The sequence below is a fragment of the Ipomoea nil genome, unplaced genomic scaffold, assembly GCF_001879475.1.
Source record: "Ipomoea nil cultivar Tokyo-kokei standard unplaced genomic scaffold, Asagao_1.1 scaffold2054, whole genome shotgun sequence".
Taxonomy (NCBI): Eukaryota; Viridiplantae; Streptophyta; class Magnoliopsida; order Solanales; family Convolvulaceae; genus Ipomoea; species Ipomoea nil.
This window is the reverse complement of record NW_017618482.1, coordinates 113,720-185,808: the sequence shown is the minus strand read 5'-3', so window position 1 is coordinate 185,808 and position 72,089 is coordinate 113,720. Positions and strand designations below refer to the sequence as shown.

The following is a 72,089-nucleotide window of genomic DNA, read 5'->3' as shown; positions in this document are numbered from 1 at the left end:
CCGAAAAATGGAAGAAAGCAAGAATGGACAAGTCAGGAAATTATCGCACTGATTCAACTAGAGTGGTGGCGGAAAAAATTGTAAGTACATATCTTGTCATTTACTACAGTAATAGTAATTATTATTATTGAATAATTTTTATATATGTTAGGATGTTCTTGAGTTGCAAATTTCTCAAGGAGAATTTGTTAAGGATGGAAGAAAGGATTCATTGACTGTTGCGTTAGGTACCGATGAGCATTGTGGACGTGTTAGAGCCATGGGAAGAGGACATGGCATCAAAAGTGTTTTTGGCCATGTAAAACGTCGCCAAAAGACTCCTGAAGATGTTCAACAACTGGTTGATGCTGCTGTTGGTGCTGCTGTTGCAGAAGCGTTAGAAAAACAAAAGCAGGAAAATATTTCTTAACGGGAGGAATTTGGTCAACATATAACAGAGCAATTTGAGGCAAAAATAGCTAGTATGATGTTTCAATTTAGTGCTATGCAGACTCCTTTACAGCCAAAGCAGGTGACAACCGTATGTGTGGATGCTGTGCCACCACCTCCCAGTGACAAAGCTAGTTCCCCATACCCTTTTAGTAATTTACCGGCTGTAAGTATTCGTTTATAGTTATCTTATTATTATTTATCAATAAAATTTTATATGATTTTTAATTAAAAATTATTGTAGTTAGGGGCACGATGTCAATTGTTTTTAGAAGATCCAATTAGACATCCAGGCATATGGGACAGCTTACAGTGGTAGACAAGTTCATGGGGTTGTACTGGATGTAAACAATGTGAAAGTGAGTATAACTGATGTCGGTGATCCAACTGCACATGTACCATTCCCCACCGGTGAGGTTAAGCTTGTAAGTGATGCAAGCCAACACTTTATCGTTTGGCCAAAGAAGCTGGTAGAGTTATGTACTGAAGCTAATGCGGTATGTATACTGATAATATTTCTATTTTAAAATATTAAATAATTTACTTTTTAAAACTATAATTCTTACTTGTATTATAATTCACAGTTAAAAGACAATACCATGGACAATAGTATTGCTCTATATTCTTTGACTGCTGAGTGCAAAAAGGCTTTTACAATAGCTCGCCGTTTCGAATAGAATCTTGTGATCCATGTGGCTCGTGGTATTATGGGCAAGATTGAGTATGACTTGCACCTTGAAAGTGTGGAGATATTGCGTTTCTTAAGTATGGACACCACCGATGTTTCTCTAGTTCAGTTCTTTATAAGGTAATAATAAGTTCTTTATGATTGTTTATGCATAATAGTTTTATATTTACATTCTTGATTATTTATGTATAATTGGTTCTATTTGTGAATAGGGGTATTTACATCAATTTTGAGTTGGCATCAAAAGACACTTATGGTTTCCTAGATCCATATTGGATTCAACCAAAAATGAATAATATAGAAGAAAGGAAATCATATATAAATGCCACCATGCAATATGGGAAGAAAAATGTGTATTTAGCCCCATACGTTCTCAAGTAAGTTTTAATTACGTTTTAAATTAAAGTGCTTACATATAATATATTTTTATATTATATTATATTTACTTATTTACGTATAACTAATAAATTACTTATTTGTAGTGAGCATTGGATGCTGATGGCGATTTGTCCTAGATTAAATGAAATTTTTTGGTTTGATTCACTTGGTCATGGGCCGCGTGAAGACATTAAACATATAATGAAAACGTAGGTATATTATTAAACAAGTGATGCCAAATATTTATATATATTTTATGTCTTATATGAATAGGTGTATGACTGCAACAAGCATGATGAGTGGAAAGAAACAATCTCGTTCATCGAAATGGACTACATGTTTGGTAAGTACTTCTTTCACTTTTTAAAACATGCAAACTTATTGTTTCTATTTCTATTTTAAAATAATTTTATTGTAATTCAAATGTAGTGTGCTATACAAAAAGGAAACACCGAATGTGGTTATTATGTGATGAAATTCATGTGGGAAATTGTTTCCAACAACCTAAGCAAAGGAATGGATAACGCAAGTAATCTAATAATACATATTTCTTTTTCAAATGTTGTTTAAAATATTTAGTTATTTATTATTTTTATTTTTATTTTTAACTTTGTAGATTTTGGAAAGACAAGGACGATTGCCCTACAACAAACAAGAGATTGATGACGTTAGAAACAAATGGTCTAAGCTTCTTATTGATGAATGGGTTAATAAAACGTTGTTAATTTGATACTAGTTTATGTTTAAAACTACTTTGTGTTTATTGGTTTGATGTTAATTAGTAGTTTTGTTGCCTTGTGTTATTTATATTAATTTTAGTTTTACTATGTAGTTTTGTTGCATTGTGTTATGTTAATTAGTTTCATGTTTAGTATGTAGTTTGAATTAGTTGATGTTGATGCTGAATGTAACTAGCTGCACAGGTTCTGATTGCACAGCGCAGGTTGGGCTAGAGCATAAAACATTTTCTGTATTAAAAAAAAAAAAAAAAAATAGATACGACGTCGGCTATTGGTCATAGCCGACGTCGTATATATATTTATAATTAAAAAATAATGATACGACGTCGTATCATTTTAAAAAAAAAAAATTAAATACATACGGCGTCCGCTATTGGTCATAGCCGACGCCGTATATATATTTATAATTAAAAAATAATGATACGACGTCGGCTAATTGCCAATTAGCCGACGTCGTATCATTTAAAAAAAAAAATTAAATACATACGGCGTCGGCTATTTGGCGGAGCCGACGCCGTATGTATATATATTATTTAATATAATTATACGACGTCGGCTAATAGCCAATTAGCCGACGTCGTATCATTTTAAAAAAAAATTAAAAACATACGACGTCGGTTAAATAACCGACGTCGTTTATTTTCTTACAACGTCGATTTAGTCGACGTCGTAGGATAGCCGAGGTTAAATGGGGTCATTTAGCCGAGGTTAAAGCTATATTCTGTAGTAGTGACTTCTACTTCTTTTGCCTTCAATCTCTTAGGTTCTTTCCTTGTGGCTTGCTTGGTTGCTTGAGGGCTTTAGGAGGTGAAGGGAGTGCTAGCTAAGAGGGGAGGAAGAAGGGATCCATACAAGGAAGAAGAGGCAACAAAGGTATAACCCATGGACTCCCACCTCTATTTTTACTCTGTTAAAGTGTTAGAAAAGAGAAAATGTTGCTTAGAAATGCTATATTATTGTTGTGGTTGAGTTATTGATGAGTTATTGTTGATCTATGTTGGATTTGTGAAGTTTTGGGAGAGTTGTTTTGCACAAGAAATGTCTGCAGGTGAAGAAAATGTCTCTGGTTCACACTGTTTGGTGCACCAGATAGCCTCACAGTACTAGCCAACGGAACTCAAGGAGGTCCGCCGGCTAGCACCGTGGAGCAACGGCTCAAGGGGGCGGACCATGGCGTGTTCGGCCGCCTAAGGCCACCGCTTGGCGGAGCCAAGTGGCAGGGCTTCTCAAGCCCTGCCAGGCCAAATTTGTTTCTGGCCGGGCACTTTGTGGCTCAGCTATGTGTCTTTCGGACCGGGACACGTGGGCCCTTGAGGCTAGGACACTTAGGTTCGTTACGGCGCACTAGTATAAGTTAGTTTCGTTGAATTTGAGTTGAAATGCTTGTTTTACAATAGAAGTTGGTGTGGAGAATTGTTCCTGTTGTGTTTTGTAACTTGTTTACAGTGAAGAAAAATAGAAGTATATGAGCTTAGCTATTTGCGTAAAGAAGCATGATAATTATTTGATAGTTTTGTTTGAAAAGCATGTCTAAGTACTTAATGTGATTTATTGAGAAGCTTGCCAAGAATGTGACAATTTGATATGTCCAGTGTATGAAATCATAGTTTACAGTAAAGAGCACTACTAGAGCATGAAGTTTATTTTGATTTGAAAAGCATGATCAATACTTGTTAAGTATTTGATAAGAAGATTTGCAAAGTATTGAGTTTTAAGCATGAAGTAGCACTTTGTTTCCTTGATTCATAGTGAAAGAGAAATTGAATTTATCTTATAGTAAAAGAGCATGACTTGTATTTCATGATTTACAATGCATCATTTGGCTCTTAGTAAGCCTAAGTTTTCTATTAAAAATCTATATCTATTTTGAAAAATCATTATCTAGATGCATTGAGAAGTTGCATGATATATGATTTCCAATTTGTGAGAAAAGAGAAGTTGTTGAGAAACTATGTGCATGAGCTTGCATATGATAAATTGTTGCATGAGAAAGAAGTGCATGAGATATTGTTGGTCCCGATAGGGTGGTGAAAGTCTAGAGGGGGGGGGTGAATAGACTTTCAAGCTTTTTCAAAATAAATAACTCTTTGGTAACTTCAACTCTAAGTAACAAGTAAATAGAGTAAGTTTAAAACTGCACAGCGAAATAATAGTATGTAAAGAGTTATGTCCAACCGATAATTTAAATCACATGCGTATGTAAGATGGATACAGATGATATGTAAAGTGACAGAGATATCTTGAATATATAAAGGAGATGGTGCACTCAATATATAACAATAATATTCAAGATTGTAAATAAATATTGGGTCACGTCGACCGTGTAATGAACGTTACATGCAACACGTCAAACTTGCTTAGAATAATTCAATATTTAAGCTCGAGAAGTTTGAGTCACATGCATACGTGAAAACACAGTAACCCGAATGATTAAGATTAACTGTGAATAGTAAACGGGTTAGTCGGATAAGATAGATAAATAGAGCAAATTATGTAAGTGCGGTATGTAAATGAGAGAGGCAATTTATAGTGGTTCGGAAGTGGCGTAATCTTCCTAGTCCACTTTACTCCATTCACTTCTAGGAGTAATTCACTATTTTCTACACAAAGTTACAATAGTGAATAAGCGCTACACAAGCACTTCTTCTGGATGTCTTGCACACAGCTACACCCAACTCCGAGTGTCTCGCACACAGCTACACTCAACTCCGAGTATTTCGCACACAGCTATACTCAACGCCAACTAAGTGTCTTGCACACAGCTACACTTAGCAACTACGAGTGTTTTGCACACAGCTACGCTCACTAGAGTATTTTGCACACAGCTATACTCTTTCTACAATTACAAATACAAAGGTAATTGTATCTCTCTCCAACTAGTTTTGAGACTATTCAGACAAAGTCTCTAAGAATATTTGAGCACTTGCACTTCTTATCTCGTGTGTATTCACTTGTATATTTTTTATATTCACCTCTATCTCTATCTTCAAGTCTTCATAGCTTTTTATAGGCAATCAAATATATCCGTTGGAGTGGGATAATTTGATATTTGAAATTTGAATCTTCATAGCCTGATATTGTTGACAATAGTAGATCTTCAATTTTGATTTGATTGTCAACTTGCCTGACAAAATAATATTTTATCTCAACTTGATTTTCTAGTTGTTTCTTAAAATATTATTTTTGTTGTCAATTTGAATATCCAACGAATCTTTGAAATAAATTTATCTGATAGAATTTATTTCTAGGATAAGTTTTTATATTCATGTCTTCATAAATATTTTTCCGTTCTGATCAAATATCTTCAGGCAATTTTGGATTCTTGTTGCATGTGGGCTGATCCAAAATAAATTCCTTCGAATTTATTCATTTTCTGAACATCTTGCTTCTTTGCCACATTGTGCTCCTTTGACTTGGACACTTCTTGCTTGTTTGACTTGAACATTGTGCTTTTCTGATTTGGTCACATTGTGCTCCTTTGGAAACATCGTGCTTGTTCACATTGTGCTCCTTTAAAACATTGTGCTCCTTTCAGACATTGTGCTCCTTTTCAGACATTGTGTTTGTCCGCATCGCGCTCCTTTAAGACATTGTGCTCCTTTAAGAACATTGTGCTTCTTTCTCGGATGAATACTCGTAGGACCAAAATTAATTTCCCAAATTAATTTTGTTCTTCCTATGGTAGATTCCTTTTGACTCGATATTCTGATTTATGATGCTTGTACTAAAAAACCTAAAAACTAAGGGGATCTAAAGCACATTTGGCTCATCAAAACTTACAAAAATATTCCTATCAATTTTCCCCCTTTTTGATGACGCCAAAACCTATACTCAGTCATTTGGCTTGTCTTTTAAAAACAATTATTTTTCATAAGATTTTATTAATTTTTGACATAGCCAAGACGAGTTTAACAATTGATTTTGACTCTAGGAAAGGTATTTTTAGCAACTAAGTTCCTATTCGCATTTTTGGATTTTAATAATAACGAATTTTTGCAATTTTCCAATTTATTCGATTTGATACAATCTAAGCTAAAAAAAAATGTTACCTTTCAAGACAAATAAAATAACAATATAAAAAGGAAAACTTAATAGCTTCATAAACAAATAAATCGAACCATTTCAAATTGTTCCATGATCATGAGTTCAAGTCCGTGGACCATACAAAAAAAAAATGTGACAATCATACAAATCACTTGATGATTCTGTTTCTCCTTTCTTCAAGCACATGATTTATATGATTTTGAACTTCAATGAAATTGTCACTAATGGCATAATTGCTGCATACCTGCCCAATCACATAATAGTTGAATGCTTCAATGATGTTATTCCCGGGCAGTATTCCTTCTTCGTACCATATGATGCACTCTTCTAGACTCCTATCTCCTTGAAGCTCGGCATCATTGACTTTGATGTAGTCTTTAAGTATCATGATCATCAAAGCTCTTGCATAGCTTTTGATCCTCCTGAAGTTCTCATTCGAAACCCACAAGTTTTGGTCACTTGGACCACTTTTCTTCATTCCCTTTGGTAGGTCATTCAAGGTTGCTATTCTTGGCATTTCAACTCTACCATCTCTTGGTGTGGATTCCAAATAGAGAGCTGCTTTGTTGTACCAGTTGATTTGTTCTTGATTTCCACCTGCACACACAATTTCACGAAATGAACGGTTAGTGGTATTTGTGCTGCTTGATCCACCTGGACTGCCAGCCTCACCACCACCGAACCAATATTCCAATCCTCTTCTTCTAGCAATATTTCTGCCAGCAGATCTGCCTCCTCCTCCTCTACTACTGCTTGTACCAACATTTCTGGTAGCCATGGCAGTCATAATCATTTCAAGCATGTCTTCCAAATGACTGAATCTCTCTTCCCCCTTTTTGGCGTAATCAATGAGTGTATAAACTGACTCACGAAGAGATGAAACAGATTCGGATATGTTTTCATATGAACCTCGAAGGCAGCCCACTTTGGTATTGATAGAGATGAGATCTGTGTGAACATCACTAATCTGCTTCTCATGTTGATGAACCACATTGAGAATCCCTTGACTTTGATTCACGGCAATTGCTTCATTTGCTTTTCCAGCATTTTTGAGGATTTGAGGCAGTTGGATGTAGAACTCATTGAGTTGCCCTTTGACATTTGTATTCAATCCACCAACTTGTCTCTCAAGTGCTTGATGTGTGTCAATCAAGTGTTGTTGACTCCTTCGGTTTTCATCAAATGATGTTTCGAATTTTCCTCCTTGAGTATTGACAACATTATCCACATGAGTGTAGATACCTTGAATCATACTCTCCATTCGGTCAACAAGGCTTAGTACAACATTTTCCAGATTTTTCAGTCTTTCATTTGAGGTTGTGCCATCAAGGTTTTGCTCTTCTTGGGTTGCGGGAATACACCTTGCTCCTTCTTGAGCAGAATTATCTCCAAGCATGTGAGATTGTGCTTGATTTTCTAGTAAATTCCCTTCTCTTTCTGGCGTGTGTAACACGTATGTGTCACCTTGCATACTTTCTGCATGAATTGATTGAATTTCCTCCGTATGGTGGCTGACTTGCATGGCATGATGTTCTTGGCTAATTTCTGTTTGATTCAACACACTAACATCATATAGACCACTGTCCATCAAATGTACACCATGTGTGACATTTTCTTCTTCTTCGTTTCTTGTAACCTCAATAGGTTGAACAAATCATCAATGTCAACTAAAAAATCATCTTCAGTTGGCATGTTTCCTTGGACTATGTTGTCATGAAAAGTCTCGGCCAACTTGGCTTTTAATTTACTCACAAATGCTCCACTTACGGTAGAAATCAATGTTGCATGGCCAACATCAAAACTGCCAATCCAATTCAAAGAAAATGTTTCTTCTTCTTGCATACTCGGTCCTCTTGTCATCAACTCTTGATAAGAACCAAGTCTCCAATTTCTCCAATTGAGAACTCTATGATATTCATTCACCAGTGTCAAATCAAGTCCATCAACTTGATATATTTCCTCATTCATCACTGTCTCCATTTCGGCTATTCGGGAAAAAGAGTTCAAGATATTTTGGCTTGTGTTGGGATTAAGGCTTGATGTGGGATTGTGACTCATGGTGGGATTTTGGCTTGTGGTAGGATTTTGGCTTGAGTTAGGATTTTGGCTTGAGTTTGGTTCGTGACTAGAGATTGGATTTTCATGGGGTTGGATTGAGGGTTGAGAAGCTAAACCAAGAATTTCTGCTACTGGCCTTTTCCTAGCAGGAATACCTCTCGGTTTCCTCTTTCTTTTGGAATTCAACTCGGTTGACACTTCATGATCTTTAAATAAAATCCGGTTGTTTCCAAATGGCTTTCTAGACCTCATTGGCAATCCTTTCCTTTTGATAATTTCTCCAATAAGTAACCCGAACCCTAGAATGTGGTTGAACTTGCCATTCCTAATCTTTGCACCTTTCACAAAATGTGCAATCCGGCTCAAAATAAGCTTAATCCAGTCACCCCTAACATCATTCATCAAGGCATGCAAATATCCAATTCTCACAGGTGATATATCCTCCATACTATTCAGTTTGCATAATACACATTTGTAGATGATTTTGACTAGCATTTCATACTCTAACTTCAAATCAGATTTTTGACCGGAAAGGTTTGGTTCGAGAGAAGCATTCTCATTTCGAATTTCTATCCAAACTTCTGTGTGATCATATGTGTGTATATCTAAGTCCAACAGTGGTTGTTCTGGACTAGATATAGGAAGTCCAAAAGTTGAGTGTAATCTTGTTCATCAATGGTGATGAGAGTTCCATTTACGGTGGACTCAATGGTCCATCCCACAACTTTGGCATTCACATAAAAATCTGCTACATCTTCATCATAAAATCCTGAGTATGGATAAGAACATAACCTCATAAGATTGCTTTGTTGAAGTGCATGGATGATTCTTTGTGCTAATTCGGAGTTCTTGGCCTCCTTGAGAAATCCGTGAGGGTCAAAACTTCCCCCTGCCTTGATTCCAACTGCTAGCTTGGTGAGATTGAGTTGTGTAGAGTGTTCCATTCGGTTGAGAGCTTGAATCTCCAATAGCAGCCATAATGTGTTTGGTATTTTTCGATTGAGATTGAGAGAGATGAAGCTTGAGAGGTTTCGGCTATGGAAGGTGTAAAGGTTTTGGAGAGTTTTGAGTGGAATGGTGGCTTTTCGACCGGTTGGGTGAAAAAGGAGGTGCCTTTACAAAAATATCCTCACAATTGAATTTTGACTTTTAATAGTTGAGGGGTATTTTTGATATTCCAATGATTTCCAACCTTTGACCTAACTGATAGTTAGTTTAGGTTATATATTCTCCATCCAATTTGTCTGCTGATGTGGCGCCAAAAATTTAGATGCTCGGACTGATTTTACCTGAAATAAAATTCATAGAGCACTAAATCTATTCCGAAAATAATATGTGCATGTATATATACACGTTTAATGTAGTTGGGAGAAAGAGAAAGAAATTGATTCTTTTTAGACCATTTATTATGTGCAACTACCATAAAAAGATGTTCTCATTTAAGATAAACTCATCATCATACCATCTTGTCAACTCTTAAATGGTAAGATTTTGTAGATCTAAATAATTTTATTTGTGCATATAAGTAAATAGATACACGGTTAGAGAGACATGCATGCAATCTGTGCTTTTATAAAATGTAATGTAGACTTAAATGTTAAGATGTGACATATTTGCATGTGGGACACATAAGCACGAAAATGATTAAATTGAATCATATAAAGTAACGAATTTTTCAGATGAAAATTGAGCTTTTAATTTAAATAGAGTTTAGAAACTTAGCTCAATTCAATCATGCCCATCTCGTGTCTTAATTTCGAAAATCTTGATTCACACAGAGGCTTTGTGAGAATATCAGCTAATTGACTCTCGATCGAGATGTATTCAATTGACAATTCCTTCTTTTCGACATGATCCCGGATAAAATGATGTCTCACATCAATGTGTTTTGTTCTTGAATGTAACACGGGATTGAGTGTTATGGCTATGGCACTTGTATTGTCACACATATGTTGACATTTTCACAATTCACGCCATAATCTTTCAGCTGTTGTTTCATCCAAAGAATTTGCGCACAACAACTCCCAGCAGCTATATATTTAGCTTCGGCTGTGCTTGTAGCTATGGAGTTTTGCTTTTTGCTAAACCATGATACCAATATTCCCCCTAAGAACTGGCATGTCCCTGAGGTACTTTTTCGATCGATTTTACATCCTGCAAAATCTGCATATGAGAAACCAGTTAGTGTAAAATTACTTTCTTTGGGATACCATAATCCCACATTGACTGTTCCTTTTAGGTATCAGATGATTTTCTTGGTAGCTAGAAAATGGCTTTCTTTTGGCTTTGACTGGAACCTAGCACATACTCCCACTAAATAAGATATATCTGGTCGACTTGCAGTGAGGTATAGTAATGATCCAATCATTCCTCGATATTTTGTTTCATCAACGTCCTTGCCTTCATCATCTTTATCCAATCTTAAAGATGTGTTCATCGGGATCTTGATTGAGGATTTTCCATCTTGACCGAATTTCTTTATAAGATCTTTTGTGTATTTGGCCTGATTGATGAATATTCCTTCGTTGAGTTGCTTTACTTGTAAGCCAAGAAAGTAGTTCAACTCTCCCATCATGCTCATCTCGAACTTATTCTGCATTAGCTTGGAAAATTTCTCACATAAAGTTTTATTGGTACTACCAAAGATAATATCATCAACATAAATTTGTACCAATAAAATGTGATCATTTTCTTGAATTCTAAACAAGGTTTTATCAACAAGGCCTTTTGTGAAACCACAGTTAATTAGGAACATTGATAGGGTGTCAAACCAAGCTCTCGGTGCTTGTTTTAACCCATATAACGCCTTCTTTAATCTGTAGACCTTATTAATATCACCTTTTACCTCGAAACTGGGTGGTTGCTCAATGTAGACTTCTTCTTCAAGTAAGCCATTTAGAAATGCACTTTTCACGTCCATTTGATAGACAGTGAAATTTTTGTACGCGGCATAAGCTAGAAATATTCTGATGGCTTCTAGTCTTGCAACGGGTGCAAACGTTTCGTCGAAGTCTATGCCTTCTTCTTGTGAATATCCTTTTGCCACTAATCGTGCTTTATTTCGAATGACAATTCCATCCTCATTTGCCTTGTTCCGAAAGACCCATTTTGTTCCAATTACATTGTATTTTTTAGGTCTTGGAACTAATTCCCATACGTCACTTCTTTTAAATTGATCAAGCTCTTCTTGCATTGCATTAATCCAATCTGGATCACTTAGAGCTTCTTCAATGCTTGTGGGCTCCACCTGAGAAAGAAAATAAGAAAATAAAGTATGTATATTTGAGGACCTTGTTTTTACTCCTTCTCGTGGATCTCCAATCACTAGCTCTGGAGGGTGATTTTTGAGCCATCTCAAGTCAGGTTGTAGGTTGCATGGGCTTTCCACGTTCCCTTGCTCAGTAGGTAAATTGGAAGTAGATATATTTTGCTCATCAGATTGATCTCCAACTTGTGTTTCAACTTGAGAATTTTGACTTTCCACGTGAGAATCTTCATTAGCTTCCACGTGTCCTTCACTATTGCAATCAATATCCAATTGCTCCATACCCTGTACAATTTGATCTTTAAAAGATATGTCAGGATCATTAAATGATTTTTCAACTTGACATCTTTCCTGATCATTTTTGTTGCTCTGGGTTTCCTTCTTATGAGCTTCATCAAATGTAACATGAATTGATTCTTCTACCACCATTGATTTCTTGTTCAATACTCTGAAAGCTTTGCTGGTAGATGAATATCCCAAAAATATTCCTTCATCTGCACGCTCATCAAAAGTCTTTAGATATGTTTTACCATTATTAAGAATGAAACATTTGATGCCAAAAGTATGGAAATAGCTGAGTTTAGGTTTTCTCCCTTTCCATAATTCGTACGGATTCTTATTGTAAGACTTGTGTATCAAGCTTCGATTTTACGTATAGCAAGCGGTGTTGATTGCTTCAGCCCAATATCTTTTAGGTAGCTCGGCTGACGTAATCATCACTCGTGCAGCTTCTTTTAGCGTTCTATTTCTTCTTTCGGCTACACCGTTTTGTTGAGGTGTACGTGTGACAGATAATTGATGTAGAATTCCTTGAGAATTGCAGTAGGCTTTAATTACTTGATTCACGAACTCAGTTCCACGATCAGTTCGGATTTTTGCAATTTTCAAGTCTTTCTCGTTTTGTAGTAGCTTGAGTAATTCTGACAACTTTTGCTCCACTTCATTTTTCTTCTTGAGAAATATCGTCCATGTGTACTTGGAAAAATCATCAACAACAACTAGTGTATATTTCTTACCACTAAGACTTGCAGGGTCTACTGGACCGAATAGATCCATGTGTAGTAGACTTAGCGGTCTTGTTGTAGATTCTTGAGCTTTGAATTTGAAAGATGACTTGACCTGCTTCCCTTTTTGGCAAGCATCACATATTTGATCTTTCTTGTAGACAATGTCGGGTAGACCTTCAACGAGTTTGTTTCTTGCTAGCTTGTTGATAGTCTTGAAGTTTAGATGATTCAACTTCTTATGCCATTCCCAACTTGTTGCTTGTGAGTTGTTTGCTAATATGCACACTGATTCTTTCGTTGTGTTCCAGTCCACAACATACATATTTTTCTTCCTTATTCCTTCGAGCACAACTTCTCCCGAGGAATTATTCTTCACTTGGCATTTATCTTTGAAAAACTCTACTAGATATCCTTTGTCACAAAATTGACTTGTACTTAACAAGTTGAATTTTAGACCTTCAACAAAGGATACATCTTCGATTTTCAAACCATTTCGAAATATTGTACCAATTCCTTTTGTTATGCCGTATCGTTCATTTCCACCGAATACGACTTTTGGTCCTTCAATATTTTTAAGATTCACAAGACTAGATTTATTTACAGTCATGTGTCTAGAACATCCACTATCGAAGTACCAAACTTCCTGCAAATAAATTACACATTTTTAGGTAGCCAACTTGACTTGGGTCCTTGGGTGTTAGTCATTTTTGGTACCCAAATCCACCTTGTACTCACTGATCTAAGTCTAGGTGATTGGTAACCATTAAACACATTATAATCATATTTAATTTTTGAAAACATTTTTTGTGCCGGTTTTTGAAAATTGACTCGATTTTTTGGCACGTGGGAGGTAGATTGTTTGAGCCTATGATAGGCATTAAATCTGGATTTAGTCCATGGTTTAATATTATCAAACCAATCTTGTTTGGAGGGATAAAATTTCTCTGCCTCAATTCTTGAATTCCTTCCCATTCTCCTATGAGGGCTTTGTGCACTAGACTCATTGGTGTATTTCCATTTAGGAACAAACTTTTGTCTTTTTATATACTGTTTAGGCGAAATATTGTTTCTTTGAGGCTTCGGCCTAACAGCATTAATTTTGACATTAGTTTGGTGACCAATTCCTTGTCTCACTGTTCTTTCTTGACCTTTTACAAATTTTACTACTTGGACTTTATTATTTAAAGTAGTAGTAGAATTGGCCAAGTTCTTGGAGGCTTGAGAACACGATGGATTATAACCAAGTCCGGTTTTATCACTTGAGGGTTTTTGCATATTTACCATTTTGTCCATTATTTTGGATGAATGTGTAAATGTTGCTATAACCTCTCTAAGGTTGTGTTCTCTCGCTTCCCTTGATTTACACTCTTCTTGAAGACAAATAATTTTATCTTTCAAGTCTTTCACTTCAAGTAGAGCATTTTGCAATTTTTCATTTATTTGATCTTTTTCAAGAATCAAAAGACAATTGCGCTCTTTGAGTTGAAGTGAGTGTCCATTACGGTTTGACATTCTTCCATTAAGTGAAAGAAGGACTCTCTAGAAAATGAAGAATTTACAAAATCATAAGAATTAGATGTTACCTCATTTTCTTCATTTCCATTTGACATAAGACACATGTCCTCGTAGGGTGTGTTGTTGGAGATGCTCATGCAAAACATTGCATTGTCATCCTTTGAGGTGTCACTTTCATCACTTGAAGATTCTTCTGACTCACTTACTTCAAGTGGGTCACTAATAAGTGCTTTTCTTCTCTCCTTTGTGAACCTTTTATCTTTGGGCTTGAATTCTTCCTGTTGAGAGTTAGAAACATTTGTATATTGACTTTTACTTACCTTGAGGTGTGGACAACTTGCTGCAAAATGTCCAGGATTTCTACAATTGTAACACAAATTTGAATCTTCCTCAACAATTTCTTTCTCCGAATTCTTTGTTGCATTCCACGATTTTCCTTGTAGATTTTTCTTGTAGTTGCTTCTCTTCATGAATTTCCTAAATTTCTTGACAAAGAGAGCAAATTGATCATTAGGCAATAATTCAACATTTTGTACTGACCTTGAAGTTGATGGTTGCTTAGCTACAAGCGCGTTGTTCTTTTCTTCATGATCTTCCTCTAATTTTGATTTCATCTCAAATTCATAAGCTTTTAGATCACTAAAGAGCTTATCGGTTGATAGGGTTTTTAGATCCCTATGATCTCTCATGGCCGTGACCTTCATGTCCCATGTAGATGGTAGACCACGTAGAATTTTGAGTGAGATTTCTTTTTGATTAATATCTTTTCCAAGATTATTAATCTCTCCTAAGATTTTGGCAAATCTTGTTTCCATGTCGGTAATATTCTCGCCGTTTAGCATTTTGAAATCCTCAAATTTCTTTAATGCTATGGTGAGCTTATTATCCTTTTCTTGCTCGTCTCCTTCACCAATTTGAATGAGTGTTTCCCAAACTTCCTTCGCGGATTGACACTTTCGAACTTTTGGAAATATCGTATCATCGATAGATTTAAACAAAATATCCTTGGCAATATTGTCCAAGTTATTTCTTGTTCTATCTTCACGAGACCATTCCGCTTTCGGTTTTGGAATGTATTGTGGAGTGTCACTTGTTTGTACGGATGAAGTGTTGACTTGTAAAATCTCAATAAGACCACTCGTAACCACTTCCCACATTTCATCATGTAATGCGGATAGATGTACCTACATGCGAATTTTCCAATCATCAAATTTCTCTAAGGAAAACAGTAGATTTTGGGCAAGAGCCATATCTCTTTTCATCATCTTGATTTTTCGAGATCTGTCTAGCAGTCAAAGTTGACTCAAATAGACAACAGCTCTGATACCAATTGTTGGTCCCGATAGGGTGGTGAAAGTCTAGAGGGGGGGTGAATAAACTTTCAAGCTTTTTCAAAATAAATAACTCTTTGGTAACTTCAACTCTAAGTAACAAGTAAAAAGAGTAAGTTTAAAACTGCACAGCGGAATAATAGTATGTAAAGAGTTATGTCCAATCGATAATTTAAATCACATGATGGATACAGATGATATGTAAAGTGACAGAGATATCTTGAATATATAAAGGAGATGGTGCACTCAATATATAACAATAATATTCAAGATTGTAAATAAATATTGTGTCACGTCGACCGTGTAATGAACGTTACATGCAACACGTCAAACTTGCTTAGAATAATTCAATATTTAAGCTCGAGAAGTTTGAGTCACATGCATACGTGAAAACACACTAAACCCGAATGATTAAGATTAACTGTGAATAGTAAACGGGTTAGACGAATAAGATAGATAAATAGAGCAAATTATGTAAGTGCGGTATGTAAATGAGAGAGGCAATTTATAGTGGTTCAGAAGTGGCGTAATCTTCCTAGTCCACTTTACTCCATTCACTTCTAGAAGTAATTCACTATTTTCCACACACAGTTACAATAGTGAATAAGTGCTACGCAAGCACTTCTTCCGGATGTCTTGCACACAGCTACACCCAACTCCGAGTGTCTCGCACACAGCTATACTCAACTCCGAGTATTTCGCACACAGCTATACTCAACGCCAACTAAGTGTCTTGCACACAGCTACACTTAGCAACTACGAGTGTTTTGCACACAGCTACACTCACTAGAGTATTTTGCACACATCTATACTCTTTCTACAATTACAAATACAAAGGTAATTGTATCTCTCTCCAACTAGTTTTGAGACTATTCAGACAAAGTCTCTAAGAATATTTGAGCACTTGCACTTCTTATCTCGTGTGTATTCACTTGTATATTTTTTGTATTCACCTCTATCTCTATCTTCAAGTCTTCATGGCTTTTTATAGGCAATCAAATATATCCGTTGGAGTGGGATAATTTGATATTTGAAATTTGAATCTTCATAGCCTGATATTGTTGACAATAGTAGATCTTCAATTTTGATTTGATTGTCAACTTGCCTGACAAAATAATATTTTATCTCAACTTGATTTTCTAGTTGTTTCTTAAAATATTATTTTTGTTGTCAATTTGAATATCCAACGAATCTTTGAAATAAATTTATCTGATAGAATTTATTTCTAGGATAAGTTTTTATATTCATGTCTTCATAAATATTTTTCCGTTCTGATCAAATATCTTCAGGCAATTTTGGATTCTTGTTGCATGTGGGCTGATCCAAAATAAATTCCTTCGAATTTATTCATTTTCTGAACATCTTGCTTCTTTGCCACATTGTGCTCCTTTGACTTGGACACTTCTTGCTTGTTTGACTTGAACATTGTGCTTTTCTGATTTGGTCACATTGTGCTCCTTTGGACACATCGTGCTTGTTTACATTGTGCTCCTTTTCAGACATTGTGCTCCTTGGAACATTGTGCTTGTTCGCATCGTGCTCCTTTAAGACATTGTGCTCCTTTAAGAACATTGTGCTTGTCCAAAAACTTGACTTGTAAAAAATAAGTCCTTGGGGGGAATTGATCTCAAGTGTGATCATTTTGAGTAAGGACTTCTACCATTTCACCGTTAGGCTCATCCAGTCATTTCTTGCAACGCCATTCCTTTATGTTTTTTTCTCGGATGAATACTCGTAGGACCAAAATTAATTTCCCAAATTAATTTTGTTCTTCCTATGGTAGATTCCTTTTGACTCGATATTCTGATTTATGATGCTTGTACTAAAAGACCTAAAAACTAAGGGGATCTAAAGTACATTTGGCTCATCAAAACTTACAAAAATATTCCTATCAGATATATCTATATATAAGTATTGTGAGAAGTTTGAGGTTTGGTGGCTCGTTAGGACTATGTCTTTTCGGAAGGAAAGAGAAAGACAGAAAGTTGAGAAAGCAATTGACATTGCGATCCGATATGAAGTAACGAGGTTGATATTCCCGAGTTACTAGGATGAATACTACCCGCTGAGCTCGGAATCCCAGTCAGGGGGTGTGCACACTGATTAGTACGATACCTGATTCCACAGAGTTTGAGAAAAGAACCAAGAGAGTGGTTCTGTGGGCGAAACGAGTATTAGGCCGGATAGATACCGAGCCCAGATAGGTCCGTTCACATTGTGGTGAAGTTCCTACCTCGCCCACGAGTAAAGAAAGAAAGAAAGCCAGTCAAGAGACTCAAGTGAAAGAAGAGAAAAGCGAGTCATTGTGACTCAACAAGAAACCTCCACAGAACAAGTGTTCCTCGATACGAAAGAACGAGTGTATATGTATATCTATCTATATGTACTTATACTCAAAGCATCATGATCATCTTACTGCATGGTTTACATGACTTGCATGTTTAGCTTGAAAGTTTGAAGAGAAGTACGACTTTTTATTGCTATTTATTGATCGACTTTGATTAGATAACTTAGTTAATTAAATTTAAGTATAATTAAACTTATATTAGTTATCATAATTAAATAAGTTGAGTGGGTCCCATTAGGTGATTAACTAAAGTTAAGTTAGAATTGTTCTCTACATTGCATAATTGTTCTCTACATTGCATATGTTTTATTTGTCTTCTTTTTACAGGTTCACGCACTCAAGTCGCGGACGCAAGGTCGAAGGCGCAACGCAGGAAGGCTTCGAACGCGACTTCAGCGATTCATTCGCGGAAGATTTCTGGAGGAAACTGAACAAAGCTTTTTGAAGATGAATTTGTTGGAGGAATTAGCTATTGATGCGGTAAGAGCCTGAATTCTAGGGAAGCTTGTTGATTTGGAACCCTATAAAAGGAGAGCTATTCTGATGTATGTTGGTCAGATTGTTCCTTTCATATTTTTAGTATTTTAGAATAGTTTTCTCTATGTCTGGCTAATTGTCTCAATTCTTATTCAAGGGATTGAAGTTATAGTTGTGATTTTAGGGAGGTTTTATTTTAATTGAATAGTCAGATTCTTGTATTTCCTGTTCTTTTGAAGTTAAAATTCCCAGGGAATGTTGATAATGAATTAAATTGACAACTTAGTTTGTTATTGATTTTCCTACTACTATCTATGAATTTATGATCCGTAATTGTCATAAACAATTAGACCCAGTAGCTTATAAAGGACAGGAAGACTAAGTTACATATTGTAGCTATCTCAATCTGTGATTTAGGCTTGGTTGTTTTCCGTTAAGTGTAATGATGCTATTGGAAGAATATGGAACGCTATCGTCCCCAGTTTATTCAATAACAATTGTTGGTTTGAATGCTTAATTTGAATCAATTAATTTAGGGAGATCAAAGACTAGTTATGGCTATCTTAATTAGTCTTTGACTAAGTACTTGAATCTAAATTGTATTCGTAGGAGCCAATGATCTAAGTCACATCTTTAACATTCATTTTACCTTGAATCAGAACTCAATATCCTTGAACTTGTTTACAATTATTATTTATTTTATTTATTTCTCGCAAATCACTTTAATTTCCTTACTTCGGGTCATTTTAATTTAAGAAACGAACTCATTAGTTCTCTTGGGATTCGACCTGGTCTTGCCACTACTACAAATTAGTGGAGTGAGCCAGTATTAAATTTGTAGGGTTTCAACAACCCTGCCAATTGCCAAATGTTTTCCAAAAGTATATCTATAGTACTTTACAGGGTTGAGTGCAGTTATATTTAGCATTCCTGCTAACGAGTTGTTTTCTATTTGCTCGTTTGTTAACCCCTTTCAGGTGGGCCCAGTGCTTGAGCGCGATCAAGTTAGATTAGCGTGTAGCTTATAGATGCTAGATGTTAGTATAAACTCTGTTTCAGATATGTTTGTTTTGACTTTGGAAGTTAAACACTTTGTTAGATGTTTTTACGGTGTTGGACACTGGGGAGTTATTCCCCAAGTTGGTTGCAGTTTGATTGAACTCAACTTTAGTTAGAATCTTATCCTAACCTATGCAATCACCGTGTGTGGTGATTGTGGCGGTGACACCTCTTTTGGGATTTGTTTTAAGTTGCTAATCGTATCTTAGCCTTGTTTAGTTATCTTTAAAGTTAAGTATTCGGGAAATTAGATTAAGAAAAGTAGGGTGTTACACCTTTGGCCTGGGTGCACGCGAGGTCATAGCCCTAGAACGGAGTACGCGTTCATAACAAGTAGCAAAGTCCATGTAGTCATTGTCAACCTTAGTATCCCTCAATGTACAATGACACCATCTAAAATGAACCTCTTAGTTCACCGACGACGGCACCGTGTCGTCTACGTCCAAGGAAGGCAGGGTATGCAGATGTTGAGGTCGATCGATCAGCACAACTTGCTCCGACGGCCGTGGCATGAGGTCCTCATCAGAGGAATAAGTCAAGAACCCATCCGATGGCTCCGAACAATCGTCGCTTTCTTCTGATGAAACGTTTATTGGAAAAGCTAGGGAATCGCCTCAACGGTTACGAACTTCAGGGCGAACTTAACTGCTCGACCGCAAAAATCGACGGCAATATTCCTTAGCCGTAATGTTGAAATCGTCCTTTTTGGAGGCCATTAACGTATTAATAAGTAAAGAATACAGAACAATAAAGGGATAACAGAATAACGCGCTGGTTATCTTGCAATTTATAACTAAAGACGGCATAGAAGCCCACTATAATAACTTGGTTAACCGGAGCCGGGCCGGTGCAAGCCGTACCGAATTTAAAGATTCGAAAAAGTCATCCAGAAATAATGAATGACAAATCGTTAAGGAAACGATGCAGACGGCGTCGTATTCATCACACCAGCGTTTCGAGCGCGAAAGAGGCGTACCGTTAAACCAGCACGACGACAATATCCAAACCACACATGAATTCCAACGGTAAAAAAGAGATAGCAAGAACAGTCAACGACTTCAGCAGGATCAGTGCATGCAATATTCCGGCTAAAAACAGTTGACCTGGGTAAACAGGACCCAAGAAATGCAGCCGCAGAAATGAAACCCGGGAGTACGCCGGCTCAACAACAATGAGGAACCTCATCACGACAACAACACGATCGGAATACATAGGCCGGGAACATGCCGGAATTCATCAGCGGAAATAGCATGCAGCACAATCAGAACACAACGGCAATTAGAATCATTTAGGGGATAACGGACGCAAGCTACACGGCCGACCAAAAGCATTCAAAAATAAATACAACGGCGACACGAATGCCAAGGATAAAGAAGATAATCATAACAGAGCAAACACGATTATCAATTAAATTGTATATACCAGAGACGAATTGATGACCTTTGAGCTGCAACATAACCCGAAAGACCAAAAGTCAATGAAGGAACCTAGATCAAACAGCCGGTACAAGTACCAGTCAATCCCGCCGAAACTTGAGTCACCAGAACAAACAAAGAGCGCATATTTGCAAAACCCAAGGTGTAAGGAGAGTCAGCTAATAGGAAAGCGAACAGCATAAAACAACAGAAATTAAAATTGAGAACAAATAGCAGAAGGAAAAATAACGCACAGCCGCAAATTGTGAACTGTATATCACCAACGATTCAGAGGTTGCATAATAAAGATTCTAAAACGAAAAGGATCATCGGCCGAAGACCTGACGAACAAGCCCAAAGCATAAAGCACAATCGCAGATCAAATTAGTTACATAAAAAAGTTATGCAGGCTGTATATTTGTAAAATCTAAACATAATAATCCAATTTACCAGCAAAGAAACATCAAATTTGAGGGCAACAGTTTGGGCAAATGCTTAACAGCACCCTAAGACAAAACCGAGAGGAATTGTATATCTATCCTAACTCAAATGAAAAGCGCTGGTAAAATTCGGAGACCACAACCCACAGAACAGCTATCTAATCATAGTTTAAGCAAGAGGTGACGTGCGCGTGCGGTAAAAGCGGAAACAAGGGACGCAAAGTCAACAATACAGTATCGCATGTCAGAATTAAGTTGTTTTTTTACGGCGAACACATGGCTTTCGGCAAAGACATGGCCCGCAACAACAGTATTTCAGTTGTACCTGTAACACCCCCCAAAACGTGCTATATAAAAAGCCTTAACACATGCAGATAACACAACTAAACACTAGCACAGCGGAAGATTAAAAGATAACTGGATAAAAGCAAATCCCAGTCATGGGGTGTCACGCCACGTTTACCAACAACGATAAATGCTACAGCAAAGTCTGCATGGTTCACAACTATCCCAAAACCTCACGAGTCTATCACTACATCGACTCACAGGCCGTAAAGCAAAGGAAAGGTACTATACTATCGGGCACTAGACTCCGCTCTCGTCTAGACATCACCTGTAAGAACACAAATAAACATGGGACGACGCCCGGTCAGCGAATAATGTCGGTAACCCACCAATACATGTTAAGTATCATACATAGATATGATATATATACAAAATCATTTCGAAACGGGATACATATATAACAGTGTAAAACCAAGAGTAAACACCAACTCAAGACTCATCACTCTCAAAGATAACACGGGAACACATCCCAAGACCACCAAAGGACAACAACAACTCAAGGATAAAGACACGACAAATGGCAACACATGCCTAGGCACACATGCCTCTGTGACTACACACGTCACAAGAAGAGAACACACAACCACGGCTACACAAGCCCTCGTGACATCACACATCACGAGTTGATATGCCTTCCTTATGCCCTGTTCCAACCTTATGGCTACCCCCAACCTTTACCTCCAGGACCCCTGTACACCAAGTCCAACCTTATTCCTCCGAGGACCGTCGTCCCCTCTTCAACAGATCTCCAACATAACCACCGATTTCATAGTACACGAGGGTACCGATCACACACACGGCAACACATGCCTCTCCCAAAACACGTGAACCTTACACAAAGGTCACAACTCCATAATCGCATCACGGCCACCACGAGGACCGCTGACGTACCTTGGTGATTAAGGCCCCATAAACCGAAATCGTGCAATCCAGGTACAGCCACACACGCATCACACCTCAACAGGAATCAATCAACGAATCACAGCGAAGATATGAAACATACTCAATCAAGGAGTGGGTCACAGCCCGACACAACAACGATGCATAACACAAGTTATCATCAACGAATCGGAAGGTACAAACAATACACACGCTAGCATTTAGACACCGAACTAGCATGCTCATCAAACGGATAAACCAAAGGTAGTTCCGAGGAACACTCAAGACACATCACGGTTCAACGAAACACAATATTGAACACTTAGCACGATTCAAGACACCAAAGTCCTACATGGATACCTACCATATAGTTCTAGACATACGAAACATCAAGAAGACACTCAAATAGTTCCACAAAAGAACATCGGGAAGTCAAAAGACCAAATACCGAGTCAAAAGAATCACGGGGAACAAATCCCCAAACATCACCACACACGTACCCGCGGGTAGGCCCACGGGTAGGCCTCTACCCGCGGTTCCGCCCGCGGGTACAGGTTACTCCACCATTGTACCCCGCGGGTGGGCGGCAGGTTGGACCTCCACCCGTCGTTCCGCCCGCGGGTACACCCTGTACCACAAATCAACACTTCGCGGATTTTCTTCTCCAAACTCAAATTCATGTCCAAGACATGCCAAATCTCACCAAATACACCAAAATGACTTGAATCATAGGAAATGCCAAGCAATGGCACAAAAGAACCCTAAACACAAGCTCTAGATATGCATTTTCACAAAACAAATGCATAAACATTCACATTTCATAGCAAAACACAAGTAGAATTCAAGAAATCACATATAGGTAAGTAAAATAGATTTTGTAGAGCATGGGTTACCTCTTGTAGACTAAAAGACTTCACTTTACGCCTCAACAAGCTCCTCACAAGGCTCACTTTCCAAACCCACTTCAAGAACAAACCAAAAGATCATAAAGATCCTACCTTTAAGAAAAAGACACCTAAGATAGAACCAAAAACACAAGATAGACTTAGATCTTACCCTCCTAGATGCCCAAATAGGTGAAAGGTTGAATCTTCGAAGCAACTCTTGAAGTCTTGGCAAGGTCTCAACTTAGCATGGAAGAAAAGCTACTCACCTTTCTAGAGAGAAGGTAGAGCTAAATTTTAGAAAGTGTAAGGGGTAGAATGAAGATGTCTACTAGGTTAGGTTACAATACTAACACTAGGTGAAAGGTCAAGAATGCCCTTACTAACATTAGAAAGTGTAAGGAACAAGGGAACTCCCTTCAAAGCTCAAGGTACAACTTGACTTTGGAGTTGACTAGTCAAATACTAGTCCTCAAGTATTAAATTTCAGGACTTTAGGAATTAATTCCTCAATTGAAATAGGATTAATTACTCAATTAATCCATGAATTGAATTTGGATTTTTGGGGTGTCACAGTACCCAAACCAACCGGAACCACACCGGTGACATTCATAAGGGCACAATGGGGAATTCAAGTACAGAAGCACACACGTTAAAGCACAACGTACACATTTTCTCTCCTGAAAATGTCACGGGGCAACAAAAACCGAGCCTTTATGCGTATTCACTGATAAAAAAAGTTTATTGGTGTAATAGGTTGGACTAGTAGCTTAGACTTTTTACTTTATTTCTTCAATCTTTATAAGTACATTTCAATTTTACCTATCTTCTTTTTATATTTTGTTTCTTCTAATTTTCACATCAATTAACTACCGGCATACAAGTCCTATTTTATTAAATATATTTCATCTCTTCAATTATCCACCATGTACGATTTCCTTCACTTTATAGTATACAAGTGTTTGGCCTCATTTTACCTACCATGTGGGGTCCTCCTATTTCTTATCGGATTGCTCTACAAGTACGCATCTTTCATATAAATTCAAGGGGAAATGGTATATTTGGTCCCTGAGTTTTACCCATATTAACGACTCAGTCCCTCAATTATGATCGTATCTATTTTTTTTACCTCTCGATTATGAGTGAAGTGGCGCATTTGGTCCATGACATTAGGTTTTCGTCTCAACTTGAGGAAAAATTCAAAACCCTATATTATTGGAGGGGTAAAGTACGAAATCCACATCTTATTCTCCTTCTTATATTGAAACCATTTTTGCAACATTATTTTCTACTTCCCAATTTACTATTTCAGGGTTCTTCAACTCCATAAACATTTCAATAACCCTCGTTTGACTTGTTAAGAACTCGGGTAACATATAAAGAACCTGAGACTCAGTACAAACATGAAACACTTTATCATTGTCTTCAAGCGCGTTAAACACATTATCCAAAAGTTTCTGATTTCACTTACTAAGTAACAAGGGTAATCAAACCAGAACTTTTGACATACAAGAAAATGTTAATTTTCTCAAGTTACTTTTATGATAAATTCACCAACGGAGTAATTTGAGAGTTTTTAGTAGGTAAAAAAAATCTCTTGTAAACTCTATAATAGCTTAGCTTAGTCAATAATTGTATATCCTAGTAACATATGAAAATTATATTATATATATCCATCATCAGGCATCCCCTCATCTGTCATCTTAAAAACCAAAGTAATGAAGGAAGAACCTAAGACTCATAATAATGCTGCAAACGTGGTTTCAATATAAGAAGGACAATAAGATGTGAATTTCTTACTTTACACATCCAATAATATAAGATTTTTGGATTTTCCAATTGAGATGGAAACTTAACGTCGGTGACCAAACTTACCACTTCGCTTATAACTGAAGGGTAAAAATGGATACTGTCATAACTCATAATTGATAGATTGAGTCAAAACTTAGGCATATCCGACCAAGTGTGATGTGGAAGCAATATCAAGCTTTGCCCAAGAACTCAGGAAGTGCAAAGCGTGATATTGTTTCCACAACTGCACACTCGGTCAGATGCCCACTCTGCAAAATGACGCCTCCTTGTCGTTGAAATTGAGCCAGACGAAGCCTCACATAAACACTCCATTTTTGCGTTGAACTTTTAACTTTTGAACTTGTCTAAGGAAGTAGATCTTAGCTTCAATTTTGTTTTAAAAATTTTTATCTAACTGCCTCACTTGAGGAAAAGGCAAGTATTGTATCACCTCGACAAAAATCTTAGGTTAATTACCTCGCTTGAATGAATAGACTAGCATTGTATCACCTCAACAAAAATTTTAAATAACTACCTCCTTAAATCAATAGACTACCTATGGGATTGTGTTATTAGAGCCTGGAGGCTCGTTTGTGGCAACAAAGAATGGAAAATCACCCTCTTGTTTTTAACCACTCATGGCGGAGGTTATGGCTTTTAAAGAGGCACTGTCCTGATTAGTTGAAAGAAGTATCAATTCGGCCAGTCTGCTCACGGACTGTATGGTATTACGTACCACCATTCACCACCAGACTACACCCATCCACTCATATGCAGGTTTAATAATTGACCAGTGCAGAACAATGATGTCTTTATTTAATTTTGTTTCGTTAAGCTATGTGCCTAGACAGATTAATTTACATGATCATACTTTAGCTTCGTTAGCTTTTACTCAGGAACATTCTATGTATTGGGATTCTATCCCGCCTGATGCTATTATGGCGTTCTTTAATTAATACAATCGACAGATTGACTTTTCAAAAAAAAATCAATAGACTAATAATCTTGTATCATCTCAATGAAAATTTTAAATACCTCCCTTCAATAATTTTTTTTAGTATTATAAACTCTGTTACAATGTAGTATTTGCTCATAATTACTTTTTCAACCTACTGAATCACAAAGAATCAATATTAATTCTATTGAGGCTCAAACTCACAACCTCTTTAATTTCAATAGTTATTGTGATATCAACATCAATCTTCATATAATGACCTTCTTTTCCCATCATCATAATATAATGGGTTAAGTATGAGGACACCCAATGAACTTAATGTCTCACTCAATACGTCTAGCCAGCATTTAAATTCCATCCAAAATAGATGTCGCTTTAAAATATAATTGAAAAATGAACATACTTAATGTTTAGAGCACCCCAACTAATATAATTGGTTAAAATTTTCACAATTTGTTATTTAAAAAAATTAGAATATTTTAAATTTAGAGTAGAAAAGATCATTAAATAAAAGAGTGTCTAGAACATTTAAAAGTTAAGGCAAATAATTTATTGACATAGTACATATCTTTAATAATTAACTGCAGATTTTCTTGATCACCAAAAAAAGAAGGAATAAGGGTCGAATAGGCCATTCAACTACACACCAAAATGCAATTAGGCCACTGAACTCAAAAAACCTACAATTAGGTCCCTGAACTACACAAATTCATTCAATTTAACCTAAAATGACTTGTTTACTTGTTAATGTGATGACGTGTCGGTTTTTTTTTATATTTAAAATTAATTTTTAAAATTTTATTTTAATAATTATAAATAAAATAATTATTTTAAATTAAAAAAAAAAAAAAAAAAAAAAAAAAAAAGAGAAACAGTCCGCCGAGACGAAGGGAACCCTTCGTCTCCGGGCAGCCAGCCAGGGAGACGAAGGGTCCCCGGCCGCCAAGGAGACGAAGGGTCCCCTTTTAAAAAAAAAAAAAAAAAGAATAAGGTTCAAATTGACCATTGAACGTAACCGAAAAGTGCAATTAGGCCACTGAACGAAAAAAATGTACAATTAGACCACTGAACATTATAAAATCATGCAATTTGTTCCAAATGACCTGAAGTGGTAGGTTACCAACAGGTAATTATCTAAAATTTTAAAAATAAATAAAAATTATTTAAAAAAAAAAAAAATCGGACACAGATCCATGAAGGGATGAAGGCAGACTGCCTTCTCCCTTCAAAGCTTTAGTTCTTTTTTTTTTTTTTTTTTAATGAAGGGATGAAGGCAGCGGCCATGGCTGCCTTCATCCCTTCAAAGCTTTTGTTTTGTTTTTTTTTTTTTTTTAATGAAGGAATGAAGGCAGCAGCCATGGTTGCCTTCATCCCTTCAAGCTTTAAAAAAAATAAATATGAAGGGATGAAGACCAGAGGAATAGAGGAGAGAAACTGTCGCCCAGACCTTCGTCGGAGTTACTATCACCGCCGGAGCTGCCTACTGCCGGAAAGTTTCACCCAAAATGCTCGCCGGAAATAGGGGGAGAAGACTTCGCCCAATTGTTGCCCAGTTTCTCCTCCGCCATCGCCGCTCCGAAATCCGCCGCCATATATAGCTCCCAAACACCGTCTCCGCACAAGAGGAGAGGAGAGATCGCCGTTCATTCGCAACTCACTGCCGGGAGAGGGGAGCCACGCCGTCACCGAGCTGAGGTTGCCGGAGGAAGACGATGTTTCTTTCTTCTTTTTTTTTTGTTTTTTTTTTTTTGTTTTTTTTTTTTTTTTTGTTTTTTTTTAATAAATTTTAGCTAATTACCTGTTGGTAACCTGCCACTACAGGTCACTTGGGGACAAATTACATGATTTTACAGTGTTCAATGGTCTAATTGAACTTTTTTTTTCGTTCAGTGGCCTAATTGCACTTTCAGGTTACGTTCAGTGGCCAATTTGAACCTTATTCCAAAAAAAAAAAAAAATTAAAATAATGATTTTATTTATAATTATTAAAATAAAATTTTAAAAATTAATTTTAAATAAAAAACCGACACGTCATCACATTAACAAGTAAACAAGTCATTTTAGGGTCCGTTTGGAAAGCAGGAAAATGACTTCTGGAAAATGTTTTCTGGAAAATGAGTCACTTTCCGGAAAACATTTTCCTTTCCAGTGTTTGGTTGCATTCTGGAAAACTGTTTTTGTGTGTTTGGTTCATTTTCTGGAAAATGAGTAGAATTATATAATTAAACATTTTAATTATTTTATTTAGAATATTACAACATGTATAATAATATATAATAATATAATAATAATAATTTTAAATATAATAAAAATAACTAATAATATATCAAAAATATTATGGTGGTGGGGGTGGTGTAGTGGTAGTGGTGTTATTTGTTATATAATAATAATAATAATAATAATAATAATAATAATAATAATAATAATAATAATAATAATAATAATAATAATATAATTGGTGGTGGTGTGGTGGCGGTGGTTGCGGTGGTATGGTGGTGGTGGTGGTGGCGGTGGCGGCGACGGTGGTTGCGATGGTATGGTGGTGGCGGCGGTGGTATGGTCGTGGTGGTGGCGGCGACGGTGGTGTGGTGGTGGTGGCGGTGGTTGCGGTGGTATGGTGGTGGTGGCGGCGGCGGCGGTGGTGGCGGCGGCGACGGTGGTTGCGGTGGTGGTGGTGGCGGCGGTGGTAGTGGTGGTGGTGTGATGGTGGTGGTGCTGGTGCTGGTGGCGGCGACGGTGGTTGCGGTGGTGGCGGTAGTGGCGGCGACGGTGGTTGCGGTGGTGGTGGCGGCGGCGCGATGGTGGTGTGATGGTGTGGTGGCGGTGGTATCGTGGTGGTGGTGGCGGCGACGATGGTTGCGGTGGTATGGTGGTGGTGGTGGTGGTGGTGGCAGCGGTGGTGGTGGTAGTGGTTGCGGTGGTATGGTGTTGGTGGTGGTAGTGGTGGTGGTGGTGTGGTGGCGGTGGTTGCGGTGGTATAGTGGTGGTGGCGGCGGCAGTAGTGGTGGTGATGGTGGTAGTGAGGTGGTGGTGGTATGGTGTTGATGATGTTGGTGGTGGTGTGATGTTGGTGTAAAAGTTGGAAAATGACTTCCCCCAAAAAAAAAGGGAAGTCATTTTCCTCCAAAACAAGCCTATTTTCCAAAGTCAACGGAAAATGATTTCCGTTGACTTGATTTTCCAGGCACATCCAAACAACGGAAACTTGGAAAATGATTTCCAGAACTCATTTTCCAGGTTTTCAAACACACCCTTAGGTTAAATTGAATGAATTTGTGTAGTTTAGGGACCTAATTGTAGGTTTTTTGAGTTCAGTGGCCTAATTGCATTTTGGTGTGTAGTTGGATGGCCTATTTGACCCTTATTCCAAAAAAAAAAAAAAAAAAAAAATTAAGACCAATAATTTCTTGGCATAGCTACTGTCCTAAATTTTTAATCTTATCTTAAATAATTTTTAAATATGAAATAATTCAATCCCTTTATTAAACGTTTTAGTCTATCTAATTAAGGATACTATCGCTAGCTATTATTTGTAAATTTAAATGATGTGATTTGATTTTTTTTTGAAGGAATGTGATTTGATAATTATATAGATTTGATATTATGATAAATATTTACCAAATTATATAAAAAGCTATATTGTTAGGATTTTATTAAAAATAAAAAAATATTGATGTAATAGGTTGAACTAATAGCTTAGACTTTTTCTCTACCAAAAAAAAAAAAAAAAAAATAGCTTAGACTTTTTCTCTTAAAAAAATAGCTTAGACTTTTTACTTTCTTTCTTCAATCCTTACAAGTTACTTATTTTCTTTTTATATTTTGTGTCTTCTCATTTTCACATCAATTAACTATCGGTGTACAAGTCCTATTTTATTAAATATAATTCATCTCTCGTATTATCCTTCATGTGTTATCCTTCATGTACGATTTTCTTCACTTTATACAAGTGTTTGGTCTCATTTTACCTGTCATATGGGGTTCTCCTATTTTTTATCGAATTGCCCTACAAGTATGCACCTTTCATATAAATTCAATTCATTAAAAAAAAACAATAATTATATGGATTTGGTATTATGATAAATATTTACCAAATCATATAAAAAGCTACTCCGTATATTGTTAGGATTTTATTAAAAATAAAAAAGTTTATTGGTGTAATAGGTTGGACTAGTTTATACTTTTTACTTTCTTTCTTCCATCTTTAGAAGTACATTTCAATGTTACCTATCTTCTTTTTATATTTGTCTCTTCTAATTTTCACATCAATTAACTACCGGTGTACAAGTCCTATATTATTAAATATATTTCAAGTCTTGAGTTATCCTTCATGTACAATTTTCTTCACTCTATATAAGTGTTTGGTCTCATTTTACTTGTCATGTGGGAATCTCCTATTTCTTATTTGATTGCCCTACAAGTACGCACCTTTCTTATCTATTCATATCTAACTCATAACTTCCTATTTGGGAGAGTAATTTCATGGCACTAAACTACAAAGTCATTGACAATAATATATTTTATATAGTTCTACATATATGTTGATTATCTGTCTTATATATTATAATTTCCTCTTTAAATTCATGCAATAATATAACTTTTTTTTTTTTTTTTCTTTCTGAAAGACGATAATATAACATTATTCATTTGTAGCCACATGATTTTACTCTTCTTTTTGTATTAAAACATTTACTTAATTTTGTAATATGTGCAATATAACTAATAATATATATGAACAAAAATTGAAGAGTTTTGTTTATTATTGCAATTTGCAAACAAACACCAATTGTGTTATAAGCTATGTAAACTAGGGATGTTATTTCAGTGTCGATACTAGGGATATAAACAAGTTAAGTTGAATTCGAGTTCGAATTGACTCAAATTTAAACTCAATAAAAAATAAATAGGCTCAAGTTTGAAAATTGAAACTTGAGCTCGACTCAATTATAAAACGAATCGACTCGACTTTGACTCAAGTTTAAAATTAACTGAGTTCAAGTCAAATTTTGATTGAGCCGCTCACAAGCTGCCCTACCACTAGTGGAAAGTCAAACAATCGTTATATCCTACACCACGGCGCACATAGCACTGTGCGCCGCGCGCCTCCCAAAACGACGTCGTTTTGAGAGGCGCGGTAGGAAGTTGCTGGGATTATGTGTATTTGTTCACACAGTTATGTGTATTTGTTCATACAGTTATGTGTATTGGTTCATACAGTTATGTACATTTTTTATACAATTATGTACATTCTTTTTATACAATTATGTACATCCGAATCATAAAATTGTGTGTATTATGTTAATAGTTGATGTGTATTATGTTAAAAGTTTATGTTTATTATGTATTATGTTAGATTATGTGTATTATCTTTTAAAAAGAGTATGTATATTTTGTTATATAATTATGTACATTCATGTATACAATTATGTGTATTCTAGTATAACATTATGTACATTCTTGAACAACGAGTTTTTTTTAAAAGAAAAAACTACTGCCATTCAAAAAAAAAATAAATTAAAACGACGTCGTTTTGCATCTGGGCGCATAGTGCAACGCGCGCCGTGGTGTAGGATATAAATTGCCAAATCAATCGGGTTGGCGGCCCGATTGAAACCCAAGCTGACCCGAAACAACTTCGGTTCGGGTTATGGCTCGCCGAATCTTCTTCAAAATTCGATTCCTTTTCACTTCGGCAGGCAACAGAACAATGTAGTCGACAAGAGCTTCATCTTTCTATGGTTCTTTAAGATTCAAAGCTGACCGGATTCAGTTTTAGTTCATTTTTCTCTAGATTGGCCTCTCTCATTCATATGAACCCGCCAATACAACTGCCCCATTATCGTATAGCTGTTAAATTCTATGTCTTTGTACATACTTGTGTACTTTTTCATTTTCAAGTTTTAGGGTTTTATTAATATTTTTTTATGTATATTTGGTGTATCAGTAGTTGTTACTTGTTAGTTTAGTTAGGTTTGAAGATACGAATAGGGACATATGAATACATCATTATTTATTATAGTTGGCTATGTGTTTTGCTTGTGCTGTTGTGGGTTTCGGAATTTTAGTGTGAACAGGGTCTTATTGCTTGAAATTGTGAGTTGTGTTGATATTTGCTGAAATTGGAGTCTGGGTAGTTTGGAATTATGCCATTTTTGGTGATTTCGGGTAGGATTGTTTTTGGGTAGTGCAGAACTTCTTAAAGTTTTTGGTTGTTTTCTGTGGGATCACTATCTGGCCGTGTCTCCATGTGCTTGATAGAAGGGGCAGTTGTATTGACAGACTCACTTGAATGAGAGAGATAGAAAGGCCTGTGATAGTCAGATCATGAGCTCACATTCTATCCTTTTCTCCTCCAGGAGTTGAGGAACCTCCTTATGCTCCTGGACCTCTTTTTGTTGATCTGTCCAACAACTTAACATCGATATCTTATTGTACCAAATTTCCTTCTGGGATGGATTCAAACGAATACACCACACTTCCTGATTCCAGCCACGTGATACATGGATCCCATGGGGTTGGCTCAGAGGGGTTTGGCGTGTCCCAAATAGCAATTAGTGATGAAGATGCTAGATTGATATATATAAATAATCCTGCAAAGACTAATGAAAGGTTTGAATTTGCTGGAAATTCAGTAAGGACAGGAAAATACTCCATTCTTACCTTCCTGCCTCGGAACCTGTTTGAACAGTTCCATAGAGTTGCATATGTATACTTTCTTGTCATGGCTATCCTTAATCAGCTTCCCCAGTTGGCTGTTTTTGGTCGGGGTGCTTCAATTCTTCCATTAGCTTTTGTACTATTTGTTTCTGCAGTCAAGGATGCCTATGAAGACTATAGGCGGCACAGGTCTGACACGATTGAGAACAATCGGCTGGCAGTAGTTTTGTCAAATGGTCATTTCCAACAGAAGAAATGGAAGGATATAAGGGTAGGTGAAATCATCAAAATCTCTTCAAGTGAAACTATTCCTTGTGATATGGTGCTGCTCTCAACAAGTGACACTACTGGAGTTGCATATGTCCAGACAATGAATTTGGATGGGGAATCAAATTTAAAATCACGATATGCAAAACAGGAAACACAAATAAAATTTTCAAGGATGGAGAACATTGGTGGGCTGATTGAATGTGAGAAGCCCAATAGAAACATTTATGGCTTTCAGGCCAACATGGAAATAGATGGAAAGCGTGCTTCGCTTGGACCTTCCAATATTATTCTCCGTGGTTGTGAGCTCAAGAATACTGATTGGGCAATTGGGGTTGCTGTATATACCGGCAGAGAAACAAAGGCCATGCTCAACAGCTATGGAGCTCCATCAAAGAGGAGCCGTATTGAGACTCGTATGAATCGGGAAATCATATTCCTCTCTTTTTTCCTTGTTGCTTTATGTACTGTTGTTTCTATTTGTGCTGGTGTATGGCTGAGGCATCACAAGGACGATTTAGATATTATCCCCTTCTACCACAGAAAAGACTACTCAGAATCCAAAGTTGAGAACAATAATTATTATGGTTGGGGGTTGGAGGTATTTTTTACATTTCTTATGTCAGTTATTGTCTACCAAATCATGATCCCTATATCACTATACATAGCTATGGAACTAGTTCGTCTTGGTCAGGCGTACTTTATGATTCAAGATTTCATGATGTTTGATGAGTCCTCAAACTCAAGGTTTCAATGTAGGACGCTTAATATAAATGAAGATCTGGGACAAGTTAAATATATTTTCTCTGATAAAACTGGTACATTAACTGAGAATAAAATGGAATTCCAATGTGCTAGCATTTGGGGAGTGGATTATGGATGTGGAAAGTCCAGTCTTGAAGAGGATCAAGTGGGATACAGCGTTGAAGGTGCTACAGCTTTCCTTATTCTTTTCCTCTCTCCCTTCAGAGCTTTCCTTATTCTTTTCCTCTTTCTCCCCTCTTTCTGAAGTTTCACTTTGCAAGAAAGTCTGCTCTATTGTGAAACATATTGTTTAGTTGGCATCTTTAACCCTATATTATTTTTTTCACCTTATTTCAAATCAGTGGATGGACATGTATTAACACCCAAGATGAAGGTAAAGGTTGATGCAAAGCTTTTAAAAATATCAAAAAGTGGAAAGTGTATAGCTGAAAGAAACCGAGTTAACGATTTCTTTATTGCATTGGCTGCTTGCAACACTATTGTTCCTATCATTGTGGATACATCTGATCCTTCAGTTAAGTTGGTAGACTATCAAGGAGAGTCTCCAGATGAGCAAGCACTAGTATATGCTGCAGCATCATATGGTTTCATGCTTATAGAAAGAACCTCTGGCCATATAGTAATTGATGTTCATGGAGAAAGACAAAGGCAAGTTGAGGCTGCTATTTATTTATTTATTTCCTTTTCACCTTCTTGAACTTTTTTCTTTATACATGTGCATGTTTGCTAGTTCACATGCTATTTTATAGTGAGAAGTAGGTTAAAGGTCTAAGTTTCTATAAATCTCAGTATCTCAATGCTTGATTTGGATAAAACTATAAAACCACTGGCTGACATGGCAACAGACTAAGAAAAATGCAGATTTTGGGATTTTTAAGTCAACTTTCAATTTGTAAGAACTTGGTCCTTGGACTATAACATTTGACCAATCCTAGTCCGTTCATTAACTATCCCAACCGTTAAACATGGATGGAAAAAGTTATGTGTGTTGCACATGCGTTATGTTTGAGGGTATTATTGACATTTTTGTCAAGGCAGCCATGGATGATCAAGGGGTGCTCCATTAGGGATGTCAATTCTAATTTGACATGCTGGTCTTCACTCAATTTGACCCAAGGTCGGGTATTTTTGGGTGATAGTGGGTTATGGGTTAGGGGTGGGTTTTAAAAACTAAACCCGTAGCGGGTTTGGATCAGGCAAGTTTTATATGCAAAACATCATAGAACCTAATCGACCAGGTTATTTTATGTTAAACAATGAACTCAACTTGTATATTTCTATATGTTCTGTGTAGATGTACAAGGAAATATAGAGCTATTTATACAAGACAAGAGCTAATCCTAGCCATAGATTTCAAACACCTAAACCTAAGGCTAAGAGATCCTCTCAACTAACACCCTATTTCTCTAACACTCCCCCTTAAGTTGGAACATCCAACTTGTTACATATGTATCACATGAACCATAGGACTCCACACCTAGACTCATAACTCATAACTTCCGAGGCTAACGCCCAAGAACCACGCAACAACCTTCGAATCACGTTGTGCCAAACCAGTCCACAACGCACCTTGTCGCACCAACAACGCTTCTACGGAGCCAACAAAAGCTAGGCCAATCACCACAGCGCCGCACTTGCCTCTCACACCCCACACCCTTATCACCGCTGCCTAACACCACAGCGTACTTGCCTCTCACTCCACAAACCATTAGCGTTGCTAGACCACAGTGCACCTGTCCCTCTCACCATGCACCCTTATAAATCCTGTCTAACACCACTGCGTTTCCCTGGTGCACGCACGTAAACTGATACACTCTGAATCATTCTTCAGCCGTCGGCCTCCCCCGCGGCATATGCCAGGTCCGCCCCACTCCTGGCACCTGTGCTGCCCACACCTATAGCACCCATGTTTACGCACACTGAACAGGCTGCACTTGACTCAACTCAGACCCTAGAATTGCTCCCATACCAAATTAACTTAAAGCGACAAACTATGATAAACAAAACACAAAGCTCAAGACTTATTAATGCGATAAACAAAAGAACCTACTGCATAATTATTCCTCTTCAGCAGGACCCAGCTTCGTGGACCTCCCCTACCATCTCTCTCGTTGGTTTCTCTTTCTCGGCTGACTGGTGAACAAACAAATCCTCGCTGCCGTCGTCTGGGGTTATGAACCCAAACCCCTTTTGGTCACTGAACCACTTGACGCAGCCCTTCATCCTCTGTTCACTCTCCTTAGCCATTTTTTCACAAACCCTACCTCTCTCTCTCTCTCTAGCAGGAGATGAAGACATCGCAACCACCAAAAATCTCCTCAACACCGGTTCACACTACCACTGCAAATGTGTCGGGAGTACAGAGACGAGCCCAACAGTGTAAGCCGCGACCGGAGAAGACGCTGGACCAGTGCGCACGCGGCGGCGCGTGGCGTCAGAATCCTAGGACTGCGCCGCCGCGTGGCGGCGTGTGGGGATTCCGGTGGCTGCTCCGCCTCTCCCGACAGCGTCGCCTCCCCTTTCCGACCAACGCCCACTACCCAGTCACCTCAATCTCGCTCTGATACCGTGTTAAACAATGAACTCAACTTGTATATTTCTATATGTTCTGTGTAGAGGTACAAGGAAGTGTAGAGCTATTTATACAAGACAAGAAATAATCCTAGCCATAGATTTCAAACACCTAAACCCAAGGCTAAGAGAGGTCCTCTCAACTAACACCCTATTTCTCTAACATTTTATATATAGAGCATTTAGTACTTAATAGTTAGTAGTAAAATAAGTGCTATGCAGCATATCCTGCCCCCAAGCTGGAGGACGATCGTTGCATATCTGGAGGCACATGTGCCAAGACGAGTAATTAGGGCGGTCAGGTGGACCCCGCCTACGGCAGGTGATATGAACCTAGTCCAAGGTTCAAATAAGATGGAATACTGTCCCAAGAATGCTCTCGAAAGTAAAGATAGAGATGGATCAAAATACCTTAAACCTCACGAGAAACCCTTTGTCTCGAATCCTCAAAGACAGAAGAATCCCATTGTAGCTTCAAGTACCTTGATGATGCAATCTTCAATTAACTTGAGTCGGATCTAGTTTCCTTCGATTCAAGAACGAGTCCACGAACCTAAATCTAATGTTTAAGAAAGGAAGATTGATTCGAGTCCACAAATCAATTTGCTAGTCGAGTCCACGACTAGCCACTAATTGAGTCCACAATTAGCCATAAGGTTTCTTACACAAGTGTAAAGAAAAACTTAAGAATTTTATTGAATTAAAGCCTGTCTAAAACTAATATGGATGTGCCCTATTTATAGGTATAGGGCAGCATTGTAATCCTAAATACAATGGGAAAAAGAGTCCTAAACCTAATCTAGAAAGCAAATAAATATAGTCCTATTTAGAAAGGGTTTAAGGAATCCTTTTCTAAATACAAAAAGAGTCCTAAACCTAATCTAGAAAGCAAGTAAATATAGTCCTATTTAGAAAGGGACTTAAGGAATCCTTTCTAAATACAAGCTAGTGTTTTGTCTTTAATTCTAAACAATTTGAAATAATGATGACCACAAATAATAAAGCTGATTTGGGCCTTGGATCTTGTGATTGGCCCAATTTGTACTCTTAATGGATCTTCATTATGTTGGGCCGCATCATCTTCCCCTTCTTGAAAAAAATGATTCGACCTCGAATCTTCTAAACATTGTCGTTGATCTGTGACATCACTTGAAACGGGCCACTTATAATACTTTCCTCTATCGAATGGAATTTTTATTGGGCTTTCTTTTTTCTTCCACCATTGATGCTTTAAGGATGTAGTTATGGCCTTGTGATGAGCCCACTATTTACCCTTACTGGATTCCATGTGTATTGGTTCCTATTAATTTTGGTAGTCCATGGACCACATTGTCCAAATTGAAAATCCTATGAGCAATATGGAAGTGCCACTATTCTTGTGGGATCAAAAGTGGTTTTTATCTCTTATTATTGATAACTAGGAAGATGAATAATGCCTGTGGACGTGCTCACAACACAGACCCGAAGCCCTGGCTAGTTTACTCATGAAGGAAGAAAGGGAATCGAGCAATAAAGGAAATTAATCAAATCATTCAAATGGTAGAATTCAAGGAGCAGAATGAAGCATATAATCAAAGATTGATTGATTATGCAACCAGTAATTGATGCTCCTTGCTAATTTTACATATTGTAGCAGATTATAACTAGGGACCATCTCTTAGAAGAGAGGGCATCCAATACCTTAGGGAAATAATTGGCTTTATGTAGTAGGCAAAAATTCATTCTTGCTGGGGGGAACTTTACGGTATCCCTTGTTTTTTCTTTACATTTTAATTTTACAATTCCCTGTTAATTTGGTTCAAACCCAATCCTGTCTCTTTACTCCATCCAAGGGGAAGCTTTATTTTCCTATGTTTGTAAGCACGTTGGGAAAGGAAAACGTGGACGGGTCGTGGATCCCCTTTAAAAAAAAAAAAAATTTCCTTTCCTCTTTTATTCTCAACCCAAAAAGGGGAAATTCCCCCTTCCCCTCCTCATGCCTCATAAAGTTTCACCCTAACCAATCACTTCTTTAGAAGGTGTTGATAGATCAATTTGGCCTTTTCTGTGTCAAGTGATGCCTGCTCATATTTACTGCATTTTGATTTACTTTCTAAAATTAAGACTGTCTATACTTTTGCTGAAACAGAAAAATCTAGTTTCCCTATTCAATGTGAGCACATTGCAAATTTTTCTCCCTTCGGATATCTGATCTTCCTTCTTGTGATTGCAGGTTCAATGTTTTTGGTATGCATGAGTTTGATGGTGAACGGAAGAAGATGTCAGTAATATTAGGTTGCCCAGATAACTCAGTTAAGGCCTTTGTAAAAGGTGCTGATACAACCATGTTTAAAGCAATTGATAAATCATTTAACTTGGAGGTAGTTCATGCAACTCAAATGCATCTAGATTCTTATTCCAGAATGGGCTTGAGAACTATTGTGGTGGGCATGCGAGAACTGAGTGCCTCTGAATTTGAATTGTGGCAGTCCTCTTATGAGTCAGCAAGCACTGCTATGACTGAAAGGGCAGCTTTACTTCAAAAACTTGCTAACAGTATTGAAAGCAAACTTACAGTTTTAGGTGCCTCTGGGGTTGAAGATAAATTGCAACAAGGTGTGCCAGAAGCAATTGAGTCTCTAAGAACAGCAGGCATTAAAGTGTGGGTTTTGACTGGAGACAAACAAGAAACTGCAATTTCTATTGGCTACTCTTCTAAGCTTTTGACAATTGCAATGAAGCAGATTATCATTAATAAGAACTCCAAGGATTCATGTAGGAGGAGTTTGGAAGATGCTTTGTCCGAATTAAACTCTGTATCTGGTGTAAGTTCAGTTGCCTTGATCATTGATGGAACAAGCCTTGTTTATATCCTTGACAGTGAGCTGGAAGAACAAGTAAATCCGTGTGCTTATCCAATCTCTCTCTCTCAATCACATACACATGTTTAATATGTATATTTGCATTTCTTGTTCATCTGCAGCTGTTCCAGTTAGCCAGTAATTGCACTGTGGTACTGTGCTGTCGAGTTGCTCCATTGCAAAAAGCTGGAATTGTTGCCCTAATAAAGAAGCGAACAGATGGAATAACTCTTGCAATTGGGGATGGTATTGCTCTCTGAAGTTATCATTATTGCTTCTATTCCCTTTCCACCATTTTCTTAAAGGGAATGATAGAGAGGAGCAAACTAAGTGAAAGAACAGAAAATGTTATTCTGCATTTCTTTGTTCATTTTGATATGCTGATAGGAGGTTTTACTCTGTGATTTTTAGGTGCTAATGATGTTTCAATGATCCAAAAGGCTGATGTGGGGATTGGCATAATTGGCCAAGAGGGTCGACAAGCTGTTATGGCGTCAGATTTTGCGATGGGCCAGTTCAGATTCTTGGTCCCACTTTTATTAGTTCATGGGCATTGGAATTATCAGAGAATGGGCAACATGATATTATATAACTTTTACAAGAATGCAGTGTTTGTTCTTGTCTTATTCTGGTAAGTGCACCCTGTGTTCTTTAGAAAGAAAATGAAAGAGAAACAAGTACCACTTAATAATTGGACAAACTTCAGCCCCTTAGTGAATGTATACCAGATGAATGAAAATATGAAATAGTTTACAATTAAAGAAGTTAGGTGACAAAAGCACTATTAAAGAAAGAAGCTTTTCAGCTTTTGTTATGAAATAGTTTACAATTAAAGAAGTTAGGTGACAAAAGCACTATTAAAGAAAGAAGCTTTTCAGCTTTTGTATTGTCTATTTCACATACAAACCTAAGGAACTACTTCCATTCATCTGAATGGAGGTTGTTAGCTCTAACAGACTCCTAAGACTTTCAATTATTCGAGTCCTTGGCTTCTGTGGAATGTGAAATTGTTTTGACATACTAGATAATTTTGATGTGGTGAAATGACCCAAAAAAAAAGGGAGACTTTGCAAATAATTTGAGTTTTTTTAGTCACAGCCAAGTTCCAAGTTGTTAATGTGTGCACAAGTGCAGGAATGTTAGCAAATAAAGGAACATGCTAAGAAGACTTGGTGTTCACTAGAAAAAGAAAATACATTGATGAGTTAATACCATCTAGAGTCCTCCGAGTATAGTGGTTTTGCCACGTTTAGTCATAAACTTTCAAATTGACCACTTATGGTCCTTCAACTTTCAAATTTTAACCATCCGTGGTCCAAGTTAACCAACCATGGTCCTTCAACTATCAAATTTTAACCACCCATAGTCCTTTAAGGAGGACCGCGACTGGTTAAATTTCGAAAGTTGAAGAACCATTGGTGGTTAATTTGGACCACGGATAGTAACAATTTGAAAGTCGAAGGACCATGGGTGGTCAATTTGAAACTTTAGGACTAAACGTGGCAAAACCATTATACTCGGAGGACCCCATATGGCATTAGCTCATACAGTGATCAACATGGAAATTCCACAGAAAATATTCTATTGTAAGGACAAAGGTTAAGTGGGTAGCTATGCGTACTGTATAGCTTGAATCTCCCTAGGACTTGCCATGTGGGGGTTTATCTAGGGTAAGAGTCCTTTTCCTTGTTGGACAAGTCTTACATGCTTAGTATCCTTCAAAGAAAAAAATAGTTGTCTAAAGCTAGAAATTCCGGCGGGAAGGCCCTCTACTTGACATGCCAAGAAAGGACTTCATTTAGGACATCCCCTTCAACCTAATGACCTTGTTAGACATTATATGGTAGAAGAATATTTGATATGATCTCAGTATAATATCTTAGGATAGTGTGTATATAATATCTTAGGGATATTATTGATCCTTACCATAGTTAGTGTGCATAGCCTAGTATAAATATGTGTATCCTCTTGACTCAATTGTATGGAATACAGAGATTAGAACATGGTATCAAGAGCCACATAAAGAAAAAAAACACAGAATTTTTTTTTTTCCTCTTTCTGCTTCTGCACACGGTGGAGGTTTGGGTCGGAATTGTCGCTGGCCGTTTGTCGTCACCACCATCAGGAGCAGAGTCGCCGGTCGCCGATAGGCCGGACTGCTGAATTCGACGCGATTTCGCCCGGCGAGTGGCCCTCACGCGCCACCTTCGTCCCTCGCCGGCTGTCCACGCGCCGGCGCGTGTGCGTCACTCCGGCGCCGGAATCCACTTCGGTCTACTTTCCCGAGGTCCCCCGGTCTTCTACGTCTCTACTCTAGGCTCGGTTTTGGCATTGGAGGTCCCGGTAATATCCCTCTTATTTTTTGCTTTGCAAGACAGTGAAGTTGTGTGGCTGTTTGTGTGTTTGTTGTGGCTTAGAGGTCTGATTCTGGAAGTTTGGTTGTCTGATTTGAGATATCTTCTTGTTGGATAGCCTAATGTCTGAGCCTAAGTCTATAGTTGTGTCCGATATTCTTCCAGTTAATGCAAGAATCACAGAACACAAATTAAATGGCTCAAATCATTTGGATTGGAAACGAATCATTAAAATATATCTGCGTAGTATTGACAAAGATGCCCATATGACTGCCACCCCACCCGAGGATGACAAAGCTAAGCAAACTTGGTTGCGTGATGATGCTAAATTATTTCTTCAAATACGGAACTCAATTGAATCTGAGATATTTGGTTTTGTTAGTCATTGTGAAACTGTCAAAGAGCTCTTAGACTATCTTAATTTTTTGTATTCGGGTAAGGGCGACATTATTCGAATCTATGATGTTTGTAAGGCTTTTTATAGGGCCGACATGCTTGACAAACCTCTGCAGACTTATTTTATGGAGTTCAAGAAAACATATGAGGCTCTTAATGAATTAATGTCGTTCACAACGGATATAAAGGTGCAGCAGCAACAGCGAGAACAAATGGCCATCATGAGTTTTTTGGCTGGTCTTCATCCTCGACTAGAACCGGCCAAGTCCCAGATATTGTCCAGTGAGGAGCTCAAATCCCTATTTGATGTATTCTCTAGAGTATTACGCACAGAGACCTATCAACCCCCTCAGTCGAGTAGTGTTCTTGTCAGTCAAAAGTCAAAGGGGGAGCCTGTGAAGTCGTCATATCACAATAGGGATCCTCATGGCCAGCAGTATAATCCAATCATTTGCCATTACTGTCAGAAACCGGGGCACATGAAGAAGGATTGCCGAAAGCTTCAGAATAGAAATCAGGGCAATCGGTCTGCCAATATGGTGTCTTCTGATACTCATGGTGAGAAAACGGTTGTATTTTCTGCAGATGAGTATGCTAAGTTCCTGAAGTACCAAGAATCCTCATCATCTCCCTCAACTGTAGCGGCTGCCACCTCAGGTAATCCCAACACTTGCCTCGTCTCTTCAGCTTCCAAATGGGTTATTGATTCGGGAGCCACGGATCATATGACAGGTAACTCTAGCCTGCTATCTACCTTTCAATCTTCTCCTTCAACTTCCCATGTCACTCTAGCTGATGGATCCACCTCTAGGGTGCTTGGGATTGGCACTGCTAATCCGACTCCTGATCTCCCGTTATCCTCGGTCTTGAGCCTTCCCAACTTGTCTTTTAATTTGATCTCTGTTAGTCAAATCACTAATGCTCTAAATTGTTCCATAACCTTTTTTCCCACTCACTGCATGTTCCAGGATCTTACGACGAAGCAGATTATTGGTAAAGGGCATGAGTCTGGTGGCCTCTATATTCTTGATTCCAGTATACCGAGAACTGTTGCCTGCTTTGGGATGGGTACTCCGTTGGAAGTCCATTGTCGTTTAGGGCACCCATCCTTACCATTGTTGAAAAAGATGTGTCCGCAATTTAGTAAGATGTCCTCTTTAAATTGTGAGTCTTGTCAATTTGCTAAACATCATCGAGTTAGTTTAAGTCCTAGAGTTAATAAACGAGCACGTGCTCCTTTTGAGTTAGTTCATTCTGATGTTTGGGGTCCATGTCGTGTTATGTCCAAAACCGGGTTTCGGTACTTTGTTACTTTCGTTGATGAGTTCTCTCGCATGACTTGGTTATATTTTATGAGAAGTCGTTCTGAATTATTTTCCCATTTTCGTGCTTTTTGTGCTGAGATACAAACACAATTTAATATACCTGTTCGTGCATTGAGAAGTGACAATGCTAAAGAGTATTTTTCTGAACCCTTTTCCTCTTATATGCTTGAACATGGAATTTTACATCAATCTTCCTGTGTTGACACCCCATCTCAAAATGGGGTTGCTGAACGCAAAAACAGGCACTTACTAGAAACTGCTCGGGCTCTCCTGTTCCAAATGTGGGTTCCAAAACATTTTTGGGCTGATGCAGTCTCTACTGCTTGTTTTTTGATCAACCGTATGCCGTCTTCGGTCTTACATGGTACAACACCCTATCAGTGTCTTTTCCCTCACAAATCTGTATTTCCTATTCCACCAAAAACATTTGGATGTACTTGTTGTGAGAGATGTAAGGCCCCATATCACGAAATTAGATCCTAAATCTTTAAAGTGCATCTTTTTGGGATATTCTCGTGTTCAAAAGGGGTATAGGTGTTATTGTCCGTCAACGGGAAGATATCTCGTGTCTATTGATGTAACCTTCCATGAAGATGTTTCCTTCTCACCTTCTTCAAATTCAGAAAGCCATGGCGACAGTGATGATGATATTCTCATCTATACGGTTACCACCGCTTCCGCTTCTATTCCACCTTCCCGACCACCAATCACTCAGGTATATTCTCGTAAACACCAGTCTGTTCCAAAAGAGGTTAACCCGAATCCCGACACTACTTTGGTTCCTGACAATACGCCAGATTCATGTCCTGAGCCGGATTCTTCGTCGTCTGATCCAGCTACCTTGCCAATAGCCCTACGCAAAGGTAAAAGAACTTGTACTTATCCTGTCTCATCGTTTGTTTCTTACAACCACTTACCCCATATCTCCTGCTCTTTTATTGCTTCTCTTGACTCTATACAACTTTCTAAAACTGTCAAACAAGCACTGTCCCATTATGGTTGGCGTAACGCTATGATTGAGGAGATGAATGCCTTGGATTTCAATGGTACGTGGAACTTGGTAGATTTACCTGTAGGGAAGAAGGCCATTGGGTGCAAATGGGTGTTCGTGGTGAAGGTTAACCCTGATGGATCTGTAGCTCGGTTGAAGGCTCGTCTAGTTGCTAAGGGGTATGCACAAACTTATGGTATTGATTACTCTGACACATTTTCTCATGTTGCAAAATTGACCTCTGTCAGATTGCTTATTTCTATGGCTGCTACATTTAATTGGCCATTACATCAACTGGACATTAAAAATGCTTTTCTACATGGTGAGCTTCAAGAAGAAGTCTACATGGAGCAACCACCTGGGTTTGTTGCTCAGGGGGAGTATGGTAAGGTTTGTCGACTTCTCAAATCTTTGTATGGCCTTAAGCAAAGCCATCGTGCATGGTTTGGGAAATTCAGTCAAGCGGTTGAGAGGTTTGGCATGATAAAAGGAAAGTCTGATCATTCTGTCTTCTATAAACGCTCTGAGAAAGGCATTATTTTATTAGTTGTCTATGTGGATGACATTGTCATCACTGGAAGTGACACCGCTGGTATTGTATCTCTTAAGACCTTTCTTCATAGTCAATTTCAGACTAAAGATCTTGGTACATTAAAATATTTTCTAGGTGTTGAGGTAATACGGAGTAAGAAAGGTATACTTCTCTCCCAGAGAAAATATATACTTGATCTATTGACAGAAACAGGGAAACTAGGAGCTAAGCCGTGCAATACTCCAATGATCCCTAATTCACAGTTGACATCAGAGGGGGAGCTATTTGATGATCCAGAAAGATTTAGAAGATTGGTTGGTAAGCTAAATTATCTGACTGTAACTCGTCCTGATATTGCTTACTCAGTAAGTATTGTAAGTCAATTTATGGCATCTCCAACTATTGATCATTGGAAAGCTGTTGAACAAATCCTGAACTACTTGAAAGGTGCTCCAGGACGTGGAATTGTATATCAAAACCATGGACATATGAACATTGAGTGCTTTGCAGATGCAGACTATGCAGGGTCTAAGGAGAATCGGAGGTCTACAACCGGATTTTGTGTCTTCTTTGGTGGAAACTTGATCTCGTGGAAGAGCAAGAAGCAAAATGTTGTCTCACGATCGAGTGCAGAGTCAGAGTATAGAGCAATGGCACAGGCAACCTGTGAAATCTTGTGGATATATCACATTCTCGATGAAATAGGGCTCAAGGCCTCTATTCCTGCAAAGCTATGGTGTGACAATCAAGCGGCTCTCCATATTGCAGCCAATCCTGTTTTCCATGAACGAACCAAGCACATTGAAGTTGATTGTCATTTCATTCGTGAAAAGATACAACGAGGCTTAATTTCTACTGGATTTGTGAAGACAGGAGAACAGCTAGGAGATCTTTTTACAAAAGCTATGAATGGGCCTCGAATAGATTACTTATGTAACAAGTTGGGCATTATCAATATCTATGCTTCAACTTGAGGGGGAGTGTTAGACATTATATGGTAGAAATATTTGATATGATCTCAGTATAATATCTTAGGATAGTGTGTATAATATCTTAGGGATATTATTGATCCTTACCATAGTTAGTGTGCATAGCCTAGTATAAATATGTGTATCCTCTTGACTCAATTGTATGGAATACAGAGATTAGAACAGACCTCATTAGGTGTTTCGCAGCAACTGTTGTGTTGGGAATAGGAAACGTCAAATCTCCACATCTTTAGGCTTCCTTGTTTCTTTGCCACTGCACTACTCCTAGTTAAGGTAGGATTAAGGTGTTTCTTATGCTACATCCTTGCTTGCCCCATTGTTACTCGTTGAAGTTGGATTGAACCCAATCTATTCATGTTGGGAAAGGGGTAGGAAATGTGATTGAACTTTAGCTGTTTTTTTTATATCTGTGGGTAATGTCTCTATAATTTGGGATCCTTTTATAACCATATTTTTTGTTTAAAAATATTTGTTAATAGGATTAAGTTATTGTTTGTTTCTTAATTAAAATAAATAAATCATTTTTGTTTTAATTTGCATTCTTGAGAGCTAATGTAAGTTATGCTTTGGTGCTAAAAATGTTCCATTTTATGTTCAAAGCCAAATATTTCTTACATAAAATCATTGCCTCTTTTGAAGTTGGAAATGCTAAGAAAGGATTAATTAACGAAATGACTTCTCTATTATTCACTCAGATATAATTTAATTTTTCTGCCCAGGTATGCACTTTTTACGGCTTTTACTTTAACTACTGCCATCACTGACTGGAGTAGCATGTTGTACTCTTTAATCTACTCTTCACTTCCTACAGTAGCTGTTGGAATTCTTGATAAGGATCTGAATAGAATGACGCTTCTGAAGTATCCTCAACTTTACGGGGTTGGACAAAGAGAAGAAAGCTACAATGCGAAATTATTTTGGGTGACAATAATGGACACATTATGGGAAAGTGTAGTTGTCTTCTTTCTGCCTCTCCTAGCTTATTGGGGAAGTGATATTGACGGTTCAAGCATCGGAGATCTTTGGACACTTGCAGCTGTTATTTTGGTTAACATACGTTTAGCGATCGATGTGATTCAATGGAATTGGATTGTCCATGCTACCATTTGGGGATCTATTGTCGCAACTGTTATTTGTCTAATTGTCATTGATGCTTTGCCGTTTCTTCCTGGTTACTGGTAAGATCACTTCTCTCAGTTAAATTCCATAAGCACAATGCATGTTCATATCATAGATTCAAATTCCTTGAACTAACTACTCTTGTGCCAGAATATTACTTTTTATATAACATTATTATTATGGCGTAAAAAACAGTCAAACATCTGCACTCAGTTGCACTTTTAGCCTAAACTTTCAATTTTTGCAACTTATAAGTTATAATATTTTTTGTTGCAACTATCTGCCTTCATAATAATATTATTTTTCTACCAGTGTATTTCTAAAGTTCTCCCTTATAAAACCCCAAAAGATGTTCTTGATACTTTAGATGATTAACATGATTGAGATAACGTCCAAGATGTTATTTTTTGATAGAAAATCTATAGATGAGAAACTTATTACTTATGATGGTAGCCATGAGCACTTGAGTTAGGATTAGGTTTGCCGATGGTGATATGTTGAGTTGGAGGTAGATTATTGAAATGATTGTTTGGGGCAAAAATTGATTTTTAAAAGTATAATAAAGTATTCTAGGAAGCCAGATTGGGTCAAGTATGATCAAATTTGGGAATTACCAAAAATTGCAAGAAAAAAAAAAAAAAAAAGACGTCTTTGGCTAAAATTGCAACTGGTAGGAAAGGTTTGTTTTTTTCCCGTTCTTAAGCCAATTATTAATCTACACTTGCATCGTTCATGTCTTAGAGTCTGCAGAGTACTTGGTGGCAATTCCATAATCCATTTCTGTTGAATTATAGGTTATCAGATGGAAATGTATTTCTTGAATTCAATGTAAAAGATCATTTCTTTCGAGATTCGTAGTGTGCCTAATCGTCCAGACTATGGCCCTGTTTAGTAACATAGTTAGCTTATCAGCCAATTTTGGCTTATTTGACCACTGTTAGCTATTTGACTTGGTTAAACAACCAATACGAGTGTTTGATGCTAAAATTTAAAAAGCTGCTCAAAGCAGCTCTTTTGATAAGCTTTTTTAGAATGTCATTTTGCATGTAATCAGCTATCAGCTAACAGCTAATTTACCAAATATTTTTCTACCATCAGCTAATGCTATTAACTTGTCAAATCCACAAACCCAATCAGCTAAAACTATTTACCAAATACCTATATGAATTTGCAGGGCCATTTTTCATGCTGCAGGAGAGAGCGCATTCTGGTTGTGCCTGCTCGGTGTTGTTGTAACTGCTCTCGTTCCTCGGTTCATAGGTAAAGTTCTCGTGCAGCATATCTTCCCATCCGACATCCAGATTGCAAGGGAAGAGGAGAAATTCAGACACGCAAGGCAGCATCAAAATGCAGAGATAGAACTGAGCCCAAGTTGTTATCCTCCATGATGATCAACTGTTCACATTAGGTACTCACCAAATTTTGTTGGTATTTTTAGGATTTGTTTGCTTGCTATCTCAGGATTCAAAATTTTCTTCTATATTTAGGTCACCATTCTTTGCAATCATGTGTTCTAACCATTACAATAATGTTGTAAATCAGTGATGCCCACAACAAATTATTTGTTTATATGTACAAATAATGGAAAGACCAAAGATGAGGTCTCAATCCAATTTCCCCTTGATAAAGTATGCTTTGTTTGATGTAGGTTTTTTTTTTTTTTTTTTTTTTTTTAATGTTCTTTTTATTTTCCGTACTCCTTCGACCTTGTAGTTGCATTAGCCATTTGCTTACTAATTACTTTAAGTTGTTGGGTTTAAGGTCATTGACGTATATAGGTATTATATATCAACGGTGCATTAAATATTTTCTCGAAGATTAATGACACTATTTGAACATCAATTACTAATGAAAACAATATGAAGGGAAATTTTAGTTTTGGTTTTTTAAGTGTGGACAAATAGTTAATTTAGTCTTCAATTATACAGGTAACCAGAGTGGGTCTATAACTTGTAAATTATTGAATACTAAGAATAATGTTTAAAAAAAAATAATATAAAAAAGTTAGGATTTTGAGTATTTTATTGTCATGGTTAACATTTTTATTGGGGAAAATTGTAATTTTTGATCTCACAAATATGTCAATTATCAATGTTAACCATGAATTATTAGTGGTGTAAATGTTGCTTCTCAATTTTCAAAATGTGATATATATTGCCCCTCTCCTAATAGAAAGAAGAAGAAACATTGTTGTCGGCGGAAGGAGAACAAACGACAAAAAGAAGAATGGAGGAAAAAAAAAAAAAATGTGGTCTTTGAACAGGAAAAAGGGCGGGTAACCACATTTACACCACTAATAATTCATGGGAGGGGTAATATATGTCACGTTTTGAAAATTGAGGATAACATTTACACTACTAATAATTCAGGGGTGACATTGATAATTGACATATTTGTGAGGGATATAAGTTACAATTTTTCCCTTTTTATTATTACCTTCAATGACTAATTCGCTACCACCTTGACAACTCAATGACCAAATGTGGTGATCAATATAATTGAGGAACTGAATTAACTATTTGTTTATAATAATTAGTTTAGTAAAATCTACTATTTTTCATATTCTGAATATTGTTGGTCATATTAATTTTTTTATATGAGGGGTGTTTTGAACTATCGACTTCTCTTAAGAAATGAAAGTGCACGACCACTCACACCAACCAAGCTATTAACGTTCTCAACATATTGACATAACATTGTAGTTACCTAATAATTTTTCTCAATGGTGATAAGACTTTATTTTTTACACCCAAAACACAGACAAATAGAAATCTTAACCAAAACCAAATGACCTCAACAACATCCCATTCAAAGGAGTGTCAAAGAAAGTTAAGGTGATCAAGATGCTTAAGTTAACCTTGAAATAATGCATTTATCTGCAGCAGCAAAATTGTAGGTACTGGCTTTTCATTAACCTTAGACAGACAAAAACAAATGAACATAACCATTTTCATCATTCATATAAACATGCAACATCCCTCATCACTGTAACAAATCAGATGCAGATCTTGCCAACGCTACGTGGCCTGGAGAGCAGTGGGCGCTGTGAGAGTCCCGACGCCATGAGTCCTGAACCTGAGCTGCAAACTGCAGATTCCATATCACATCTTCAACCGAGGGACTATCGGACTGCTCATTTGACAGACACCTTAGGCAAAGCTCCATCACCGTCTTCAGTGAATGGTCGGAGCATTCCTTGCAGACTGCAGGATCCACAATGTTTCTTCGCGCCAATTCATCCGCTGTTAAGCTTACAGATAACTGCACGGAGCAGACAGTAAGAAAATGATGTAAAGAAGAAACCGGAAAAGTTTTGGAAACTTCCTAAGAGAAAGTTTTGAGTCTAACAAATAGTTAGCTAGGTTCTCATGAACCAGGCTCTTAAGAGTCCCACATAGGTTAAACTAGTTAATTGATTGGATTTAGTTTTTTAGTGTGGTTTTCTCTATTTGTATAATAGCCCAATTGATTGACCTTTTACCAATCTCTCCATTTTCTTCCTTTGTTAAGGCAAAAGGAAGGCCTGAAAGGAGTCAAGAATTGAAGGATGTGTTCTGTTTTGACTAGAAGTTTAAGCTGATAGCGAGACTATGCATTTATATTTTATATATTATATGCTCAACAAAAAGCATATTTTCTTTCTTTGATCCATTTACAAGGTTAATTCCATTCCCAAGTCTATTATTCTAGTGTGGAAAGGAAGCCTTGGTTAAAGATTGTAAAGAAGGATGGGTGAAATGAGAAGTCTTACTATGTCTTTGGAGACATCAATGTCATTTGGGGTCATCATTTTCCTTCCCACTATGGTTTCAAGTAAAATTACTCCGAAGCCATAGACATCAACTTTCTCCTTAAATGCTGACCTGCACTCAAGGATCTCGAATAAGAAAATCTCTTGGCATTTCCTTGACAAAAAAAAAAACCAAAATAATACGATGCTCATTCTACATTTCACAGTAATAACAACCCGCAAACTAGAAAGATATTGAAGGCATTAACAGAGCGATTCGTTTCAGACCTCTCCTTCCCTCCACTAGAAGACGCACCAAAAGCATCCTGTATATAGTCATTAACAATGAATAAGCAATCAATGCAAGTTTTCTGTGATAGATATGTTTGGTGCTTGATAAGAGCCCCACATTGAAAATATAAGAGAGAACGTATGGATTTATAAGGACATGGGTTAAACAAGCTAATTGATTGGATTCAGTCTTTCAGTGTAGTTTTGGCTCATGTGCCTTTGCCCAATTGAGTGACCTGCCCGCTATACAAAAATGTTTGGTTGGCATCAGAGTTTAGAGTTCATGCTTCTTGATAACCTTGTGGGCAGTGTTTGATTCAGCTCCGCTCAAATATACTTCTAGTTGTTAACACTATTCCCGTTAACCAGTTGGAGTGAAAGAAGAGGTTATTTTATTGACATACCATGTTCTTATTCTCAGCTAACAAAGGCAGATTGTATTTGCTAATTTTCACATGGAAGTCATGATCCAGTAAGATATCTGTTATCTTCAAGTGATTTGAGAAAATGCCCGGCACTATCCCAGTGTGTAGAAACTGAATTCCCCTCGCAATTCCTAACATAGCCATCATCCTTTGTGACCACGAGAACTTTTGCCCAGCATTTCCCTCTGTCACAAGTGTTGGTGGAAATGATCCAGTATGAGAACGCAGACATTGTAAAACAAAGAAATGGTAAATTAGATATTTTCATGGCATTGCTGTATTCTACCTGATATGACTTCTCTCAGTGTTCCATTTGGTACGAACTCGAACACGAGAAATATTCTGCTGACGCTCGAATCATCCTGATAGCACTCGAAGCAGTGGCCTATAGCACTAACTAAGTGGCAATGCCTAATCTTTGAAACCAGCTCGAGTTGGTGAGTGTAGTGCTGGATGCTGTGCTTCTTCCTCGTTTTCAAGCTTCTTATGGCAACCACCGTGCCATCCGTGAGCATGCCTTTGTAGATCTGAAATCCAAAAGAGGAAAAGAACCGTCGCACTTTGAGACTAACAATAACAATGACAGAAAGTACTGATGCATATAACAATCACTTGTTGTTACCTGGCGACAAGAGCCTTCTCCTAGTATATTTGCTGCGTCAAAGTTATTTGTCGCCTCCCTAAGCTCATCCAAAACAAATGTCCGATAAGGGGGAATGCCAAGCAGTCCAAACTTCCTTTTTTCTGAAATATATCCTGCCAAACACACAAGAATGATTTTATTTTAGTCATTCCTAACTAAACTGGGAACTTTCGGTTTCCAACTATAATGACAAAGACTTGAAAGTGCATAAACTTAGTACACTTAGCCTAAGGTGAAAATTATACGAAGAAGCTAAGAAGCCTTACTTGCATCGTTTAGCAGCTTTAGCGTGTATGCAGGTGGCACCTTTTCCAATATGAGTCGAGCATTCGGGGTTCTGTTAATTTGCTGCTGCTTAGCAAATTTCTTCTTCACAACAAAAAACGCCAAACCAAGAAGCGCTGTTCCTCCAATAAGCCCTCCCACCATACTCGATGCAAGAACCACTTTAGCATATGGTCGTTTCTCCTTGTGGTTGGTAGGCATGATTCTAACAGCCAGGGCTTCGTTGTGACAGAACGACTCGCGATGCTGCCATTGCTCAATATCTGACAAGCAATTACCGGAGTACGAAACTGTCCTGTGACCAGTACCCGGGTGCAAACAATCAGGCAACTCCCCAGTGAAGCGGTTCGATGAGAAGTCCACATAAGAAAGCTGAGAGTTACATGACATGTTCTTGAAGAGTTTCCCAGTGAACTTATTCCCAGAAATATCAAGGTAATCAATTGATGGCATTGACAACAAGGATTGTGGAAGGGGCCCCACAAACTCATTCTCAGAAATATCCATCTTTGTTAACAGATAACAAGACTTCACTTCATCTGGTACCCCAAACCCAAACTTGTTCTTCCCCAACATCAAGGCCACTAGCTTTGTAGGCAAACTAGGGAAATTAGGCCCAAAACTATTACCCTCCAAATCAAGAACTTGAAGGTTTGACAAATTGTGGAAATTAGGCAAATCCCCAGACAGATTATTCCCAGAAACAACAACATTTCTCAACAGCTTTAAACTAGTCAAAGAACTGGGCAATAAACCACTAAAAGAATTATTCTTTAAACTCAGCACAGTCAAAGCAGGAAGTGAAGCTAACCAATCAGGAACCTGACCTGTGAACCTGTTATTATCCAACACAAGTGTCTGAAGCCCCTTCAAAGATGAAATCTCCAATGGAAGGCTGCCATTAAAGGAGTTTGAGCTTATATTCACAATCTCCAAAGAAGACAAAAGCCCAATACTTGGAGGCAAAGGGCCTCTCAGACCCAAAGAAACTAAAGAGAGGACCTTCAAGTTAGGGAGGCTAGCAAGATTGGAGAAGAGGAAAGAAGTGGAAATCTCTTGAGGAAATTGAGGGAAAACCCCATTCCCAGCCACATGGAGCTGTGTTATGTTATCTTCATAGCACACCAGTGTTAGGATTGGGAGTGGCTCAGTGTTGCAGAAATCTGAGTTCTCACTCCAACTGCTTAGCTCCACTGGGAAGCTCAGCTCCTGTTTGATCCTCTGAATGGCTTGGAACTGGGAAGGTGGGAGCATTTGCTCTGAGTAATCCACCATGGCAAAAAACAAGAAAAGTAATAAGAGCTTTAATGGCTTCTTCTTCTTCTTCTTCTTCAGCACCTCTGCCATAGCTAATTCCTTTCCACTTCCTTGTTGTGATTTGGGTTCTTGATTTTATTTATTTATAATGCTTTTTGCCTTTTGGGTGTTTTATTTGCTTTCAAGAAACAGTGGAGACTATAATCTATAAGAAAAGAGGCTGAGTGGAAGAAGGAGCTGCATGCATTATTGATTGAAATATTGCATCAACATACAGTAATGCTGCATATACCATCCATTTCTTTTTCTGCTTAGTCACGTGAATTTTAAAAATAATTTTTTTTTTTTAAAAAAAAAAGAAGAAAATAAGACTAATTGTACTGTGTGTGTGTGACTCATGTTTTTTACTGTCAGAGACACACTGACTAGGGTGAGTTGTTTGACATGAAAATTTAAGGTTGTTTCATACTTAAGGATCAATTACTTAGAGCATCTCCATCAGTGGAAGAACTGGTTTTTAGTCTCTGAGGTGGACCCACCAAATATGAATATTGGTCGGCGATTGGTCGCGTGAGGCACAACAACAGCGATCAATGCGTTAAACTGTATTTTTTTTTTTTTTTTTTTTTTGCTTTTCAGATTTTGTTTTTGCTTTTCTTTTTTCCCTTCCTTTTTAAAACTATGTCTATTGGGGATGCTCTTAACGTTTTGTTAAAGATAGATAAGTCTCTTCCACTCAATTACACCCCAAGTTAAGACTAATTGTAAATGAGCATGAACGAAGTTGACTACAATAAAGGCATGTCTAATGTGGATTTTTGGGCAAATTATACCATAGATAGATATCTATTCTAGGTTGTCATGTTTTTTGCACTCCTAATTTCAAATGTTCAATGCAATTATTAGTATTATAAACATTCATGTTACATTTGGTTCAAGAAGTAAAATAAAATAATGATAAAATTTCAGAAAAATAAAATAGATTTGAAAAATAATAGCATTGCTAATTTAATTTGTTATTCCATTATTTGGTTAGTTTAAAAATGAATAAGGAATAAACAGTCAAATGATACAACCATACTCAAAATAGTATGGGTTTGTGTTTGCGCTATGCATTTATGTTTGTACGGGTATATGTTCGTGAGAATGGCTACTTTCATAACAAACGAAATAATCAATTTTTTGAAATTCTATTCCGCGTAACATAATTAGTTTATCAGTCAATTTTGATTTATTTGACCACTATTAGCTGTTTGACTTGGTTAAACAACTACTATAAATATTTGATTAATTAGTTTTTTGAAACAACTTATTGCTTCATCAAAAATTCAAAAAGTTGTTCAAAGCAGTTTTTTCGATCAACTTTTTGAAAAAATCATTTTGCATGTAATAAGCTATCAGCTAAGAGCTAATTTACTTAAAATCTTTCTATAATTAGTTAATGCTATCAACTAGTCAAACTCACTAACTCAATCGACTAACATATATTTACCAAACAATCGTTATACCTTGCACCACGGCGCACATAGCCCTGTGCGCTCCGCGCCTCCCAAAACAACGTCGTTTTGTTAAGTTGTTAAAAAAATATCCCCTGTTTCGAATGCACATAAACTCATAACAGAATACACATAAACTCATAACAAAATACACATAATCTAACATAATACATAATACACAAACTTTTAACTGAATACATACATAATGGGGTTTGGTTAACATAATACACATAAACTCTTAACTGAATACACATAAACTCATAACACAATACACATAAACTTTTAACTGAATACACATAATGGGATTTGGTTAACATAATACACAAACTCTTAACTGAATATAATACACATAAACTCATAACACAATACATATAAATTTTTAACTAAATACACATAATGGGGTTTGGTCTGTTCGGACGGATGGAGTGACGTCAGCATGAAACGCGACGTTTTGTGCCTGGACGCACATTGCTATGTGCGCCGTGGTGCACGATATAAATTGCCCTTACCAAATACCTCATTGTTTTTCTGTTCTTAACATATTTCGTGAACCAACACAATTATTATTGTGTGGACCATGGTTCATACAAATTGTGTGGACCATATTTTGTCTACTGTAAAATAATATACATTCAGTACAAAAATAATGTACATTGTATTTAGGGGATGTACATTATTTTTGTTCTGAGTGTACATTATATTGTGTAATGTACATTCAGTACAAAAATAATGTACATTTAACATATTAAAAATGTATTTTTTGTTATGGTCCACATGACATTGTGTGGACCATGATCCACACAATAATTTGTCGAACCAACACCTCATATTATACTGTGTGGGCAAAAAATTATTAAACATAATAACAGAAATTTATTAAAACATCGAAGTTATCTATATTTAAGTAAATTAAGAGTAATTAGAAAATATTTCAACTTTTAACAATATGGTAATTAAATTCATTGTACACAATTGTATTATATATTAATTAAATATGAAGTGTTGTGTTTATCATTAATTTGTCTTATGCTTGAGAGCTTTTAGTATGGGAACAAATAATACAGCTGTATGAATTTAATTATATTATGAACTAATCACATTCTTAACAGCTATTAATTTAACATAATGAAAATATATATTTGGAAGTTCCTTTACATTTAAAGATGGTGGGGCATTGCATATGCATGGATCACTAGTCAATAATTAATATTTCAATAGAAATGAAAGAAATGGCCAATTTTATAAGTTATATCCAAATTAAAAAAAAAAAAAATTATTCTCCCTGGAATGTAATCCAGTCAAGGTTGGATGCTCAAGCTAAGGGTGGTTTTCCCCCCACGAAAAAAAAATAAATAAATAAATAAAATCTCCCTGGAATGTAATCCCAAAGTTTTTTTTTTTTTGTCTGCAAAATAAAAGTTGACTTCCCAACATTTTTTGTTTGACATAATATTAAATTATAATGAGTACATTAGAATTAATATTTGATAGGAGTAAGGGTCAAATATGTCTTCCAACTGCACACAATAATGCAATTAGGCAGTGAACCTAAAAAAACAATAATTGGATCCCTGAACTAACCATGCAATTAGTCTAATTTACAGATTTTGCAGGTTAGTAACAGGTCACTCTAAATTTATTTATTTTTTTAAAAATAATTTATTATTTAAAAAATAATTATTTAAAAAAAAAAAACACACACACACACCTCCGCCGGAGACGAAGAAACTTTCTTTGTGTATTCAAGTACGCCTAAAGACAACATACCCAAAGACAACAGTTAAATAAAACCGTTGTCTTAAAAAAAATAAAGAACGTGCAACGACAACGGTTTAACAGTGTTGTGTATTCAAGTGTTATTAACGACAACACACAAATGCCAACGGTTAAATAAAATCGTTGTCTTTTAAAAAATAATAATGTGCAAAGACAACAGTTTTTTATAACCGTTGTCTTTGTAGTGTTGTATATTCAAGTACATCTAAAGACAACATACCAAAGACAAGGGTTAAATTAAACCATTGTCTTAAAAAATATATATATAGAACGTGCAACGACAACGGTTTTATAAAACTGTTGTCATTGTAGTGTTGTGTATTCAAGTGCTATTAAAGACAACACAAAAATGACAACGGTTAAATGAAACCGTTGTCTTTTAAAAAATAATAATGCGCAAAGACAACGATTTTAAAAAACAGTTGCCTTTGTAGTGTTGTTTATTCAAGTACACTTAAATACAACGGTTAAATAAAACTGTTGTCTTTAAAAAAAAATGCACATAGACAACGATTTTAAAAAACTGCTGTCGTAGTAGTGTTGTCATTTCTCAAATTACATAAAGACAACACATTTATAACAACGGTTAAGTAAAAACCGTTGTCTTTGACAAAAGTGTTGCGTCAAAGACAACGATTTTGGACCAAGTCTTTTATACAAAAGACAACATCTTTGTTAAAAACTGTTGTCTTTCTAGTGTTGTCTATGTGCATTTTTCTTGTAGTGTTTTTACTTTCCTATGTCATTCTTACTTACTTCATAGCGCATAACCTAGTCTATTAGTCAAAGGCCTTGTGGTCGAGTGGCATAGTTGTGCCCCCTCAAATGAGAGGTCTCAGATTCAAACCCCAGTATGGGACATTGACTCTTTGTAGTATGATACACACAACAATGATTGGCAAATATCACTCTCCCTCCTAGTGACTAGTTAGAGAGAAACATATTTGAAACATGACTCAAAAAAAGAAAAAGGATGGTTTTGGGTGGGGCTAGGCCAACCCTAGGGGCAAATTATGTTGTGGACTCGGATTCAAAATGACGTATTAATTATAAAAAAAAAAAAATTATACTCTATATTCACAATTGCAGAATTCTATATTCATAATTACAAAACTCTATATTCACAATTACAGAACTCGATATTCACAAGTAAATCAACAATATAACACAATTTTTGAACTCTATGTTCACAATTACAGAACTTTATATTCACAATTTTTGAACTCTATAATCACAATTTCGTAACTCAATATTCACAATTAGAACTCTATATTCACAATTACAAAACTCTATATTCGCAATTTTTGAACTCTATATTCCCAATTATAGTATAACATGTTTTTTGAATCTATATTCATAATTTTTAAATTTTATATTCACACACAAAAAAAAAAATTCAAAATTATTCGATGAGAAAACAGTGCCACTAACGATGTTATTCCAAACGCGTAAAGTTACATCATTTTGGACTTGGGTCCACCTTGCAAGGTGAACTTGGGTCCACGGCATAAGAATTGAACCCTTCATATAGTAGTTCCAAAATGAGCTAACCAATAATGTCCAAACCCATATCACATGATGTAACTCTCTTCCCCATATAAAGCTACTACTCTTTCTACACTTTCTGAAAATGCCACATCAGTTCTACTGCCAATTTTATCGTTTCTTCGGGTGACGAGGAGAAATATTTCCGTTAAAGAATTAGAAATTGTATAGTAGTGGTAAAAATATATATAGTGATAATTTGATGAAGACTTAAAACTTGTATAGGTAGGGGCGGAGACTGAATATTGATTGGACGATTTACAATTTATCTCCTCTAACATGATAACTTTATACACGTAAATTGTTAAGTATATATGTATAGAATATATGCTAACTGCAGACACATAAGATGTTGGTTAACATATTATGTGTCTGTAGTTAACATATTTTGTATATGTAGTTAAGAGTTTATGTGTGTAATTATCATGTTATGTATATATAATTACTATGTATGTGATTTGCCTTCAATATATTTTTCGGTACAGAAAAAATTAACTACAGATACCAAATGTGTTAACTGCGAATATAGACTCTAAAGATTGTTTTTATATAAGAATTCACAATGTAAAATAGAACTTGGTCTATGGTATAATTTACCTAATCTATAGCACACCGTAAACCCCATGTTACATAAAAATGATAAAGAAAAAATATTTTCCAACAATATAAATGATGTCTAACATGACATGATTTAATAAATAAATAAAGTATATTACATGAAATAAAATTTTTACCGTGGAATGTTGGTCATGTCACAGTGTAGATAGAGAAATGCGTGAAACAGCAGGCAGAAACAGAGGTTGTCATCTTCCAAAAAAACCACAAAAGGTTAAGGAAATAATAAATGTTTTGTTGCATCTCCCAAGTCACGGGTTTACTTAGTAGCAACAACGATAGCCACATTTTTGCCTATTAGATAATTTCACTTTGCACCTTCGACTTCATGCCTGGAACGCTGACGCATTCACATCCATCCACCCACTCACTCTCTCTCTCTTTTTCAATTCCCAAAACAATGATAGACTAATATATAAAGTAAGGTTACGCTTTTTTTTTTTTTTTTTTTTTTTTAGGGTGAGAAAACACTACGCTTACAAGCCAACATGTCATCTAATCATGCAAGAATAGCAACCACCCGCACCAATTTTGATCAAATTATCAAGCCCTCATCGGTGTCTCTTCAAACATAGGCCTTCTTTGACAAACAGCGGTTAGCGTTAGCGGATTGTGTTATCGGTTAACAAATAGCGGATTGTGTTAGTGAGTTTTATCAGCGGATTATATCAGCGGTCTGTAAAAAGATGTTTGGTAAAATTAGAGGTTAACATGTAAAATGACCAAAAGGGTGAAAAAGATGTTTGGTAAAATTAGAGGTTAACATGTAAAATGACCAAAAGGGTATAATAATAATAATAATAATAATAATAATAATAATAATAATAATAATAATAATAATAATAATCAACATTTAAAACAAAAATGAGGAATGTGATGTGGGATCACTGATCCCACATCAAAAAACAAAAAAAAAAACAAAAAAACAAAAAAAAAAAAAGGCGTTGAGCTCCCTCATTAAAAGGGGAGCTCAACGCCCCAATTTGCATCCCAGGGCAAGGAATTAGAAGCCTCAGGCTTCATTAATGAAGCCTGAGGCTTCTCATTTTAATTAACAACAACGTTAATTTTTTTTTTTTTTAATATATAAGGCCGTTTTGGGCTTATGACCAAAATGTCAAAGAGATAGCAGCGTTTCTAAAATCAGCGGGTTGGAGCAATCCACTGCTCCAAACCGCTGTTAACCAAACAATGGCTTTGGCGTTTTGACTGTGGTCAAAACGCCAAAGTTGACGGATCCGCTAAAATTTTGACGGATCCGTCAATAATCAAACATGCCCATAGTCGTGTCCTAATCACTTGTTTATCCCATATTAATTAACTAGCCAGTTAACGTAACGGTTCTCTTTTCTAAATACATGTCGGAACACAATGTCCTGAAAACTCATGGATATAGAAATGTAATTCACAATCAAGTTGGACCTCAACTCCCCCTATTATCTTTATCATTCATAATCTTGACCACAGCCTTCGGAGGAGATACTCCGTCTTGCGGTCAGCCGAGCCACGTCCCGGCAACTATGGCTTGCTATCAAACAGACTCTTGGCTCATCGACCCGCTCCCGTGCCTTGCGATTGCTCAGTGAGTTGCAAGGGTTGCGGCAGGGTGACTCCTCTATCTCCGACTATCTTGGCCACGCGTAGATGTTGATCGACGAATTGGCTCTTGCCGGTCATCAAGTCGAGTTAGACGACCAAAATTTGTACGTCTTCCGCAGCTTGCGACCTGAGTTTCGTCCGTTGGTGGCCACATTGAAGCGAGGAGCTCCTATTCCGCTCACGGAGGTAGTGGATTTTTTGGTGTCGCAAGAGTGGATCTACTCCGACGACAGTGCCGTTCTTGGTGTGCCAGCTGCACTGGCCGTAAGCCGAGGAGGCCACGATGGCTGTGGCGATGGCTCGCACCCGCGAGGTGGCGGAGGTCGCAGTAGAGGCAACCGTAGGCGTGGCCGGGGGCAGTCTGGTTCGGGCCCTCGGTGTCAGATTTGCAACAAGCAAGGTCATTCTGCTATTTCCTGTTGGCAGCGTTTCACGCCTGACCCGACTCCTTAGGCAAATGTGGTTGTTTCTGGTTGTGATGATTCTCTGGATGGTCGTCATCAGTGGTTCCCTGACACTGGTTCCACGAATCATGCCACTCCTGATTCTTCTTTACTGACCTCTGCAACAGGTTATGATGGTCCGGAGACACTCCGAGTCGGCAATGGTACAGGTTTGCCTATTGTTAATGTTGGTTCTACTTCGTTAGTCACTACTTCTAGGTCTTTTAAGATGTCTGATGTATTGCATGTTCCTGGTTTATCTTCCTCGTTGTTATCTGTTCAGTGTTTTGCTAAGGATAATAATGTTTTCTTTGAGTTTCACCCTTTGTGTTTCTTTGTGAAGGACATTACATCCAGGAAAACTCTGTTTAAAGGGCATGCGTCCGGGGGTCTCTATTCTTGGCCTACTTCGCGTCCAGTTCCGGCTGCCTTTATTGTTGCACATGCGGCTCGGGCATCCTCACTCCCAGGTTTTACGTCAGATTTTGGAGTCTTCGACTCTTAATACTTTTAATTCTAGTGATCTTCCCAATATTTGTTCCTCTTGCCAATTGGGAAAATCGTCTCGTTTTTCTTTATCTCATGTTGAAACTACTAGTACGCACCCTTTACAATTAATATATTATGATTTTTGGGGCCCTGTGTCATTAATCTCTACGAATGGCTTTAGATATTTTGTATTGTTTATGTATGATTACACTCGTTACATGTGGTATTATCTTATGCGTGCTAAATCTGAGTTGTATGCCATATTTGAGAAGTTTCGGTCACTTGTTGAACGTTCCTTTTCCCGCAAAATTCTTTCTTTTCAGTCTGATTTAGGGAGAGAGTATAAAAAACTTGGTTCCACACTGGCTTCTCTGGGTATTCGTCACAGGAAATCTTGTGCGTACACTCATGAGCAAAATGGCAGGGTGGAACGCAAGCATCGACATGTTGTTGAAACAGGTTTGGCTTTGATGGCTCAGGCATTTATCCCGTCTCATTTCTGGGATTATGCATTTGAAACCGCTGTGTACGTAATTAATAAAATGACCACCCGTATCTTATATGATAAATCACCGCATTATCTCCTACATCGGTCTCCTCCTTCTTATTCCTACCTGTGGGTGTTTGGGTGCTTACGTTTCCCAAACCTGTGACCTTATAATCGCAACAAATTACAGTTTCGGTCTTCTCACTGTGTCTTTCTAGGATACCCTCCGTCTTTTCGTGGCTATCGTTGTTTAGACACTAACACTAACAATGTTTTTATCTATCTCCATGTGCGATTCGATGAATCTATTTTTCCTTTTGCTGCTCGTGTTGATTCAGAGGTTGCCACACCAAGTCCAGAACCATGGGTGGTTGCGCCCATAATTGCTGCCGATAGTACGGACGATGCCACCGCTCAGCCCGCCACCGAGCCCGCTGCCTCGCATCACCAACCGACCGTCGCTGCTGAGTTCGCATCCATCGAGTGGACAGTGACGGAGCAGCCGGCTTCCCGGTAGCGTGGTCGACCCTGTGGCCGGTCTCGCCATGCGGTTTCCACTTCGCGTGGTCGGTCTCATGTCATGGCCACACGAAGCATGGGACCGTATGACCATGTTGCATTAAAATCTGTCGTGACTGCTGAGCCCACCAGTTATTCTCAAGCGGTTAAATATTCTGAATGGCGTGATGCGATGGACTCAGAATTTAATGCACTAATCCATAACAATACATGGCGACTTGTCCCTTTTGAATCAGGTATGAATGTGGTTGGTTTTAAATGGGTGTTTAGAACCAAGAGGAAAGCTGATGGTTCAATTGAGCGATACAAGGCTCGGTTAGTTGCCAAGAGGTTTAATCAGGTTGCTGGGGAGGACTTTTTTTAGACCTTCAATCCCGTGGTTAAGCCGACTATGGTACGTCTCCTTTTATCCTTAGCTGTTTCTCGTGGATAGATCATTCGTCAGTTGGACATTCACAATGCTTTTCTGAATGGCAACTTAACTGAGACTATGTATATGCGCCAGCCGCCTGGCTATGAGGACAAAACACTGCCCGGACATGTGTGCTTACTTCAGCGTTCTCTGTATGGGCTTAAGCAAGCACCTCGTGCCTGGTTCACCCGGCTGCATGATTTTCTGGTTTCTGTGGGCTTCTCACCTTCCAAAACCGATGTCTCTTTATTTGTTTATTCGCATGGCAGTTCTCGGTTATATATTCTAGTTTATGTGGATGACATTTTAGTTATGGTTTCTGATTCCAACCATGTGACTGCTCTTATTAATAAATTGGCTCTTAAGTTTAAAGTTCGTGACATGGGTGTGCTCTCCTTTTTTTTTTTTTTGGGTATTGAGACTGTTTCATTGTCTGGAGGCATGCTCTTATCTCAGCAGCGGTACATGAAAGATATTATCAAGCGTGCAGGTATGGTGGATTGCAAACCCGTGACCATGCCCATTTCAACCACCAAAGCCGTGTGTAACACCCCACCTTTCTTAAACTTACTTAACAAACTTAACCTTGAAAGGTAAGCTAAGGCAGCGGAATAAACTTACTAAACAACTTAATTAGAGGTGTCACCGCCACAATCACCCTTCACGGTGATTGCACAGGCTAAGGATAACAAACTGAATCATTAAAAGTCTTACTAATCATCAATCAAACTAGGGGAATAACCCCGGTGTCCAGCACCATAAAAAACATAGTGTAGTCATCTACAAGTCTCAAAAGAAAATTCAACATCATGAGTTTATACTACAAAAGCTAACTAATGTTAGTCTAGTCTAACTCGTACTCTCTCTCATGAAATGGGCCTACCTTAAAGGGGTTAACAAACAACAAGTAGAAAACAAATCCGTTAGCACGAAGCTAAGTATAATTTCACTCAACCATGTAAAGTACTACTGTATATACTTTTGGAAAACATTTGGTTCACATACTTAGATCAATCATTCTCAATCACTGAACAACAGTTAATCATGCTCAACAGGGTTTCTAAATACTTGCAACCTACTTATCAAATAGGCATGCTTTCACAATTATCTAGCTTATCAACAAGCTCATACTTTCACATACTTAACTTATCAATAATCTCAAGTCTATCTAATATCTCAGTAGCAATCTCGTGCTAACACGTAACTCAATAAGCAATCTTGTGCTATCATATAATCTCAAATCGATCTCATGCTATCATATGCTCAACATGCAATCTCATACTATCATACACTCAATATGCAATCTAGTGCAATCTCATACTCATTATGCAATCTCGTGCAATCATACTCATTATGCAATCTAGTGCAATCATATACTCATTATGCAATCTCATGCAATCATACTCATTATGCAATCTAGTGCAATAATATACTCATTATGCAATCTCGTGCAATCATACTCATTATGCAATCTCGTGCAATCATATACTCATTATGCAATCTCGTGCAATCATACTCGTTATGCAATCTAGTGCAATAATATACTCATTATGCAATCTCGTGCAATCATACTCATTATGCAATCTCGTGCAATCATATACTCATTATGCAATCTTGTGCAATCATACTCATTATGCAATCTCGTGCAATCATACTTGATCATGCAATAAAATGAACATGATGCTTTTAGTATAAGTATAGATAGATATACATATACACTCTTTTGTAAAAGAATACTTTTTCGTGTGGAGGTTTCTTAGAGTCACAATGACTCGCTTTCTTTCTCTTGAGTCTCTTGACTCGATTGCTTTCTCTTGAGTCTCTTGACTCGATTGCTTTCTTTAATCATGGGCGAGGTAGGACTTCACCATAAGGTGAATAGACCTATCTGTGCTCGGCATCTAGACAGCCTAATACTCATCTCGCCCGTAGAACCACTCTCTTAGTTCCTTTCTAAACTTAGTGGAATCAGGTATCGAACTATTAGTGTGCACACCCCCTGACCAGGATTCCAAGCCTGGCGGGCAGTTTCCAACCTAGTAACTCCGGAATATCTACCTCGTTACTTCATATTGGATCGCAATGTTCATTTCTTGCTTTACTTTCTTTCTTTCACTGATTTGTCGGTTCTATCCGATCTTATCTCTTTTCTTCCGAAAGGACATAGTCCTAACGGGGGCCTCCAAAACATAGGTTTTCCTCACTTATATAGATAGCATATATATCTCATGCAACTTCTTTACTTATGCAAACCTATGTACGTAACTTCTCAACAATTTCTCAATGCAACTAAATAATGGCTTTCTAGAATAGATATGAGTTTTTGAAAATAATACTTAGGCTCACTTTGGCCACTTATGCATTTTAAAACATGGTATGCTCAAATATGCACTTTACTGTAGAATATGCTTCAATTCTCTTTTCACTGTAGGTTCTCAACAATTCTATAAATATGCTTAAAAAATCATAATTTAGAAAATCTTCATTGGCAAACACTTAGCAAGTATTCAACATGCTCTTGAACTCAAAATGCTCAACATATTCTTATTTACTGTAAACATGCTTTGTAAACTGTAATATTCTTGGCAATAATCTCAACAAGTCAATTAGACATCTAGGCATGCTTTTCTAGCAAAACTTAACAAATATTGATCATATTTCATTATCTAACATTCATATAATTTTCATGCTTCTCAAATAAATAGTCAAAATCAACACTCAGCATTTTCCTTCACTATAAAATTCACAAACAACCTCTGTAACATTCTTCTTCACAATTTCTATCACAAAATGCTCAATTCTACTCCAAATTCCATGAAATCAATTTCTAAACATGCGTCGTAACGGCCCCGAGTGTTCGAGCCTCAAGGGCCCGCGAGTCCTGGTCTGAAACGACACGTAGCTGAGCCATAAGGGTCCGACCACTGCACAACTTCTAATCAGCGGGGCTTGAGGGGCCCCGTCGCTTGGAACCGCCAAGCAGCGGCCTAGGGCCACGGTTCTAACCTAGGGCCGTGCCCTAGGGCCTCTCCTCCATGGCCCTAGCCAACGGCTCCTCCCTAGGGCCGTTGGCTAGTTCTGTGCCTCATTTGGTGCACATTGTGTTGTGCACCAGTGAGCTTCTTCTTCACCTATAATGCAATATCAGGCAAATAAACACTCCCAAATCCTCAACAACACACCATAGCTCAACAATGGATCATCTACTAGCTCAAACACACAATATTCTAGCATTTCTACTCATTTCAAGCATAGAGCAATGACTTCACAAAGTCTAAAATAGTTTTGGGAGTCCATGGGGTTATACCTTTGTAGATTCCTTCTCTTTGCTGGGATTCCACCTTCTTCCCAAGGTAACTACACCCTCCTTCACCTCCTGAACATCTCAAACAAACCACACAACAACCTTAAGACTAAGTTCTTAGAGAAGGGAGCTAGAAGGAATGAAAACTAGAAGGAAGAAAGGTGAATGGATGAAAAAGAATGGTGAAACCTTACTGTGTTGCTTCTTGTTCTTGCAGAGCTCAAAATTTGGGAAGCCAAGAGTGGAATCAGGAGAAAACATTAGCTTACTATCCCTTTTATATGGGTGCAAAATCCTAGGAAGATACTCAATGATTGGTGGAGGGTAAGATGGTAATTTGGTGGTTGTTCTACAAGATCAGACAATAGGTTTTGGAGTGGTGTGGTTCACCATGCTTCATGGACCATGGTCAAAATCAGGATTTTAAAAGTAGTTTGGGGTTGAAAATGAATTTCCCAAAAATAATTTCTAAATAGACACTTGATTTAGGCCTCTCAGATTTCTCCTGGATTCACTCAGATTGAATTTTTAGTTCAAAACTTGGCACGCAATGTAACCGAGAATTTAGGATTTTTGTTTCAAATCATGTTCCGGTGTTGAATTTATTTAAAAATGGCTCAAAATATTTTATTCTAACACCGATTTCATTGCAAGAAATTTTATGGAGTGAAAAAATGGCTATTTTGAAATTTCTTAAAACCGAATTTATAAAATTAAATTTTGGGTTGTCACACCGTGAGTGTTACTGAAGTGCCATATGCTGACCCCACTCAGTATCGTAGTCTTGCAGGGGTTTTACAATATCTTACGGTAACTCACCCTGATCTATCTTATGAAGTAAATCGTTTGTGCCAGCACATGCATTCTCCTACTACTACTGACTGGGCGGCACTCAAGAGGGTGTTACGGTATGTTAAAGGGACTCTTAATCTTGGTCTTCACATATCATCGTCTTCCTCTTTGGACATTCATGCATATTCTGATGCTGATTGGGTTGGTGATCCGGATGACCGGAAGTCAACCAGTGGCTTTGCGGTGTTTTAGGGGACCAATCTTATCTCTTGGGTATGTCGAAAACAACGCATTGTGGCTCGTTCCTCGACTGAAGCTGAGTACAAAGGGCTGGCTGATGTCTCTGCTGAGTTACTTGGCTCGTCTCTCTGATGAAGGAAATTGATATTCCTCCTACTTCTGCGCTAAACTCTGGTGTGACAATCTAGGGACCACTTACTTATGTGCTAATCCGGTGTTTCATGCTCGCACGAAGCACATTGAGATCGATTATCACTTCGTTCGTGATAAAGTGTCCAAGAAGGAGTTGCAAGTTCACTTTATTTCAACCAAAGATCAATTAGCAGATATTTTTACTAAACCGCTTTCGTCTGTACGTTTTAGTTCTCTCCTTCACAAGCTCAAAGTTTTGGCTAGCCAACCTTGTGCTTGAGGGTGAGTATTAGGACTATACTATTAGTATTAGACTAGAACTCTATACTAGAACTCTATTTCAAAAAAAAAAAAGAAAAAAAAAAGAAAAAAAAAAAAACTAGAACTCTATTTCGTGTCTTTCTATACTTGTACTCTCAGACTTTGGTATTCAATACAATACAATCTATATTCTCATTGTTAGTGTGGATGTGTCCATACTTTTTACAGATGAGATGCTTTCACATGAACCCTCTCATTTATACACACACGAGTGTCATTTAAAGATTGTAATTAGATGTTTAGTAATATTTTTTATCCATTAATTTTGTTTGTACAAATTAAAAAGAAAAAGTGAAAAATAAATTTAAGTAAAAAAATTAAAGAGAAAAAAATTGAAATGCATTGGGTTCATATTGCACCCTAATTTATGATATAACTACTGGTATCGTGATTGATTTTAAATTTTTGTAAATTTTGATTATTAGTTATTATTTTGATAAAATTCAACAAAAATATAAATTCTAATAATATAATATTATATGAATAATCCATCCCATTTTACACAAACTCATTTTTTGCCCAATACGCTTGAGCACAATATATTTGACTACATTATTCTTTATTTAAAGGAAAAATTGCATCATTAGTCTCTGAGGTATAACCAAGTTCTGACTCAGTCCCTAAGTTATGGCCGTATCTAAATTTAGTCCGTCAGTTATGAGCAAAGTGGCGAGTTTGGTTCCCAACATTAATATCACGTCTGCAGCTAACGAAAAACTTAAAAAAAATTAATAATAAAGGGATAAATAAGAATTTCAAATTATAATCCCCATCTTATGTTGAAACTCATTGCGCAACGATCATTCTTTTCTTCTTATACCTACAATCGAATGTCTTTTCTTTCCAAAGTTTTCAAATCTCAAATTCTTCCACTTCCAAGCTGCGAAATTCACAGGTAAATTGTTTCTCTATTTTATATGTTTAAATAAATAATCAATATTCATGAACTAATTTAGCCATTAATTATAAAATGTCATCTCTTAGTTGTGATACTTCATATTTCACCAAATTTGGGGATAATTTTCAATGTAAATGTGATGATTTATTACTTATCAAAATGTCATGGAGTTATGTTAATTGATGGAAAAAATACCAAGCTTGTCCACGTTATGAAGTAAACTTTTGTATTTGTCAAAAAATTGTAATTTAATTAAGTTGTTTTTTTATAAATAGAATTGAAATATTGAAATTTAATTTTTTCAGAAAAACGGAAGTATGATTTCTTCACTGATTACATAAGGAACTTATGGCCTTTGTCGATTTAGGGGAAAATATTTTGGCTAAGTTTGTAAAAGGGGGAAAAAGGCAGAAACAAGCTATATTACATACAAGTTTTATTAAGGAATTAACTTCTTTACCCCTAGAATTAACTTTAATTTGTCAACACACCGCTAGCATCAGGGACCAAACTCGACATTTCTCTCATAACTGAGGGACTAAAAATGGATACGGTAATAACACAGGGACTGAATTGTCACTACAATTATAACTCAGAGATCAAACTCGCCATTTTCCCTTATTTAAATTTTGATTAATTTGGCTATAGTTATATCAATATCTATAGCACATGAAGTCATGAACCCAAGTAATTCTTTTTTTTTTTTTTTTTCAATTTAAATTTATTTTTATCTTTTTCATTTTGTAAAAATAAAATTTATATATGAAAATGTATTATTTAAAGTTTTAATTGAGATATTTTAAATCGTACCTTATGACAAACTTTGAGAAAAAGACTGAATGTCGTCTTCTTGTTAATCTCTCCAATAAATAGTGATTGTTGTACATCTATTCTAGACAAGAATATATCTACACTTATTACGCTAATTATTATTATTCTACATTAGGTAAGAATATATACACCTAATTATACAAATTATGACAAATATGATCAGCCATAATTCTGCCAAATCTCAGCCACAATCACAGTAATCAATCAGCCACAATAAGCCAAATCTCAGCCACAATCACAGTCATCAATAACCACAATTAGCCTTTGATATCTCCCCTCAAATTGATGATGAATGATCAAAAAATATCAATTTGGTAACTAGAAAATGATGCCGTTGCCGTGAGAGGGCTTTAGTAAATACATCAGCAGTCTGTTGATAAGTGGTGATGTGAGGTAATGAAATGACATGCGCATCATATGCTTCACGAATAGAGTGACGATCCACCTCTATGTGCTTGATGTGCTCGTGAAAAAATGGATTAGCTGTAATTTGGATAGCACTAGTATTATCTGCATGAAGTGGAGTAGGTCCCATTTGAGGAAACCCAATCTCGCCCAGTAGTCCCTGAAGCCAAACAATCTCAGAACATGCAGATGACATAGCACGATACTCAGACTCAGTGGAGGATTTCGACACTCGATCTTGTTTCTTGCTTTTCCAAGATATAAGAGAATTACCAATAAACATGCACCAACCAGTAACGGAACATCGAGTATCTGAATAACCAGCCCAGGCAGCATCACTATATGCAACCAAGTGCATAGGAGAATCCACAGGAAAGAAAAGTCCCAGAGTAGAAGTGCCTTGCAAATAGCGAATAATGCAACGAACAGCAGCCAAGTGAAGGTGCCGAGGGGCCTGCAAAAATTGACTAACTTGCTGGACAGCAAAAGAAATGTCAGGCCGAGTAATAGTTAGATAATTCAAGCTACCCACCAAACGGCGATACAAGGAAGGATCGGGTAAAAAATCACCCTCATCACGATGATATCTAACATTCACTTCTAAAGGAGTATCAACTGATCGACCATCGTGAAGACAACCAATGCAATTATGTCTTGAATGTATTTATGTTGATGTAAAAATAAACCAGCCGCCGTAGAGTTTACTTCCAGGCCTAAAAAATAGCGTAAAGGACCTATGTCCTTCATATGAAAAGAGTTTTGAAGGCGCTGTTGAAGCTTAGAAATCAATTCAGAGTCAGTCCCTATAATAATGATATCATCAACATATACTAGGAGCAAAACAATGCCGTTAGGAGTCTTGCAGAGAAACAAAGAAGAATCATACTGACTTTGGACAAAGGCAAAGCTAATAAGTGTGGATTGAAACTTCTCAAACCAAGCACACGGAGCCTGTTTTAAACCATAGAGTGACTTTTTGAGCTTACAAACATCAGAAGAGGGTGTAGAAAATAACCCTGGCGGAGGAGTCATATAAATTTCTTCCTTAAGATCCCCATGCAAAAAGGAATTCTTAACATCCATCTGCCCTGTCATATAAATTTCTTCCAATGACCAGCCCTTGGAAGCAGCAATGGCTAGAATGAGTCGCACTGTCGTCATTTTTGCCACTGGTGCGAATGTCTCCTCATAATCAATTCCATATGTTTGTCGATTTCCAAGTGCCACCAACCGTGCCTTGTATCTGTCGAGTGACCCATCAGGTCTCAACTTAACGGAATATATCCATTTACAACCAATGAGTTTAACACCAGTAGGACATGGAACAATATCCCAAGTATGAGTCTCTTGAAGAGCTTGAAGTTCTTCGTGCATAGCTTTCTCCCAACATACATGTTTAGTGGCCTGAGAATAAGAGGTAGGTACTGTAATATCAGCTATAATAGCAGAAAAACCATACCTATCAGGAGGATGACAATTATGAGTAGATCTGTGAAGAGCCACTGGGGGGGGGGGGTATTGGATCATGGGTGGGAAGTATTTGCAAGGAAGGGGTTTGTCGTCGCTGATACACAAAACCAGGTTTAAAACGCTCAATGGAAGGAGATATATCATCAAAGGCAGGAAGAAGAACACCATGTGAAGAGAGATCATGCTGATGACGAAAATAGTACTCATGTTCAAAGAAAACCACATTTCTAGAAACACGCAGTCTATTAGTGGTAGCATCATAACACAAAAAACCTTTGTGTGTAGTGCTATATCCCATAAATGCACACCTTACTGATTGAGCTGAAAGCTTGTGACGTTCATGTGAAGGCAAGTGGACAAAGCAAACACATCCAAAAGTGTGTAACATATGATAATCAGGCTGCATACCAAAGATACGAAAGTAAGGAGAATCAAAATTTAATTGTTGAGAATGTAGCTGATTAATCAGATAAATTGTCATTGACAAAGCTTCCACCCAAAATCTAGGTGGAACTGAGGCCTCTAAGAGTAAAGTGCGAACCATATCCAGCAGGTGACGGTTTTTCCGTTCAGCCATCCCATTATGTTGAGGGGTATTAGGGCAAGATCGTTGGGATATAATGCCTTTTTGCTGTAAGAAAGCTTGAAAATCATGTGACATATACTCACCTCCATTATCAGACCATAGAACCTTGATAAGGTGGAAAATTGAGTCTCAATATAAGCTAGGAAACTTTTGAAAACAGTGAAAACTTCAGCTTTGGCACGCAGAAAATATATCCATGTAAAACGCCTATAGTCATCAATGACTGTCACAAAATATTTATATTG

At 37.2% G+C, this 72,089-nt stretch overlaps 2 protein-coding genes across 5 annotated transcripts; one reads left to right on the top strand and one right to left on the bottom strand.

Moving 5' to 3' along the window:
- Positions 1 to 24,497: 24,497 nt before the first annotated feature.
- On the bottom strand, positions 24,498 to 53,760 carry LOC109148381 (probable inactive leucine-rich repeat receptor-like protein kinase At3g03770). 4 transcript variants are annotated; one of them, XM_019296194.1, is made up of 9 exons: positions 52,209 to 53,758; positions 51,922 to 52,055; positions 51,586 to 51,826; positions 51,279 to 51,484; positions 50,872 to 50,909; positions 50,605 to 50,716; positions 49,828 to 50,114; positions 36,001 to 36,010; positions 24,498 to 24,508 (listed from the first exon to the last, which is right to left on the bottom strand). In XM_019296194.1, the coding sequence occupies exons 1-7, from the start codon at positions 53,572 to 53,574 to the stop codon at positions 49,836 to 49,838; spliced, it is 2,376 nt and encodes a 791-aa protein (XP_019151739.1). In that variant the 5' UTR covers positions 53,575 to 53,758; the 3' UTR covers positions 24,498 to 24,508; positions 36,001 to 36,010; positions 49,828 to 49,835. The 4 variants fall into 4 exon arrangements, 3 of the variants coding, with proteins under 3 accessions (XP_019151739.1, XP_019151738.1, XP_019151737.1); XM_019296193.1 differs by having other exon boundaries at positions 36,001 to 36,004; XR_002048783.1 differs by lacking the exons at positions 24,498 to 24,508; positions 36,001 to 36,010 and having other exon boundaries at positions 49,701 to 50,114; positions 50,605 to 50,721; positions 52,209 to 53,760.
- LOC109148380 (phospholipid-transporting ATPase 1) lies at positions 31,704 to 48,462 on the top strand. Its single transcript, XM_019296191.1, has 7 exons — positions 31,704 to 33,900; positions 34,078 to 34,384; positions 38,520 to 39,183; positions 39,270 to 39,393; positions 39,559 to 39,778; positions 46,454 to 46,912; positions 48,028 to 48,462. The coding sequence occupies exons 1-7, from the start codon at positions 32,499 to 32,501 to the stop codon at positions 48,239 to 48,241; spliced, it is 3,390 nt and encodes a 1,129-aa protein (XP_019151736.1). The 5' UTR covers positions 31,704 to 32,498; the 3' UTR covers positions 48,242 to 48,462.
- Positions 53,761 to 72,089: the final 18,329 nt, after the last annotated feature.

Coding starts and splice junctions, on each gene's coding strand:
- LOC109148380 (XM_019296191.1), top strand. CDS start 32,499: ATGGATTCAAACGAATACACCACACTTCCTGATTCCAGCCACGTGATA. Junction 39,184..39,269: donor ACAGTGAGCTGGAAGAACAA/GTAAATCCGTGT, acceptor GTTCATCTGCAG/CTGTTCCAGTTAGCCAGTAA. Junction 46,913..48,027: donor CCGTTTCTTCCTGGTTACTG/GTAAGATCACTT, acceptor ATGAATTTGCAG/GGCCATTTTTCATGCTGCAG.
- LOC109148381 (XM_019296194.1), bottom strand. CDS start 53,574: ATGGCAGAGGTGCTGAAGAAGAAGAAGAAGAAGAAGCCATTAAAGCTC. Junction 52,056..52,208: donor AAAGCTGCTAAACGATGCAA/GTAAGGCTTCTT, acceptor TGTGTTTGGCAG/GATATATTTCAGAAAAAAGG. Junction 51,485..51,585: donor ACTGAGAGAAGTCATATCAG/GTAGAATACAGC, acceptor CACTTGTGACAG/AGGGAAATGCTGGGCAAAAG.